Below are 61,029 nucleotides of genomic sequence, written 5' to 3' on the forward strand. Positions count from 1 at the left end.
AATGTTTTAAAAATGTTCCTTACTTGAGTTGTTTGACTTGTATCCCTAGAAAGTAGGTTAGCTCACCTATCATAGAAATTTCAAATTCACCCTGTATAGTTGCAACAAACTCTTCACACATAGAGTTATTATTTGAGTCAAAGATGATATCATCAACATACACTTGAACAAGTATAACATCACTTTCATGTTTTCTAATGAAGAGTGTTTTATCAACAACACCTCTAACATATCATTTTGATAAAAGAAAATTGGTTAGCCTTTCATGCCACTATCTTGGTGCTTGTTTCAATTTGAAAATATGATTAGGATAAAGGTGATCTACAAAGCCGGGAGGTTGTGATACATACACATCTTTATTTAAGAAATCATTCAAGAATGCACTTTTCACATCCATTGGAGACAATTTAAAATTACACATGTAAGCATATGCCAATAGTAATCTCATAACTTCTAACCTAGCAACAGATGCATATGTTTCATCAAAATCAATGCTTTCCTCTTGATTATACCCTTGAGTAACTAGCCTAGCTTTCTTTCTAACTATGTTATCATCTTCACCCATTTTATTTCTAAACACCCATTTAGTACCAATTATATTCATGTCATCACTTTTAGGACTAGAGACCACACATTATTTTTTGTGAATTGATTTAGTCCCTCTTGCATAGCAATAACCCAATTACTATCATTTAAAGCATAATTCACATTCTTAAGTTCAATTTAAGACACAAATGCAACATGTTCATAGTAAGTAAGTTTGTGTCTAGTGTATATTCCCTGATTAATATCACCAACGATGTTGTCCTTTGATACTCCTTTAGGTTCAATCCACTCCTTAGGTAGGTTATTGTGAACTGTTGTTTCAGTCAACTATTTTCCTTTTCAACTAATTGATTTACTATTATAGATTGCTTCTCTAAAAGCAAATCTTCATCATTTGCTTTCTCTAACACTTGATCTTGTAGTTTTGGGTTAGTTTCATCAAATACCACATGCATGGACTCTTTAACAGTCATTAACCATTTGTTATATACTCTATATGCATTATGTAATACCCAGGAAAACTTAGAGTATTAAGGTGAAGTTATGAAGTGGCTGATGTTTTAATAAGAACGCTTGTTGGTGTAATGATCACATGGTCTAATGAGGGACACATGGAAGAATTGATTGATTGATTTAACTTGTTGTTTTATTTATTTTAATTATTTTATTTAATTATGACATGTGGAATATGTGTGTTTTTAAATATGTGGTGCACAACATATCATGAGAAGGCATGTAGCTTAGTGGTTAATGTGTATGTTTGGCATGGGTTTGAATCCTGGTTGGTCTAGAAAATGCTTGTATTTATTTCCCTTTTTTATTTTTTTTCTCTCTCCTGTTTTTGTTGGTCATGTGTGTGCTCTATACGTTACTGGTTGTTTTCCTCTATTTTTTTGCTCTCGTTGTTGCTACCATGAGAAAGAAGAAAGAGCCAAGATTTTAACTTTTAATTATAGATTCCTTAGTTAATGTTTGTAACCTAAAAAAGGAAGGAAATAATCGTGGTTTGAATGCTAAGGCTTTAGTAGATGGGTGTAGTGACGACCACGTAGGGAAATCCTCTAAGTTATTTAGGTTTCTTAAAGGGCTTAGAAGGAAAAGGGGAGGAGGGTGAGATTAAGGAACCAAAAGAAAGACATGAACTGCTGCTGAGTGGAAAATGAAAGCTTAAAGGTTGCTGAATCAGGTAAAGGGAAGCTTGACCTTGTTTTTTCTTCATTTTATCTTTTGTTGTTTGACGAATAAGGTTTGGAAGAGTATGCATAGGTCTATGAAATGTTGATGAGTGTTGTCTTCATCCTTCTTTGCTTTCTAGTTTACGAACATGTCATTGGTGTGTGTATACCATGTTTTCGTTTCTTCCTATTCTTCGTAAGGGTTCTTTACGCTAGAGTACTATGTTTTGGGAATTTTACTCTCAAACCATTTATGAAGGAATGCTATGAAACCCTTTCCATGGTTGAATAGTTGGTTTACTTGAAGCCTCACACAAGTAGATAGGTGCATCCCTTGAATGAAGTGCAACCTTTACACTAGTTCTTTCTTGTGGCCCGGAACCTAGTTCGTGGTGGTAGTTTCATTGTGGTTTGTGAGAAAGCATGTGGCTATTCATTGTTGGTGTAGGTTGGGCGAGACCATTCGAGATGCTAGTTTTTAACTTGGATGTGTGGTACAGGTTTTGGTTCCCATAGTGCGGTAAATTTCACTATGTTGGTTGTTTTCTTTAGAAACCTTTAGCATGCATAGAAGTAGGTTCATGCATGTATTCCTTGATTAAGGATTAAGTTGGTCATTTTTAGTTTTTCAAATATGGTGATAAGTAATATTAAGAAAACATGTAGAAGATCCCCACTGGACATTAAGATAGTAAGCTATCTAGATGCGAATGTTCACTTCTAAAGGTTCTAGAGAAGGAGAATGATGGATTGAGTTACAAATCAAAACAAAAACAGAAACAAAGCATATAAATTGAATAAAAGTAGAAGCAAACAAATACAAAATGGAAAAGATAGAGAGTGGAGATGGAGATGAAGCACATCGCTCTTAGAGGAGGCCATAAGGCTAACCAACTCTAGAGATGAGTGATGGGTGCCGCCACTTGCATAGCAAGATAAGGCTAAGTGAAATATCTACTTCTATGGAGGAATCTCACAGGAATTATTGATACACAACGATGTTTTTACTTCAAAATGTTCAACTCTTTTACATGTAGTAGAGCACCTTGTATATGGAAGGGTTTAGGGGGCTATAAGCAAATAAACATAAGTTCTAAAGGATTACATAGCAAATAGGAAATCCTACATTCTAGAAGGTAGGTTAAATGATGCAACAACAGGAATGTCATAAGCTTTCCAAGGAGGATTCTCAGCTAAGGGTGGTACCTCCATGTGGTCCAAGTGTACCACCAAGGCACACTTGCTTTTGCTTTCGCTTTTTGCTTTTACTTTATGCTTTTGTCCTTTCTCTCTCTTCCACATTGGCTCCATGATAACATTGTCATTGACGCGATCAAATTAATAGTACTTATCTATAATAACCTTAGTATTGTTAAGATATTTGTCAACAAAATAGACAAAGTCGTCTTCCAATAAACACGAAAGGTTAATCAAATAAAATAAAAAAATAAAGAAATAAAGTTGGAAAAAGGTAAAAAGATATAAAACAATGATAAAGAAAATAGATTAATTCCACTTTTTTTTCAAAATAGATCCATCATCGGTATCTAAAGATCATTGCTCGATTAATTATTGGTGTAAATTTGCAAATTAATCAATGTAAATTCTCAATTAATTGTTTAACGTTCTCACTATTAACCAAAGTACATTCTTAATTAAAAGTAAGAATTTTGTAGATTAATCATAGTAAATTTAACCAAAGTACATTCTCAATTGAATATTACTATGCCTAATCATGTTTATTCTTTTGCCTCTAATATCAAGTTAAAAGTTAATTAACCAAAGTACATTCTTAATTAATTCTTGTTAAAGTTTTCACCTTTAATCGAAGTACATTCTCAATCATTGACAAAAGCCCATTTAATCACATGAAAGTTTCTAAATTTAATCAAAGTACATTCTTAATTAAAATTACAAACCCTTGAACTCATATGATTGATATGTTATGTAGATTTAATACCGTGTTAACTTGCCACAATGTAAAAATCATTACTTTTACTTGATTTAGATATAAAAGGCATAGAAAAATATAAATCACAACAATAATCAAATGAACAAACCAATTATTGCATTCTAACCTTAGAATCCATAATGAAATTACAATGGAACCAACACTTGAAGCTTAACACTCAATGAAATCAAAATAAAATAAAAATAGGAGAAGAATGAAGAGAGAGAATGAAATTAGGCCTCCCTTAAAGGGTTCCTAAATTCTGAAGTATGGAGCTTCCCCTTTCTACTTCCCCTTGGTCTCTTTATATAGGCCTTGATTGGACTTAGACTTTATCTTTTCTTATTGCTAAAATCTTTTATAAGTTGATATAATATCTTTCAAATAATTAACAAATTTTATCAGTTTTAAAAATATCTGGAAGATATTCTCAATTGATATTATCTAATTAATCATCTGAAAATATCTAAATAATTAGAAATAACTACATATTGTCCAAAATTTCAATTCAACCCTTGCAATCTTGCAGTCCAATTTGTAGAGAAATAAAAAAAGATGAACAATTGCATTTCAGTCCTTTTCTTTACCAGACTTACAATGTTTGACCAACTTTAACCTGTTGACTGTCTATTGATAGGTGCCACATGGCAACCTTTCTCTCTCTCCCCTAGAATGGTAGAGTGTACAGGCTGACACTGTTCACATTACGTGGACTGTTTTAATTATGATTGTTTATAATTTGTTCAAATAAGTCTCTATTTTAGTTAAATTTGTTCAATTTAGTCTCACCCTCCACTTCATTACCCTCAACCTCCACTTCATCATGACTCTCACCATGGACTCCTTTGTCACTGTAAGACCCGTGAAAATTAATTAATTAAATAATTAATTAAGTAATAAATGCGGGTGGTGGGAAACTTTGAAGTCATTAAATGTTAATGGGTTTGACGTGGAAAAGTACTAGCTCAATTGGTTGAGAGTACTTTATATGTGTGAGAGGACTTGGGTTCAAGTCCTATGAATGCTTGTTGTGTGTTGCTTGAATTATTCTTGTTTATCTTTGGATAGTATATTTGTGAATAGCGAGTGATATTATAATTATAGAATTATAATAGTTATCACTAAATGTGAATTGGCATAGTGGTTATGCTTTGGCCTTATGAGTGGAAGGTCACGGTTTCAAACCTTGGTAGACATGAATTTACCTTTATTTTTGCCAACTTTAGCTTGGAGTGAATGTGAAAAGGTGGCACAGTCAAAAGGGGTTGAAAAACCATTGAATAATTACCCTTGAATAGGAATTAAAACCACCATAAAGCTTATTTTCAAGAATTAAAACCACCATAAAGCTTATTTTCATTTTATTTGTAAACCCTTAATGGAGACACATATAAAAGGGCCAATTTGAGGAAAAAGAGGGTTTGGTAGTGCTAATAGTTGAACTTTGAAAAGAGCACGAGTTTGAGAGTGATTGTGCAAGGGCTGAATTGGGAGAGAGGTGAAGCAAAGCCTGGGTGAACTAAGGAACTGTCATTCTTCTCAATTTTAATCAAGTTTCCAGGTTAGGGGAAGCTGCCATTTTGTGTATAAAAATTTAATGTGTTGTACTGTGTATTTCGTCTTTGTGATTCTCAATTGAACTCCAAATAGTGTGACTTCAGTGTATGCGTATTGTGATTGAGAATTGGTATACTTGGTGTTGTGGCCAAGCCTTTATGTTTAACATGATTTGGATGAGGGTTTTGATCTTGGGGGTTATTGATGATTGTATACTCGATTTTTGGTGTAGTTCAGATGATTAGAAATCATGATTTTGAGTTTCTGGCCACTACATTGTGTTGGTAATGATTGAGTGCCATGGGTTGGCTATTTTCACGTGTGATCAGAGGAGAACCTCTGCAATTTCACCCAAGCGAGTCTATCTCGCCTAAGCGAGAGTTGCAGAGTCTCGTTTTGGGTTTTGTTTCGCGTCTCTCGCCTAGGCGACATATGTCAGGGTTGAGCGACCAATACTCTCGCTTGGGCGAGAGAGGCTCGCCTAAGCGAGGTCGTGATGAAGCCTGTGCGTGTTGAGCGCGACTTCTTGTCCGGGCGAGGGGTTTTGAGGTGTTGAGCGATTAATACTCTCGCTTAGGTGAGAATGACTCGCCTAAGCGAGGTCACGATGAGACATTGGTGTTGATTTATGTTGAATCCTCGTCCAAGCGAGGAGTTTTGTGTGTTGAGCGAACGCAGTCTCGCTCAGGCGAGCAGGGCTCGCCTAAACGAGGTGTTGTGGAGTCGCAACTGGTTCATACCCGCTCAGGCGAGGTTGTTTAGCCTAATCAAGACCGATGTTCTAGCTTGGGCGAATAGGCATGGCTTAAGCGAGAATGGCGAGGAGCCATGTTCTTATGCACTGTTTGGACTGTTTGCTTGGTATTTCCTAACTTATAGGAAGTTATATGCATGTGTTTGTGGTGTTTGGGCTTGAAGGACTAAGTCCATAGAATTTGGGATGTGCTTGGATTTTGTCACGAGTGAGGAGTTCGTGATGAGTAGACCGCATGCGGAACGTGAACTGTTTAGTTCACCGGAGATACTCTTGTTGGGATGAATGAGCGAAGGAGTTCATCTCATGCTCAACTTGAGAATGCTATGAGCGAGGGAGTTCATAGTAGGAAAGGCGGGTATGCAGTCCCGGTCCGAGCGAGGAGTTCGGATGACGGGAGAGGGAGTCCGTGAAGCAGGACTACAAGTGGGATAGGCTTGTAGGTTGGACCACGAGTAATGAGGGTCGTGGAAGCACATGAAATCCCAGATTTAGAGTACATGCATGAACTCATATTGGTTATGAGTGTGGGAAGTGGATGTTTTTTTTCTTACAAATATTTATGAATGGGATGGGAAATTATTTCATACTTATTTATGTGTATGTGAATAGCTCACCCTATTTGTTTTTGTGTGGCGATGATCGTGTAATTTATTATCCGGGAGCAGATGATGTTTCAGGTGAGCCAGGAGACGCTTAGTGACGGAGAGTGGGCTCAACATACGAGGGCCTTTTAGAACTATTTTTATTTAATTTCCATGTAATTTGATTACAGTTTTTATAGTTTTGGATTTTAATCTTAAAGTTGTATAGATGAATTTTTGAATATGTAGACTACTAATCCTTTAAAGTTTTTGAAAGTTTCTCGTGTTTTGGGAAACAGATTACATAATAAATGAGGTATTTATTTTCTGCCTTGTTTATTTATTTATTTATTATTTATTATTCATTTTAAGTAATATCCTACCGGGATGTTACAATCACTCTCACTCTCTATTTCATGACCCTTCACCACTACCGCCACCATCACCATTGTCGCCTCCACCACCACAACCACTGCCACCACCAAACTAAACCCACAACCACATAACCACCATGCAACCACCCCCTACAACCACCACCACCACTACCACATTAAAACCATATCCATCACCATTATCTTAAAACCCATACCACCGTGAGTGTCGTTGTTGTTGGTGGGTTTAGTGTAATGGTGGTGAATGTGATTTTAGTGTGGTAGTGGGGGGTGGCAGTGGTGGTGGTTGTAACATCCCGTCAGGATATTACAGATTTTAAATAATAAATAAAGAATTATCACGTCAGCCTCATTTAATCATGCATCATTTCCCAAAACGCGGAAAATTTAAATCTTTTATTACTTCAATGATAATCCAAAATCCATGGTTTATAAAACTGGAAATAATATAAAAGCATCTCATAGAGTTTACAATTTATTTCAAAACCATAAAATAATAAAACTCCCAAGCTATCCCCGCTCCATCACTAAGCTTCACCAGAACCACCTGCAACAACATCATCTGCTCACGTGTACCGCGTACACGATCATTGCCAATCACAAGTAGATAGGGCGAGCTTAACAAAATAAACATATAAAAATGTATACATATATAAAACACACTTATTCTCATATATATATATATATATATATATATATATATATATATATATATATATATCATACAATCACCCCAAAGGAATTCCCTCAAGATTCCATATCTCATGGCCACAACCATGTTATTCGTGCTCTACATCTTCTAGTGATTCCTTCCAGATGAATTGTTGTCATACCTATCGGCCACAACCGATAAAGCACGTGCGGGAAATCATTGCTACGGATCATACATCATAACGCCAGGTGGAGTTCCCAAATACGAACATAGTTCGCAACGTCCCAAGACTACCAAACTCGTCCGTTAACTATTGAGGAGGGCAATCTATCTAGACCCATCCGTACTGGCCACAACCAACACACTCACACCGGGAACACTCGCCAACCCAAGCTCAACTCGAGGGATGCCATTTCGAGCTCAACTCGAGGAATGCCACGTTCTTAACCCCTATCCCAAGCTCAACTCAAGGGATACGTTCCAAGCTCAACTCAGGGAACACCAACAAACCCACCTTTGAAGTATCACTAAAGGGCTTATAGATCACACATGCAAAACCAACAACCCAAGGCTGCAGCAGCAAAAATCACCTGGCGGGGGACGCGTACCGCCAAACGCTGCCGCTTCCAGACTGCCTGGCGGGTGACATATCGCCAGGCGCGTAACGCCTCTGAAAACACCCACGTTGTAGATCCCGCTTGATGGGACTAGCCTCACCACCAGGCGCACTCGTTTCAGTACCCATTGTCGCTGTCGCTATCACCTGACAGTCTAAACCCGCCGCCAGACGCTATATCAGTACCTGCACAGTTCTGGTTTCTGTGTACTTCTACACAGATTTGATTCTTCAATCCAGGCATCAAGACTCACGATGCCTTTCACCAATCCAGTTGAATCGCTTTTCCAGTGGCTAACTTACTATCTAGTTTCCTACTTCCATCTAAGACCAACCATCCAAGTGTACAAAATTGGTTTTCTTAAAGTAAACCTTATTCATCACTACCCTAACACAATGCACTCACAATGCTTATTACTTAATATCACAATTAACTCAATACCAGATTCACTCTCTAGATCATGCACACTCTCCCAAGTTAACTAAATAACAACCAAGATACTCCACCTTAGGCCAAAGACACAAAACTACCTAATCTTACTACCACTTCTTATTGTGCCTCAACCCAAAGCAATTACACTTATTATTTAACAACATGACCCTAAGTAATTCCTCCAAAATAGCACCACACCATTTTTCCTTCCTTAATATTAAACATTCCTAGGTTCATCTAAATATCAATTAGTCCAATATACTTTAAGATCATTCTCCACTTGGCTAATTATATTTATATAAACCTATACCAATTGCGGTGATATTCCAGACCTCTACCACAATCTAATTATAGTTAATTTCCTTCAGCACCATTAAATCATTCCAATTTTCCCTAGTGTAATTCACACATCAATCCCCTAGGGCTCTGTTCAATCACGTTTCTTAATAATAACTTAGTATTAAATTAGTTTCCACGGACCCAGTTCCTCATAGGCACCTTCCAGCCATGCAGTTACTTAAATTGCGCTGCCGCCTGACGACTCATTGCATACCGCCAGTCAGTGCATAACCTTCTGGGAATTTCCCAGAATTTTTCCAACACCCTCGAAAACCCCAACAACTCCCAACCTCGCGTCTTTGTAATTTTCATCCAGTTCTCACTCGAAATCACTCATCATCATAGAGATTCACATTTGCCTTACACTGTTAACATTTTCCAGTACAATTAACCCCACGAACGTTCCTTAAACCACAAACCCCAATTTTTCCAACCATGAGAGCATCCCTTCACTGTTCCATTCAATCACACGCCCAATGCCGTGAAATCAATTGCCATTTGACATTAAAACATCCTTTAACAAGTAAACTTAGTTATTCCTTCGAACAAAACACCCCAGATCACAAAAAAACGTCAAATTTGAGCCAAAACTTGCTCGTGTCGCCCGGCGGGTCACTTGCTACCGCTAAGCGCTTCATACAAACCCAGAAAAACTGGGTGAATCCAAATGTGTTGCATAATGAGCTGCCTGGCGACTGTGCATAGCCCGCCAAGTGGTTTTTGGAAATTTTCCAGCCCCCTTGCACAACTATCCAACCAATTAATGTTTCATGCTGACTAATATAATTAAATGATTATATTATCTCACCACATGATCAACATATATTTAAAATAATAACAATTAAATAACACACAATTGGCATACATATGACTTGAATCCAAGTCTTCTCAACACAATCAAGTACTCTCAACCATTTGAGCTAGTACTTTCCACGTCATACAACTTAGAATTTAATGCCATAAAAATTCCCACTACCCGCATTTATTAATTAATCCACTATCCGCTTTAATTAATTAATTAAATTTTGTGGGTCTTACAATGGTGGTTTTAGTGAGGTGGTGGTGGTTATATTGGTGGTTGTGGTGATGATTGTTGTTTTAGTGTGGTAGTGGTGGTTGTGGCTTTAGTTTGGTGGTGACGATGATTCTAGTGTGGTGTTGGTGGTGGTGGCGACGACAGTGATGGTGGTTGCAATGGTGAATAGTTATGAAATAGAGAGTGAAGGTGATGAAATGGAGGGTGAAATTAAATTGAAAAAATTTAACAAAAATAGGAATTGATTTGAACAAAACATGAACAACCATAATTAAAATTGTCCACGTATTATGAACAATGCCAACATATATACTCTGTTATTATCAATCTAAACGACACTAAAAAAACGAAATTGATTCTAATTTAACAAAATATAAACTAAATTAAACATGAAAAAAAAATAAATCAAATTAAACAAAGTGAACAAAAAGTGACTACAATAGTATTTAAATTTATATTAAAAATATGATACCGTTAAATTTGATATAAAAATAATGATTTTTTTTTAAATGGATATAAAATAACAAAATTCGATTGACTTCGTCGTCATACCTAACACATATACTAATAGCAGCTAACCGGTGTTTCTGACATACAAACAAAAAAAATACAAAGAGAAGGAGCGGACATACTTTTCCATAATATAAGACGTAGCAACCCTATGGTTTTGGTTTTGGATGCTTACGTGGACACACGGTACGGATTCACCACATCACAACATCAGAGACCTTTTACTACAACCACCAACCTCATTGGCCGTCATTCTCCACACTGTCACAGCCATGTGACCATATCCACAGCGGGGAAAGCTCGTCACGGTCAGAGGCACGTGCACTGCATGTGGAACTAAGTATTGTACGTTAACGACAGTTATACCCCCGATAAAAAGATGAAAAGACTGAATTACCCTTTTTTCATGTACGACTGTACAAGTGTTTGAAGAGGAGATGGAAACGGAAGTTTCGTGTTTATGAACAGTGAGTGACTTGCGTTGTCCACATGGGTGCGGGCCCTTTTGTTTTTTATGCTGGTGTTTCAAACTACTTTACCACTCCACTTCTACTGTAATTACCCTCTTCTTTCTTTGCACCTTCTCTGTTGATCTTACTCTGAGATTTCAACCCTTTTACTGTTCTACTTCCATTCCACTATAGTTTTGGCTTTCTAGCCTCTCTGTTCTTTGCTGGTTGGGTTTTCTTACTCTTTTCACTGGTAATGGATAACCAAGATCAGAGAAGAATTGAAACTGCAGGTGCTTTTTCTTCGCATTCTCATCACTTTTTTGTTTTCTCCTTCTCGCTATCTTTTCCTTTCCATGTTCCATTATTATATTATTTCTCTTTCTGGGTTTTGTTGGGTAGGTGTTTTGGTATGAAAAGTCTTTGCCTTTCTTTCTGGGGTGTCTGGTTTTGGAATCTGTGTCCGGCTCTTTTTTTTTGGACTTTTCTCGAGGTGAAGATTTTGATGGTCTTTTTTTTTGTTTTGTGATTTGGATGTTGAAGGACACGACAGTCATGCGGTCCATTTGTGTCACAAATGTGGATGGCCATTTCCAAATCCACATCCAAGTGCCAAACACAGGCGTGCTCACAAGAAGATCTGTGGAACCATTGAAGGTTACAAATTGTACGTCTCCGAGGGACAGCACAATTTAAATGGCTCAGATGATGAACATGTTTCTGATGATGATCGCAAAACACCAGGTGATTTTCTTTCTTTTGTGTAGCATCTTAGGTTTGATATTGAGAAACTCAGGAAATGAAGTAAATCTAACTAATCCTGACTTTATATCTACGGCCTTCGAATTATCATACATTCCAAAATTGAAGGTTTGGTAATTTGTTATTATTTTATTAGGTTTGGTTTTGTCAGTCACAAATTCCTTGGACACAGGCAACAATGAGAAGGGCAGTGCAGGAAATGGAGAGAAGTTTATTAGATCGGAAGATGAGGTGTTTTCAGATGCAGTTGCAGACTTTTCAGATAGTGGATTAAATCCAGATGTTAAGGAACGGTTGCAAGATAGTTTGGACTCAGGAGCTGATATGGAAATGGTAGACATAAATGTACCTAAATTTTCAGGAACTTCTATGGACAAAGATTTGACTGGTGCGAAGATAGGTTTTACACCACATTTCCTTTTATTAACTTGACTAGGTTTTACTTTATTTACCGAGTATTGGCATGTGGTACGGTAAAATGTTCATGCCTGATTATTTCATGATTAGGGAAAATATGTTCACATGACTGTTGAATATGAGCGTCAATACTGACATGATGCAACTAAAAGTGCACAATTCCTCCTGCATTCAATTGTTCAACGATAGCTAACTTTTTATGAGTGTCAGAATTTTGAGTTAATTTGTTACTGTTATAAATTTAGTGACTGAATTTCTTAGTCTATCAAGATGTTATGATATTATAAGATTGTGATTTATTCTCTACAGTTTCATAGAAATTATGAGTTTATATTATAAAACTGCCGATCTATGTTGAATGTAAATGAATATTTTCTTATGAATATGAGGTAATTGCAGCAGTGAAGATTTTACCTTGAGTATACCTTTTAAGTTAATTAATCTTGTAAAATTATATTAAATGATTTTTATGGATCTGACAATTTCTGAGTAAATAAGCATGAGGGATCCACATGTCTCAATCCAGAATTTCTTTTCTGTACCTTTCTATTTTGCAATTTTTATATATATGTAACTATTTTTTCAAACTTTACTAAATACTTTCAATCAAGAAAATCAGTTTTTGGATTTTCAAACTTTTGGAAAGATAATGATGCACATATCCCGGTTACCACAAGTGTATTGATGCACACACAACTACATTATTTTCCAAAATTGATATCCTCCAGTATTGAGTAGGCATTTTTTCATACAATTTCTCTCTTACTGAGTAATTTGTTTTTTCTCTGGTTCTATCATGGCTGATGGTCTGTTTTCAGATGCAGATATGAGTTCGTTAATTGACAAGTCAACTAATGACAGCCAAACTCAAAATCCTAATATTCTGCAAAATGAAAGTTTTGGAGTGGGAGACACAGTGGGGTTGCAAGGTCAATTGTCAGGCCCTACTGTGGACCCATTATCAAGTTCCACTGCAGCCCTGAGGACTGCAGAATCCACTACTGTGGACAGTGAAGTTTTTCTTGGTTTGTCCAGTGATTCACCTCCCGGCAAAGCTGAAGCCATGCCTGACATATTGCCAGTAAAGAATATCTATGCTGTTGAGAATGCGACAGATTGCAGTTTGATGTCTGCTACAAAAGAGACTAATTTGGAAGGAAAGGATGAGATTAATTCTGCTGGAGTAGTGGTTGAAATTGAAGAATCATCTGATTACATTGTCAGTGAAACATGTGGAGTGTCTAATATAGTAGTCAGTGATGTAGTTCGTGTGGAGCATCAAGTGGGTGATGGTGCTGTGACTAATTACAACAGAGACACAGTTGAAATTGTGGAACCATCTGATAGTGTTGTTGGTAAAATGAGTGAAGAAGCGTCTAAAATAGTAGTTAGTGATGAGGTTTCCTTGGATCATCAAGTAGGAGATGAAGCTGTTAATCTGGAGGGAGAGAATGGAGCTGAGTCCGTTTCTTTGTTCTCCCCAGACAGCCTTCCTCTAAAGTTAAACTCAAGTGTAATCACAGATGATGCTCAGGTAGAGTCTGCATATGTGGTGCAGTTTGCTACTTCCAATGATGATAAGATTTTGCATGCAAAGGGAGAAGGAAATGCTAATGTTGATCTGCTTCTGACATGCAATGATAAACCTGGCGATGGAGCACATTCTCAGAGTGAGTATGAAGACTTTAAAGATCACAAAGGTGTGGTATACCAAAATCCTTTCCCACACTCATCTGAGTCATTGAAATATGAGGGGGATGACATAAATGACAGAGTTACTCAGGAAAATAAATTTCATTATAACACAAGTCAATTGAGTGAAAAAAGTGAGGTCATCTCTTTGAATATAGATGTTATAGGTAGCATGGGGATGGAGATGCTCAACAGTGAGCCTACATCTAAAGAAATGCATGCTGAAGAGTATACTGATGTTTCTCTAGTGAAGCTCCCTGTTGAAAGTCATCAAACACCGGATGAAATTGTCCCATCTATGAATACTATGAAAACTGAGGAGAATGAGAGTCATATGATTCAATTTTCTGAAGTGCATGGAACTGATGATGGTGGTAAAAATTCTGCACACAAAAGCTTGCCAGAAGGTAGTTCAATAGGGCTGTCTAATGAGAATGAGAGGGAGGAATCCTTTGGGTCTGCAATCAGTGAAACAGTTAGTGTAATTAACATAATAGGTACCCCAAATCATCATGTAGCTTCAGAGGGCAAGGTTATTCGAGCTACTGGAGAAGATGCTATTGAAATTATGTTGAAAGATCTTCAACCTGATGACATCTTGCAATCTGAAGACAAGCTATTAGTGGACTTACTTGAGCATGATGGAGCTGATAAGAGTGATGCTGCTGATGAACTCGGAAAAAATGTACAAGGTCATGTGCTTCATGCACAGTATAAGGAAAACTCAATTGTAGCTGATACTTCATTGCCTAAACCTGCTACCAATCATTTTGAAAACCCAGTTATTTCTGAGTCTTCAGACATTGTGCTTGTTAGGCCGGTGAACAAATCAAGTGGTACAAAGTGCAGAGACATAAGTCCACTACTAGGTGCCCAGAGAAACACAAAAGAAGATGAAATCAATGTTAATATCAAACTAAATGAAGAATATAACAAATCTGTTGATACATCTACTGAGTTACATCAAGCACAAGATGTTGGACTATTAGTGAAGGCTGCAGACGACCTTGCTAGGAAGTATACATCTCCTTTAACTGCTGAACCTGATTCTGGGTTTGAAGATAATCCTGACGGAGAGCCTTGCAGGGAAGTGCCTAGAATCAGTGTTGTGCCTGTTCAAGATCAAACAAATAATTTGTTTAAACATGGTTCATCCAGAGTTGATGCTTCTGTTGACTCAGGTAGCCGGTGTGACAGTTTGGAAGGCAACTGGGGCTCTGTTTCAGGTATACTCTTGTTTTTAATAAAAAGCATCTGTAATAATTTGATTCATTCTCTAGTAGGGCTATTGTAATATGCCAGGGCTAGTCAATGAAACGAGGTAATATGATGCAGTTTTAAAGAGAAATTATGTGTTGATTAAAGAGATTTTTTGTTTTTTGAAAGACTGACATATAAGACATCGCAATGGAGCAATGACATCCCAACTAAGTTGTTCCCATCTTTCCTTTTCTTTCTATGTTGTAGTTAGAGATTAAAGATCCGTGATTCAAACACAATAATTACCTTGTCTCTGGAACAGTTTTTCCATATCTAATCTGTCCTACTGTGATCTCAACTGACAGGTGTGAAAATCCTTAATCTTCATCTAATTTCTCAGGACACAAATTGCGGTTCATACTATTCGGTGAAAAGATCGCATGTAGCAAATATTGTAGCATAGTTGATTAGAATGGGAGAGGTCTTTTAGATAAACTGATAGACATGAATGACACATACATACTAGCTATTATGCCTGTGTGCAATTGTCTAGATCTTTCATACTTACAAAGATGCGTGCCTAGATCTTGTCTCTCAGTGTTTATGACCAATTATATTAATCTTTTGATTTGGCTTCATCCATTTTTTCACCCTCATCCTTTGTTGGAGTGTATTTTCACAAGTGAATAAAGTTTTTTTCACAAGTGAGGTTTGTTGTCTACAAAGTGGTATCAGAGCTAGTTAGCTTAAGTGTTTGAGTGAGAAAAAGAGAGATCTTAAGAGTTTGAGAAAAAAAAGAGAGTGAGATGGCCAATCTTACAAACAATGTATTTTTGCCCAAGTTGACAAAGGCTGTCAACTATGACAATTGGAATCTCAAAATGAAGGCTCTTCTTGGTTCCCAAGAAAATTGGGAGGTGCTTGACGATGGTTTCGATGAACCAGCCAATACCACAAATTGGTCAAATGCCTAGTTCAAACCATTGAAAGAAACGTGTGTGAAGGACAAGTATGTACCTAGCTGTGGATGAGTCTGGCTTTTAGAAGATTTCAAGTGCCAAATCTTCAAAAGAAGCGTGGGATATTTTTGAGAAGGCGTATAAGGGGGTTGATTGGGTGAAGCAGGTGTGACCCTAAACACTTAGGAGCTTATTAGAGAGCATGCAAATGATGGAGACAGAAGGAGTAGCCGAGTACATAACTCGGGTTGAAACTGTGGTGAATCAACTCAGTAGAAACAGAGAGACATTGTCCGCCAGCCAAAATGTGAAGATTTTGAGGTTTCTAACAGATGGCTTTGAGAACGTGGTGTGTGCGATTGAGGAGTTCAAGGATATTAGTGTAGAGCCAACTGTTACTCTTAAAACAACTGTCAGTTTGTTAGCCTTAGTTAATATATAGCTGTTAATTTTCTGTTAATCAGTTAGTGTTGTTGTGTATAAATACATGTTATTACTCTGTTGTAATCAATCAAGTAACAACTATTCAATATATTTAGTTTTCTTTTGTTGAGAGTGCTTCTTCTTTTTAGTTTTCCTCTTTACTGTTAAAGGACTTATCAAAGCTCATAGTTGAAGAGCTTGCGGGATCTTTTGAAGCACACGAACAACAAAAGAAGAAGTGGGAGCCACTTGATCAATTACTCCAAACGAAGTTGTCAATTAAAGATGAGAAAGCTCAGAACACTTAACGCAGAGGACAATATCGAGGAGGTATAATAAGCAATCTTTGTAGTAGAAGCCATGGACAAGAAGAGAAAAAACATTCCTGTCACAAAATTGGTGCGAAAGAGGACAAGGTCCATGGAGAGGAGGTTGATCGTGCAACTCAAATGTTGAGTGTTTCAAGTGTGGCAAGTATGGCCATTATGCAAGGGATTGTTACTAAGACTAGTGTTTCAATTGCGGTAAGGTCGGATATTTTGCCAAAGACTGTCAGTATGAGAATGGAAGAGAAGAGACAACCAATCTCGTAGAAGAAGTTGAAGAAGAAGCGATGTTGATGGTGGCACGTAGCTCGTAGGTCAAGCACAAGCAAGTGGAGAACTGGCAAGACAGCTACGTAGAATGGAGAACTCAGCAAGACAACCATGTAGCAAGGAGAACTCAACAAAACAGTCGAGTAAGAGGAGAGGTCGAGTAGACAACCAAGTAGGTTGCATAGGCTAGTGAGACATGCAGATAGGTTGGACAAGATGGTGGAGCGTGTAGTTACCCCAAACAACGCGGTGGAGCATATGAAAAGCTTGAGTAGCCCGAAGGAGCAAGTGAACATCTCGGAAAGCTCGGTGAGGTGCCTAGGTAGCTTGGTAGAGCATGTTAATAGCTTGGATAAGTCGAAGGAGCAAGAGATGGAAAGCTCAATGGTGCATCTGTACAGTTTGAATGGCTTAGACATGTGCAGGGATAAGATTGTTATTCAAAGGTTAGAGATTGTAAAAGGTGATTTGCAACAACAAATTGAAAATGAGGTTAGAGGTAATGCAATTTTAAAAGCAAGCTTAAAGACAAGGAAGCAAGCTTTGCGAAAGCGGCGCTTGGAACTTGAACAAGATGTTTCACGTTTGCAAGAACAGTTGCAAGTAGTGATGGATCTGAGAGTTGCAATAGAGGTGCAAGATGAGGAGTGACAATTTGCAATGGATGAGGAGATAGATGCGATTGAGTGCAACAATACGTGGGAATTGTCTGATCCCTCAAAAGGAGGTCAACCTATAGACATGAACCTGGTTAAGAAGAAGTTGGCCAAAGAGAAGATCAAGTTGACTGCGAGGAGAGTAGAGAACAAGCATACTACAATGAGTCATCCATGAAGAAACCAAAGAACTTGTCTATTCATGTAAGGGACAAGCACAATGTGAGAAGGGTTATTGCACATGGAAAGTCCGGATGAAGAACATAGGAACTGAGATGAAGGATAAGAGAAGCATTTAAGGTTACGGGGGAGTTGGGTTGGGTTTTAGAATAAACTTAAATGAATTAGTCACTGGAGTCTTAATAGTAGTTAATGAGTTAGCCATTGTGGGTAGTTAATGAGTTAGCCGTTGTGATTAGTTAATGTATTAGTCATTATGGATAGTTAGTGTACTAGTCGTTTATAGCCATTTTGAATACAACGGTTAGGAATTGTGATCTATAAATTATATTGTGCATTATATGAAAACAACAACACAATAGTTGAATAAAGTTTTTTTAACAAGTGAGGTTTGTTATCTACAAAACTGTTTTTCCATATCTAATCTGTCCTACTGCAATCTCAACTGACAGGTGTGAAAATCCTAATCTGCATCTAATTTCTCAGGACACGAATTGCGGTTCATACTATTCGGTGAAAAGAAAAGATCGCATGTAGCAAATATTGTAGCATAGTTGATTAGAATGGGAGAGGTCTTCTACATAAACTGATAGACATGAAAGACACATACATACTGGCTATTATGCCTGTATGCAATTGTCTAGATCTTTCATGCTTACAAAGATGCTTGCGTAGATCTTGTCTCTCAGTGTTTATGGCCAATTATATTAATCTGTTTGTTTGGCGTCATCCATTTTTTCACCCTAATCCTTTGTAGGAGTGTATTTTCTTTGTCGAAAGTCAAAAGCGGATCCATCTCTTTGCGGTTATCCTTGGTTTGCATTATCTGCATGAAGCACTATAGTTAAAATACTTAATGACTATTTTTGAGTAAAACTTTGGTTTTTACCTTTTCTTTCATTATCCATTATGCAGTTCTATCAATGCAATCTGATGCACCGGTAGTTATTGATGCTGAAACCTTGTCATCAACTGGTTTGGTGGCATCAACGGAAGCAGGAAAGCCATACTTGAACAATTCAAAAGCTGCAGCTGAGAGACAGCAGTCTGATAAATCGGAAATGTTTGAGCCACCATCTTTCATGACGTTGGTTGAACCTATGCAGGTTAGCCCAAAAGCCACTGCTTCTGAAGTCCAGAGGGGACAGAATCCACAGCAATCAGATTTCACTTCACAGGCCGGTTGGTTTCCCACTCTAAATCAGGTTGTTGGTGAGTCTCAAGGGAGGAAGAGGAATGAAGAAATAATAGCCAAGGTGACAAACTGGAGCAACAGTAAGGAGCACACACCTCTGAAGAGCCTCTTGGGTGAGGCTGCCCATAGCAACAACAAGCCTAAATCTCCAAAATCGGTTGAAAACTCAGGGGGTGAGAAGAGTAGTAAAGTTTCGGAAAAGAATGGTTCTGGGTTGACCACTGTTAACTCCATTCTGGGTCCTGAATCCCCTGCAGCTCAAGTGGTAAAAGGAGAGGTTGCAAAAGAATGGAACTCTCCAGCAAGATATCCTGCAGACATCAAGAGAGAAAAAAGGAAGGTCAAGAGCAGACCATACTGGATACAACTAGTATGCTGCACATCAGTGGGTCCTCAGAGAAGGTAGAAAATAACCAGGTGCTGATAAGGCTCCCACAAAGTTCTCCACTCTGATGCTCTCATGTATTCTGGGCACTGACATGCTATTTACCGTATTTTTCTGTTTAGTTTGTCTTTAGGTGTATGTCTTGATCATGTTTCTTTTGTTCATTTTACTAGCCCCCTAGGAGTTTGCTTGTATATGTTGTTGACCTTCAGTTATTATTTTTAGCCCTGCAATATTTTCATTATTACTATACTCTTATTATGAGGCGAATCTTTTGGCCGGTCTTAGTTGTTAGAAGTTTTTGTCCAGAGACATGTATTCAGGTCAGAAAATGTTGTCACTGTCTGATATCATGGTTGAGAATAACTTACAGTTGCTGCCTGTTCATTGGATTCTGGTTAAATCCTTTCCGTAAGCAGATGGGCTTAATTGTGGGAAAAAAGTTTAGAAACCATAATTACAATTAAACCAAAAGATTCCGGATGTTGAAAATCCATTTTAAATGTGGTTATTTTATTTATTTTTTGTTTCAAAACTTTAGTTATTTTATAGGTTTGGTGTAACTATTTTCAGTGATATTCTTGTGAGTTGAGTGGTTAAGACTTCTTTTTAACAAAAACAACTAGAAATGAATTTTAAGTCTTAATCTCACAAAATTGATTTTTAACATTGTATCAGAGTCATTGTTAAAAAAAAAAAAAATTATTCTAGTAGAGATAAGGTCAATTCACAATATATAAGTATGATTTAAACTTCATCTTACAACCTGGTTTTGTATGATTAAGTTAGGCTTAAAAGTTCACTTCTAATATGATATTAGAGTCAAGTTAGAGCCTATCTTAGCAAATTTTCTTGGACATTTTGTTCCACCTGTTATCGAGCTGCTAACGGACCACCCACTAATTTCTAGTTCCATGTACGAGATGAATATACCTCGGGCGTGAGGGGTGTGTTAGAAGTCCCACATCGACTAGAAATAAGACAATTTCATAATATATAAGTGAGATGCAAACCTCACCTTTTAGGCTTAAAGCCCACTTCTAACAAAAACGATATTTTAACAAAGTATATTTTTGACAAAGTTGACAATGTGGACGTGGACACCTACGTGGTGGGACTTAAATGAATTAGTTTTAAATATAATTTAATCTAGCGTGGACAATGTTACTTCTCTTGTTGTCTTCCACATCCTCCACTCAGAAAGTAGATGAATGTGAACAAGTTCCTGGATAACAAGCCTAAGGGTTTTCTTATTGATAATAGTGACGATAGTGACGATATTGACCGTGACCTTGATATGGAACTAGAGCTTCTAACTATGATGAATATGCTAACTATGGATATGATGCCAGAAATAGACCGATTTTATATCACCTTTCACTTCGAATTAGCAAAAGCAATGTCTCCTTGCATAATATGGATTCCTAACATTCATGATCTGGATGTGACTGAGTCGAATTACTTATCCCTCGGTCTTTTAGTGAACTATCTCTCCAGGGATTGTGAAAGATGTTCCACTAAAAATATTCTTGTTATTGCTCTCTCTCTTGCAGAGGTTCTTCTTCTGGCGTGTTTTTCCTTGGTTGTGTCGTAGAAGAAAAGGGTATTGCTTTCGCGGGTTTGTGTTGGTGTTCGCTCCTTCCCTTGCAAGGTGGGCTTTTGAAACGGTAATGTCTTTGACAACCTCCACTCCCGGATCTGTAGTTTGTATTTGATTCCTTCGGCCTTCATCGGTATTTGTGTTTGGGTGTGTCGAAGATGACGTTCATTCGTTTGTGGTTACAGTGCGTTTTGGGTGTCAGGTGTTTCGATTGGAAGGCATTGTAGTGTTTCAGCATTGGAAGTGGAATCCATTGAAGTAGGAGGTAAGTTTTCATTTTGGGTTTAGGGTTTCGATTTGAAAGCATTTAGGATTTCGATTCGAAAACATTTTAGATTTAGGATTTCGAATGGAAACCATTGCAGCATGTTTTATTTAAAAAAATGCAGAAATTTATGGGAAGTTGGAGAGATTATAATCCCCTGTGATTATTATTTTCTAATTTTAAGCTTTAAAAATTGCCTCAATTTCATGCCTTTTGTAGGAGTTATAGACTTTATTTCTTGTGAGCACTCCCAGAGAAGAAAAAGAAGAGAAGTAAATGATACAAAGACTGTTAAATTGCAATGTTTGTGATGATAAATGGCATAAACATCGTATGTTGTTTCGCAATGTAATAGTAAGATGCATGAACAATATATAAATCTTCTACATGCACAAACACTGTAAGATGAGAATGACTTTAATAACAAAATCAGTGTTGGTGAACAGTGAAACAAAACTTAATGCAAGTAAAAGGTTGTAATGGTAATTGTTTATATTGAGAAGTTGGAATCAAGGTAGATGATTGTTAATTTTCCCAAGCTTTCTCAAATCATTGGGAGAGAAGTCAAAAGAATGTTGATTCAACTTATTCTGAGTGAAAATGTCATGTTATATTTATTGTTATCTCTGTGCATGAAGAGATCGTAGTTGTTATGACATTAGAACCCTTTTCTCTGGCAAGCTTCACTCCATTGTAAACATTTATGATAAAGTCGAGTGATATTAAGTGTGCCATGGTGCATTATATCTGATAAAGGAACTAAAAACATTGATATTATGCAATTTTTAATATCAGTTCTTCATGATAAGAAGTCTTACTTGATAGATTCTTATGACAATGTTATTAGGTGTGTTAAAAAACATCTATGCGAGACAATAATGCTATAAGTTAGTGTGTGTTTTCCGTATTTAATAATGTGATAAGATTTTGTACTTAAACTAATTAGAAGAGATAAAATAGGTGCTTATATTATGCATACTTATGTCCAACCAAGTGGTCCATTAATTGATGGTGGGTTTATTTAACTACTCTATTTTGTGATTGAAAACTGAGAATATATAATAAAAAAGAGATATCGTGATATATATGGTTTGTGTGTTAATCGTGTGGAAAATTATATGAAAATATATGTTTTATTAGGAAAATTCGTTTATAGTTATAATAGGATTATACGAAAATATGTATTATTAGGAAAATTGGTTTATAGTTTGTGATTGCGGTGATAAATAGGAACCTTTTCATGGGTAGACGACATGCTCTCTAGTCAAATGTCTAGTCATAGAATTGTATATTCCTTTTTTTTTGGGTGCAAAATCCTCTGCTTCGAAAAATATAGTTCCCATGCCTGCAACGCTTTATACCCTGATTTAATTTATGCAAAAGGTAATTCGTGAGTCAATATTCATCACGGAAAAAAAGAAAAAAATATAATTCAATATATCATCTATGTATAAGAACTATACCAGGGAGAAGGAAAATATGAAGTTGACAAACTCAATAACAATATTTTGATTTTTTTTTTCAGTTTTGAGAGAGATAAAGAGAGAGGTTGATTTTGAAATGAAAGAATGTGATATTTGGATATTAAAATGTTTGAATGTGTGCTTTTCTGTGTTTGAGTTTGGGTGGACAATTATTTGATAGGACACGACTTGGCATTGTCCACATGAAATTGACTTCTATGGTACCAAATTTAATGTATAATCTATTTACGAAACCATTGGAAATCATTGCAGCATGTTTTAGTTTTAAAAATGCAGAAATCTATGGGAAGTTGAAGAGATTGTAGTCCCATGTGATTATCATTTTCTATTATTACATTGGCGGAGGTCAGAAATTGTTACTCCCACTTTGGTTTCTTAGGTATTTCAGTAATGATTTTTCTTTTCAGTTAATTTTGATTATGCATGTGTTAATACATTTTTCTGATGTTGCTTTTAAGTGATGTGGAGGGTGGAAAGCAAGGATTTCAAGATCACATGGACTTGTCTCATTATATAGGAGGTAGTTTAAGAGTGTGAAAGATGAACTTGTTCTTTGTTAAACTTAAGTATTACTTAACTGTTCAATCTGCATAGTCATAAAAGATGATCAATGAATTATCTTTTTACTGTAATTTGTGTTTCCTTTATATTTTTTAGATTCGTACCTTGTTGTTGGATTGTATGCCAATTTATAATTTTGTGGATTTGGTTTCACTTGTGTAGGTGAAAAACTTTGGTTTGACTTTCCAAACGGATTATAACTTTTATTTATGTTTTGCACCTTTATTTTACTAATCATGATAGCATAAAAAATCTTGTTAGCAATAATTTAGTTTAATTTAGTTAGTTGAATTCATTATTTCATTTTCTTCCACCATTTACCATGGCAATTGGCACATTGATGCATGTGTTGTTTTCATAAATCTGGTTGTGCATCTGTTGTCACATTTGAAAGTTTTCTAAAAGCATGTCTCGTTGATCATGTTGTTACAGGTAGAATTTCAGTACTTGTGCACATTTCTTCGTTACGTCACAATGGTTAAACGAAAGCTTCCAAAACTAGTTGACAACAAGGTAAGTTTGAATTTCTTACGAAATTTTTGTCATGATATGAAACTATATTTTTTGTTGAATTAAAAATGAATTTTTATTTTATGAAATGTTATTTTATAGATTCGGGTCCATGATTTTGTTAAAACATAATATATTGTTCACTTGAATTGTTTATTAAGAGATATACATCGTTCAAAAGTAGAAAATACACCTTTCAAATGGTGTTTGCAAATGGAAAAGCTTCTGAATATCTCAAAATTGTTGTTGATGGAGATGCTAAGGAGATGGGTTCCAGAATTTAAAGGGTTTCGTGTAATGCAAAACCTAGTCTCACTTAGGTGTGTTGATGTTTGTATGTGCTTCGGATTAAGTGTAGTAGGTGATCAAGTTCAATTTGATGACGAAATATGTGGGAAGTTGGGTCATTGTTTGATGGTGAGGCAGCAACAATTAAAACTATAACTATGAAGATGAGATCCATGCTAAGTAGCGATGAGGTGGATGATGTGGATGGTGTTTATCGGTTATATATATATTGATGTGTTTTGTTGTTTAATTTTTTCCCAATACCTCTAGTAGAATAAGAGCATTACCTTTCAAATTGCTGGATAACATCGCATCACTAAGCAACTACAATTGGGGTGGTGTCGTTTATACTTTCTTGATTGAAGTCATAAGTCGGTCATATGAGGTTTATGTGCAACAACAAAACAAGCATGCCATTAGCATAATTGGAGCAGTTCCAATGATGCAGGTAACAATCAAAATGTCTGTTTTTGATACCTGTTTCAAAGTTATCAGTACGTTGAAATTCGGGCTGCTTTGAGATTGTAGGTTTGGTTTGTGGAACATCTTTTCTCAGGTCCTGTTGAACGGGTTTGTTGTTTCCCCAGAATTTTGGAATGGCCATCTCTAACCATAAGGAAGGACAGGGAACATTGAGTTTGCCTTTGAAAATAATCAGGTTTTTAATGTCCATCTTCAATTATAGTGATTTACAATCTTCTTAAATACTTTATGTGATTAGCTTTAATCATATTTATCAACATCCAATTTTGTCTAGGTGAATAAATTTATTTTTGTTAAAAAAAATAAAAATTAAAAAAATGTTTTAGTTAATGGTAAACAAAAAAAAGGTAAAATAAGATTTTCTTCAAAGATTTTCAAACTTTAATTTTAGGAAAAAAAAAGAAAAAAAGAAGGAAGGAAGAGCCCAATTTGTTTTTAATTATCATACTCTTTTTCTTGAGTCCAACAACTCAACCTATCTTCTACCCTTTATTCTGATAGAGAAATTAGTGATATAATTCTAATAATTCAAAGCAATATCTCTTAATATAATTAGAATCAATATTACTAATTGGGATTGATTTTGTGCTCTGATTTATTAATGGTTAGAATCATTATTATTGATCTTTTTTGATATTGTCCTCTGATTTGCTATGATTTGATTCCCATAATGTATTGCTATCATGACCAATTCCTTCTTTATATTATTCTTTACAATTAAGGCTAGGATTACATTGATATTGTAATGTGTGAATATAAATAGACAGTCTGTCACATGAAAAGGGATCGAAAGAGAAGAAGAAAACATTCTCTACTCCTACTCTCTCCTTCTCATTACCATCCACAAAGACACACCTCTTTTATTATCTCTCTTGACAAAAAAAATTAGAAAAGAAGGCAAGAAAATAAGAAGAAGAGAAAAGGTAGTTATAATATACAAAATAAGATGGTGAGATTGATACAAGAGAAGCGGGATTGAAAAGTATAGAAGGTATGTTGTTGTCATTATCTTCTTTTATTTATTCATTCCCTTCTTCTTATAATATTATCTTTTAATATTGAATGCGTTTTTATTTTACACCTAACTTCGATCTTTTCCTTAAGAGATATTATTTTCTACTGTTCATAAATATTTTATTTTAAAAATCATAAAAAATAGTTTTCTTCGTTTCTTTTAGTGTCTGTCAGGTTGTTCGCGTCGCGTGACACCAATTTTTCAAATTTCTTTTTCTAAAAAAATATAAAAAAATTTAAAGAATTAAAGATAAAAAACAATTTTCTTTGTTTACTCTTTGTGTTTGTCCGGCCGCTCGCGTCGCATGACATTCATTTCTAAATAATTAAAAATACCAAAAAAACATAAAAAAATTTCAAAATTCACTAAATAAAAGTCAAATCTTTTCTTGTATAGTTTTTTCACAAAAAATTACGTAACCCTGATTCTCCATTATAAATGAAGATACGTATGAGCGATGATTAATCCTTGTGGGGCTACAAAAACCAAAAAAAAATTATTTTTGTTTATTTTGTAAATTCATTTATTATTATTTTCGGAGAAACCACATCCTTTGGCACGTTTAATTAAAGGTACCATCTTAGGACGAGTGTTGTGGGGTGCTAATACCTTCCCCATGTGTAATCGACTCCCGGACCCAAAATCTCATTTTTTGCAGACTTTCTCTTATCATTTTGGTTTTTTCGTAGTTTTCCAGGATAAACTATGGTGACGACTCTAAACTCTGTTTTTTTTCAAATTTTATTTTTGGTTCGTCGTCGCATCGTGATTTCGGTTGCGACAGATGGCGACTCTACTAGGGACGCTATAAAGTCAGGCGATTTATTTGGATGTGCAAAATTGATGTGATTTTTCATCATATTTTTTTTCTTTTTGGGTATGAATATTCTTGTCTCTTTTTTATATTTCGAATACTTGTATTTGTATATTTTCCTTTTTTTAAATATTGCTAGATATTGAATTTTAGGGCAAACAATATTGTTATATATCTTCCTGTAACTTTTTTGGTTGTTGGGGGGGATTGGGTATAAATTGCATTCTCCCTTCACACACACTTTGTTCATTACATGAGTGGGGCCCTATCTGAGTTGCTTAGAATTAGAGAAGATTGTGTAGTAGTGCCACGATGAATGTACTTCCCAAGTGGTCATTGTGAGAATCCCAGCTAGAGTTTGTTTACTTCATTGGTACTCTCACTTCTTGTTGTTTACCAATTGTCGTGGGAAATTCCATGAAGTGGGCCATAGCTCTAGTGACCTTGATCTTTAAGTATTAGGGAACTATCCTTGTGAGCATATATAGTTTGCCTTAGAACTTTAAACTTTAAGTTTCGAACCTCGATTAAGGCACAAAAGGGAGACCATTTGCATCCTTTACCATCAATTTTTCTTGTATATAGTAATAAATCTATCACATTTTTTTGCCTCCTAAGGTATAAGGATATATTTCATTAGTATATAATGTGAATAAGTGCCTAGTGAGGCATAACCATGCATTGCATTTCATTTTGTGGTCATTCATGGTACTCTGTCCATAGTTTCAAACACATAGCATGCATATGCATAATAAAAAAAAAATCTAAAAAAAAATTGCACTGCAATAAATTAAATTTTTTTCCCATTTTTATCAAATTTTTGTTATCTTTGTTAGGGAAATGAGAAAATAATGAAACATTTTGTCAAATCAGTGCATGAATAAATAAATGAAATTAATATTTAATAACATTTCTTTTGAAGCATTAATCTAATCTACATGCATGAGATTGCTCAAGTCCATCTCCCTTTCTATCTTTCTTCCACCATAAAATTTGTTTTCAATTCCATGGAGGATTATCATAAAGGGGACACATACCTTAAAATGATTACCAGAAATTCTCTAAACACAAAAAAACAAAAAAAAAATGAAGAAAAATCAACTAGACTGAAAACTCTGAAGGACAGTCTAGGCAAAAAAATAAGACAAGAAAAGTGAGAAAAACGAATATAACAAAACAAGGGGTATCCTGTCACATGAAATCAATTATTTTCCTGTGAATTAAATTTTTTTGAGAAAAACAATCATGATTCGAAATGATGTGTGGCCATGTTTCTTTATACAAAAAAATTATCCTTTGCTACCCAATTTGAACCTTCAAAAAAAAAAAAAAAACTCTTTCAAATTACCCTAAAAAAGGGTCACCATCACACTAAGGGTTGACATAATGTTTGCATTTGTTTCATTTGACTAGTAGTTCACCAGTACAAAAATATCAAAAAATAAAAAAGAAATGGTTACATTAAGAAAAGAAAAAGAGAAGCAAAAGGTGAACAAGAAGAAGTCAAACAAATATTGAATGAAACATTATTCAAAGATCTTTGTTTGAAACAACCTTCACATCACTTGTTTGGGCCTTTACTATCATTTAGTTCCATACCCCTAGCATTGGTCATGAGACAAGCCTAATAAAGTCCACACAGATAAAAGATTGGTTGTTAATCTTTCAAAGATTTTAATTCAGAGGAAAATTTTGATTAGTTAATAGGTTTGTTCTAAAAAAATAAAAAAAGATTAAAAAAGCGAGTTTAGGAAATTAAGCTAAATTTTGGTTGTCCCCTTTCAACTCATTCTTCATGAAATTCCATCTTTGCTCATATAGTATCCTCCGTTCTAAGCCTAAACCTGACCAACCTTAAGATAGTCTATCTTTAACAATCCCAAACTCAAACTGAGCAATCATTTTGTTTGTAATTCATATATTCTCATCATTCATTCTGAATTGGGACATTTATTTACGTTGAAGACTGTGATCACATTAGGGGAAACTTGTGAAGACCCTGTCTTTTTTTCAATCTCCTCAGTTGGGAAAAGTCAAACATGCTTTTACACCCTAAGACCATCCCAAGCTCTCACACTAAGGGAAATTTTTAAAGTCCCTATCATTTCCTTCATACCATCAATAATTAGGGAAAGGTCAAACATATTTTATGCCCCGAAACTAGTTCAAATTGGGGCAACTTCCTAGTTAATCTTCATCTTCTCATTCGAGCCTTTTCAAGCCCTTGGCAATTTCATGCATGTTATTTCAAATAGTGTTTCAAAAGAAATGATTAAAAAAAGTTCGTTAGTAAACTGATTAGACTAAAGAAATGATTTGGAAAAGTAAAAAAATATCAAAGTAGAATGATGGCCAGACAAAAGTGGTAAAAATAACAATGCAATGAGAATCAATTTGAATTTGTTTTCAAAAAATTAAAAAAAGATGGCCAGACAAAAGTGGTAAATAAAACTCTTGTTTTGGAAGTTCTTGTAGGGTAAGTTTGGTACAAAGCTTCTATTTTCTACAACTCGTCATCCTCAAATAGATGGCCAGACAAAAGTGGTAAATAGAACTCTTTCGCAACTCTTTAGATGTTTTTTAAACAAAATTAGAAAACTTTGGAGGAGTGGTTACCTCATGTGGATTTTTCTTATAATAGGGTAGTTCATTCCACTACTCAGATGTCTCCTTTTGAGATAGTATATGGTTTTAATCATTTAACTCCATTAGATTTGTTACCTTTACCTGATATTAGTTTAGGGTTTAGGGTTTAGGGTTTAGGTTTTATGACTAACATAGATGGACTTGCCAAAACAACTTTTGTCAGGAACTTGCATAAAGAGGTAAAGGCCCAAATAGAAAAGAAGATGGAGAAGTTAGCCTCTAGAGCTAACCCAGGGAGGAAGCAGATCAAGTTTGAACCTAGCGATTGGGTGTGGGTTCACTTTAGGAAGGAGATATTTCCTTTTAAAAGGAAATCTAAACTTTTACCAAGAGGATATTGACCATTTCAAGTTCCTTAAAAGATCAATGGCAATGCCTATGTTGTTGATCTACCTAAAGATTATGGGGTAAGCTCTAGTTTCAATATTAATGATAGAGGACTATCCCTAGATTCCATACAAGAAGAACTTGAAAATGAACCTTTACAATTCAAAGGACCTATGAGAAAGGCAAGGAGCAAGAGATTTGAAAGTCAAATCTATTCAAGGCTCTTGATGCTATAAGCATTTGTAAGAGGAAATTCAAAGGATATGAAGATCATGGCTTAGAGGACTTTTGAAGGATAGTTATTAGGAAATTAGTTTATATTTTTAGACTTTGAATTTTCTTTTAGAAATTAGTTTATGTTTTATGTTTTGGGCTTGGGCCTCCTTGTAAGGTTCTCAAGTTTTCTTAAACTTATATGCCTATATATAGAGGTACCAAAACTAATGTAGACACTTTTAAACATATATTGAATTTTATTTCATTAAAGAGCCGATTCTCTTTGTTCTTGGCTTAGGGCCTCTGATTCTTATCAAAGATTAACATCTTTGTGGCGAATCTTCACTTGACTTATCAATCTACTAGACTGTGACGTCCTCCATCTCTGTCGTATGTCGCGTTCTTCTCTAACTTATTCATGTCTACCTCTTGAGAATTCAAATTCAGAAACGATCAAACTCTTTCCTGGATAGGATCGTATCAATTGTTATATATGAACTTGGGATTTGTACTTTTTTTAAGGAAATTGGACTTCTTGATGACTTCAACTACTGACACTATAGGAAAATTTACAATAAATCAAGGAGAAATACATTTATCAATGAACTATAGATGAAGATAACATCTACAGAGACTATGTACTTAAGCACTTCACTATTAGGAATCCTACCCAATGATAAGGTATGTTTGTATTGTGTTGTGTTGTAGTGAACCTCATACTTTTGTTTCAAACTTTTGTGAAGTACATTATGGAGGGTGCAATTTTTGTGAGGTATAGGGAGCAATAAAATATTGTTTTGTGGTTTAACAACCTTGTAAAAAATCATTAACTTATGTAGACTACATATATTGGATATACACTTATCTATCTTTGACAGGTTTATTAAAGCATGTGATACAAGCAACTAAAGATGTCGAATAAAAACATCCATTTTAGTGCAAAAACTTTATGTGTTTGCCACTTATTTTGACTGTTTCCTACATATTTTTTGAAATTAATTTTTAATCATTTTGAATTAACATAACCTCTTTGTAAGTGATGGGGAAACCCACACCTTAGACTGTCGGAAAAAGGGGACATGCCCATATCAGGCAACCAAACTACAAAGTAAAAAACCTTGTGATTAATTCACTAATTATAATTTTGCACAAAATAATTCATTTTGTTTGCCAAATTATCCAAAAACATTTGCCACATATGCATAATATACTGATGTCAACTGCACAAAATACTTTGTGAATAAATTAACTACATGTAAGTTTGTGCATAAACTTTAGAGGCGTTTGGCACTTAATTACACAACGTAGAATAATTTATTTTTTAACAAAATTTTTTATTTCTTTTATGTCTTAAACCATGTCCATTTAAAGCTATAGGTAAACCCTCCAACACAAAACCTTTGTGCAAGTGCACAAATAGTTGTCACCTATGCCAAGTACTGTTTCAAATAACTGGTATAAAAATAATAGACTATTTAACTGTCCCAAAAGTAGGACATTGTTTGGCACTTAATTGCACTATGTTCAATATTTAGTAGTTAAACATTGCCTTTACCATAATTTTTCACATCATATGATTCCACGGATCTGTATTGTGTCCACTGTTAACTCTACATAAGAATAATTATATCAGTAAACACCAATAACATACGTCCATCCTACATTTAATGTTTTTTGTAAATATTAATGGCATGCCATTGACAAACACAACCATCATCAAAATTCATGGTTTTTGATGATGTCATATCTAGCAAAAATAAATGGCCCAAAATGTTGTAACTATTTCCCAACCTGCAAAATGATAATTTTTTAAATTTTGTGAGTTGTATAATTAATTAAGACATGGATAACTTGAAAAGTCAAAACCTACTCATTTGTTAGAGAAATTGAAATACTTTTAATGTCGTCGTTGTTTGAAGCATGTCTATATTTGATTGCATAAATGTCAGTAGCAATAGAAATCCATTACTTTGGACACTAGATACCTGCATAATCCACCCCAATTATATAATAAAACTTCACATAAAAATATCATATCATTGCATGACTAATAAAAGTATTAATAAATCAAAAACCTACCATAGTGATTGAAGATTGACTCCCAATATTCATAACAGGGATGTGGTGTACAACATCTATAGTGCTCGTTTGGTCATATTTTAAATGTTGAATAACACAATAATCAATCACCACACAAAAAGCCAAGTAAGCAAATAAATACATATAATGTTTTCAATTCCAAACGGTGACCTAAAAACCCTACTTATTTTATCGTGGGTTTTTCCTATCACTTTTGTCGCATTAGATTTCTTCATCTTGCATAACTTCGTAACTATTGATTGCAACCAAATTGATCGAGGTCAGCCTTTTCTTGTAACAATAGTTGGGCTTTGGATGTGTGCGTTACTTGGCACAATAGTCCACATCTTTAACAAAAAAATCATCATACATTTGAATTCATTTTGGACTTCATCAAATTTAGCATGGTTATATTCACTTTGGAACTGTCTTTTAATGGGTGATTGAGAACCACAAGGTATTGTCGTATTCAAGGATGCAAAGTCAACTTTATACTCTTTTTCGGCCTTTTGTCATAAGGCATTGTCATATTGGATGACAAATTGTTTAAGTGTGGTACTTGAATTAATGAAGCCATATTGTATTGCATTTTGCATTGCCTTATATTGATCGGTAAGATCCCATATTGTGCCTTATTTGACATGCACCTCAACCACACATTAAAGAGCCAAACAAAAGTATTTGTGTCTTCCCTAGATAGTAATTTACATCCTAATAAAATTGATTGACCATGGTGGTTAATCCCCACAAACGGTGTGAAGGGCATGTCATATTTGTTTGTCAGATACGTTGTATCGAAGGACACAACGTCTTCGAAATCATGACATGCGGATCAGCTCCTTGCATCCGCCCAAAAAATCTTACGTATACGATCTTCGGAGTCCAAGTCAATCTTGTAATAGAAAATACTATTTAGTTCTCTCATGCAGGAGAAGTGATTTAGCAATGCTTGTTCGTCCCCATTCTTTCCCAAGGCACACCTTATGACTTCTAAGTAGTTTCTTACGTCACACTCAACAAAGTCCAGGTTCTCAAAATCGCCTGCATAAAAAACCAACGATCGAAAACTCTTATTGATACGCACTCTTGCCTCATCATTTATGTCAAGGGTTCTCTTTGCATGCATATTTATGATTTTGTTACCTCTAATTAACCTTGACTTTCCTGGGCTAATATCATGGTTGTGTTCGTGCATGACAGTTGTATGCACCATTTTCCTTCTTTTTTAAGTGTAGTCATTTGAGTAGGGCAATTCTTCCTTTGGGTACGAAGTGTCTTCTTCTCTAGAGAGATTGAGGACACATAATTTCCTTCCTGTGAGCAGAAAACTTCAAATATTAAATCTTCCCATCCAAATCTTTTTGTAAAGTTCTTATCCTCACCCAAAATCCTTTTCGAATAGCATAATCCTTGTAAAAGTTTTTGACCTCGTCCGCTATTTCGAACGACATCCTAACAGTGGAGACCATAAGTTGGTTTAAGTCTCCACCTTCATTATTACGGCTAATGGATACTAGCGCATCAGTGGTTGTTTGACAAAGGTCGTCCTCATACAAAATAATCTAATGTAGTCCTAATGTGGGTGGCTTCCACGTTTTCCATAGTCAAACTTCGTGAAAATGTCATTCTTGACACATAACTTTCATTTGCATTACGAAATCATGAACAAACCAAATAAACATCAACTTCTACTACACATTTATTGGTAAGAGAACTATAAAGGCCACGAACCACACATTACAAAGTAAAAGAAACATATCTTTACGCAAGTCTTTATGGGTGAAGTTAATATCTTTAGCAAAACCCAATGATTATGGAACTTTAAATGAAACATAATTTTTTTAGGTATGTTCTGCAACAATCAAAGATGGAGCGGAAGGTATTAATTGCTTCATTTATGGAAGCAATGAATAATGCACTTACCTCCTTTATGAAGGACCACAGAGGTTGAAGAGAGTTGGGTGAGATAATGAAGGAAGATGGTGCGAAGTCATTGTTCAATAAACATTGGGAGATGAATTGCTCTTCTTAGTTGCATTGTCGTGCATTGAGTGACCCAACTGGGGTGGATGGAACATCACTCCTTCTTACAATGCAACAAAACGCGTTTGGGTGATATGAAAATGTGCCCAAGAAGCAAATATTAGGGTAAATTGGTAAATTGTCCAAAGTAATTTAATGTAATATAAATAGGGTTCCACTTCATTAAATCTTGAAGTAAAGACAACGTATCTCACTCTTTACCATCCAAGAGGTAAACATGAGTTACTTCAATTCTCACAATGTTGTTGTTCGTATAACTTTGCAAACATAAATCATCTTTTTTTATTGTGTTCTTTTACATAATTTTTTTTGACCATTGAAATACAGGTGCTGAAATGGAACCGTGGAGGGATTGCATATTGATGGCTCAAATATGGAATCAATTTTCAGGAAGTGCAACTCAAATATCGATCTTATTCTTGGTCCAGCTGGGAATGTCCCAGCATTTTATTAAACAGGGAATAAGATGAAGCCAAAAACACTCAACAATTTGTGAAGGAAATTGTTGATGCAACATACGAACATGACTTCAACTCCAACCCATGAAAATGGATGGAAATGTTTATCAAGTGTCACGATATAAACACCAAAGAGGTTTGTTTTAATTTATATTTTGAAATAAAATATTTATTAAACTCCAATGCAGGTTTGGTTGATGATGGTGACATGAAATTCCTAAGCAAACTAGATACCAAACTACATACTCAAATGTCGTTGGATAAGGATCGGTTAGCTTTTGTGGCATGCATTGTGAAGGACTGCAAGCACAACAGATTGGGTGATATGATAGTCACCATCAAGGTAAGTGGTAATGCGGTTCTACTCGGAATGTAAATGTAAATGTAAGCAAAATATTCAAGTACTTGAATTGTTATGCAGGATCAATCTAGAATTGCCAAGGCTGGTATCCATAAGAAGGTTCTGCAAGATGGACAATTTGGTCCAAACATTGGTATTAGCTCAGTGATGCTGTTACAAGATGTACTTTCCTAATTCTTATTTGTTTCATACATAAAATAAATTTATTTATTTGTTGTTGATGAAAACATAAGTTTTTCAAATTCAACTAAAATAGGTTGCATTTTTCCAGACAAGTTTCACAGATTAATAGCTTAACATAACAATCAGGAACATGGTGAAGGTAATATCATAACTTAAAATGTACTAAATAACTGACTAACATGTTTTTTCCCTTATCAATAGGTTTTCATGTTCAACATATGCCCCCCAATTGAGGATATAGTGAAGACATCTGTCAGTCTACTACGCAACAGACTAGGAGAAGAAGTGAGCATGGACGACATCTTGAAAAAACTAAAACCTCCATTAAATGAAGTATCTTCAAGTGATCCCGACTATACGTCAAATGCAACATCATCCAATGATGATAATTGATAAGCTATGTTTGTTTCCATTATTAATGTTTTCATGTAGTACTACGTTTGTTTATTGTTTTCATGTTTAGGATTTGAACTTATAATTAAGTGGAAAACACTTAGTTATATTGCAAACTAAGTAAGTTATTTTGAAAAACATAGTTGCCACAGTTGTGTCCAAATTCTATTGGGAGTTCTTTGGTGCAGGGTGAAATGCCCACTTTCCTTATCCAAACAGGACAGGATATTGAGTTTATTTAGGTTTCAATGGCAAACAATGACTAATTAAGTCGCAGACACAATAAGATTTTTAGGACAAAAGCATCCCACTTAGGTCGTCAATTGATTTGGAATTCCATTTCATAATCGCAATAATTGAACGTATTTTTTTCAATAAATCAGTGCGTAATTGGGTCTATGCTGGGTGTGGACTGCACATAAATCAATGGAATTTGGTGTCAAAGGATGGTGGCATGCACATAATATTCAAAAATAAATTGTTCAAAAAAGGTTGCAGGGTTAAATGACAATCAGTGACTAATTAAATGGCAAACACCGTAAGAGATTTGGCAAAACATGTTTCCATGGAGAGGTGCCCACGTGATTTAGGACTCCATTTAAGGAAACTTTCTAATTAAAAAAGCACTGTAATTTGTTTGGTGGCACTAGGAACTAACAAGCATAAAAAGTTCCAAAATAAATTGCTAACACCAAGGCTACAAGTTTAAATGTTAATCATTGCAATTTGTTTGGTGTCACCAAGATCTGGCATGCACATAAAGTTCGAAAATAAATTGGTCAAATAAAGGTTGCAGGTTTAAATGCCAATGAGTGACTACTTAAATGGCAAACGCAACAAAAAAAAGTTTTTGACGGAGATACGACTACATGATTTGGAACTCCATTTAAGTAAACTTTCTTATTAAAAACTGTCTACAATTTGTTTGGTGTCCCCACGATCTGCAATGGACATAAAGTTCCAAAACTAAATTGTTGAAATAAAGATTGCATGTTTAAATGACAAACATTGTACTTAAATGGGAAACACAGTAGCTGATTGTGCAAAGCATGTTTTTCGGATAGGTGCCAAGTTCATTTGAAACTCAATTTCACCGGGGTCTGCTCTGTGCAGAGTTTGCAAAAATAATTTGAAAATGTAACACCCCATTTAATTAATGGCGTAATTAAAAGAAGCGTCACACTAGAATAATATCTTAGCGCAGCCCCACAGTTTAAAAGTAACTCCATACATCCAACCAAAACGCGTAACGGTGCTAAAGGAAGTAGATACAAAAATTCTGCGGAAATCAAACTGAAATGTAAAGGACAGATACTACATGGGCCGTGGCCCTAAAAGAAAGATCATGGATCAGGATCTTGCCTAGGCGGGCTACGCAGCGGAGTCACCATTCCCCTGTTGACCGCGAGAACCTCTCGCTTCTGCTCACATCAATAATTTGATGATCATCGCAAAAGAGAAAAACCACACACAAGACAATCAAACAAGCAAAGGGTAAGCTAGAGCCAAAACCATTTCATCAATGAAATCAGATACATATTCACAGTCCATTATACACACATCATACGAGCATGTTACGACCTTCCAAGCAATACACTACGACTCGACTCGACTCCTCCGGATACATATAACCTGGTCGGATTCAGTGGATGCTTGAACTTGTGGTGGATACCTTTGTTCACCCCCGAGCTGCTCACCCCCGAGCTATGTGTTACAAGTGTTACAATGAATCAATTTTCCCTCACCACAAGGTTAGCCCTTAATGAATTTCGGGCATCCTACTACTCTCACTATAGAGGTCAGTCCGCTCTAGGTGAGACTAACTGACTCCTTAGAGTGTCAAGATGCAACCTTACCTTGAATCCTTACCTAGTTATACAGATGAGGCACCACCATGGACACCCACTAACAAGGGCCATGGAATTACGTCCCGACCAAAGCACGACCTTGGGAATCTCACCTAGAGATCCCAAGGAATTACGCACTGACACGGACCAAACTTTCTTAATCAATCAAATAGATTCAGCATGCATACACACAAATATATATACATATACATCTCATACAGTTTCTCATAATTCACCTCTTTCGTATTCCCAACCAAACCGTACCAACTCATTATTCTCGAACCCAGAATGTGGAACTCCGTCTCATATCATTACCATGCCACATTGATACCAACTCGTTCATGTCTCATGCCGAACTCAAACCAAACTCATCATTTCAATTTCATGAATCATCTCATACAATTATCATACTCACATCATGTTAAAACTCACAAATCACAACTCATACACCATCCCATTCATAAAGGTCATTCAATTCATAATCTTAAAGGTATACAAGCACATTATCAACATTTGAGATCAAGGAAAACTTCAAGGCTAGCCACCTTCTCGCCCAACTTCTCGCTCAGGCAGCAGGGTCTCGCCCAGGTGAGGAGGACCCTCACCTAGGCGAGAGCTCGACTTCCAGTACAGTGGCCTTGCACGCGTTCTCGCTCAGGCGAGACTCTTCTCGCCTAAGCGAGACGTTCGCTCGCTCAAAAATACAGCGGGTCGCCTGGGCGGCCATTCATGGAAAAAGACTTAGGGAAGCCTATATTAATCTCGCCTAGGCGAGACTAGCTCACTTGGGCGAGTTTATCAGTGCCCGCCACTGTTTTCACCTGCAACAGACTCGAAGGCATACCCCAAACAACAATCCCACCATACCACACATCCATAACAGCAAGCAAACTCAAGCAATCATAAACAACATGGAATAACAGACTCGTACCAACAAACATGAGGGTTCTAACTTCCCTTACTTGGAAATAAGCTAGCAAGATATCCCAACACGCCCTCGACACAGAACGTAAGAGCGCAGCAGCTCAAGGAAAGAAATAAGTGGCTGGAAGGAAACCAAGAAATAGAGCATAAGGGATTATCAAAAGAGTCTCACAGGAACGCCACAGTAAAGTTAGTGGAAAGCTACAACGAGTTCAGAAACAACTTACATGGAGTGGAAAAGTTGAAGTTCGCTTGGAGAGGGTGACGGCTAACCCTAGTAGAGCTCTGAAACAGAAGGGGCAGTGTTTAGGTACAGATTTGCAAAAGTGAGGCTGACAAGGGAACCCTAGCAGCTTTAGAACCTTAGCACCCTATGGGCCACCCTTTAGGCCCAACAGATTAAGGCCAACCCTCACTCATTAGGACAGAAAATTAAAACTGGGCCTTACAAAAAACTGGCTAGCGAAATGTTAATACTATACAATATTTTATAACAATTAACGAATATGTTTTAGCCTAAAATTTTATCTATTAAATACTTTTAATTTGAATTTTTTTTTTACATAACTAGTTTTGAAATGTATGAAGGGTAGTATTTTTCAATTTTAGTATGTTGGCACATTATGAATAGGCAGCTGGCAGGCCTAGGTTAACTTTGTTAGGGTAGCTTCCTGCACCCCAAAAATGTGGAATTTTCAAACCATCCTTTATTAAAATTATAATATAAATTTCTATACCTCCTATATGTTAATATTTTTTGGATCGGATATTCTGAAAGTGTTAATGTTTCCGAAATAATTAATCTGAAAGATATAAAAGCATACATTCTAGAACAAAAATTTTGAAAAGTATTTCTAAATCTGGAAATATTTTTCAAATTTTTGTTTTGAAAATTTTATTTATATTCTGAAAACACTATTCCAGGATCCGAAGCATAAAAGTATTTTGGAAACAAGTCTTTAGAAAATATTTATAGATTCGGAAAATGCTTTCTAAAACACTTATCTTGAATTTTTTTCATATTTCAAAATACATGTTCCTGAAAGTGTTTTTGGATGCAAAATTACTTTCTGGATTTTTTGTTCTGAAACCTAAAAATCCACACCTAGCTTTACAAGACCGACAACGTCAACGAAGTGACCCTGAATTCGTCTTCACATTATGACCATTGTGATACAAGGGTTAATAAGAGAAAATTGAGTAAAAAGACTCAATTACGACATTTACTAAACATCCAAATTATTTAATTCACATACAATGACATTCTCAACACAATATGACCTAACAATGGAGCCTAATTTTCCATTAAGAGTTATCTATTCTTTGTAGCACTGATGCAGATTCTCTCCCAAACTTTACTATTGTTATTGACACACCTTCTGATGCTCGTGATAGTGTAGAGTTAGATGTTGTAATTACTATACTTACAAAGAATGTTCTTGAAAAGTTTTAAGATACTCACGAAGAGAGGATGGATCTCAATTTCATACAATAAAGGATAGAGAAATGATAGAATGACTATTATTTCTTACCACTTCTCTTACCACATTACGTGTCATTTGTTATTGAATTTTAATTTGTTTTTTCCCTTAACTTAAAAGCTGCAGGGGAAACTGAAAGATTACTCGCGCGTGGTGCCAAACACTCACACTCTCTTACCATTACACCATTCTTTCAGACAGAACCCATTTCCTCTCCACCCTAAAAAATTCCCAAACCACCGAAGCTTCCATTGAAGAACCCCAGCCCCATTCTTTTCCACCCACTAAGGAGGTTAGGCATCGTCAAAGGTGGCATTTTTGGGCTCCCCTCTCTTCTCCCCGGAACCCCACAACAATTGCGAAACTTCGTCCTCCCTTTCATTTCCGGTAGGCGTCGTCGAGAATGAAGATCAGGTATGCATTTTGTAACCCTTCCATTTTCTTTCTTCGTTTCCACCCACGAAAAATCAGTATTCATCTTCTCCTTTCATCTTGACTTCTACGTTTGTGCTTGGTCTCCACAGATTAGGGGTTTTGGACGCTTTCTATTTGAATTTGAAAGGAATCCCATTAGTGAAAAAGATTAATTATTTCTCCATTTTCTCTTAGGGTTTTTGTGTGAACCCATTGATTGATTACAAATAAATGGTCATTGTGTAGATTTTATGGTTTTAAGATAGATAAATTGTGATTTTTTGTGTCTACATAGATGGATTGCAAAGAAATGGGTCATTCTTTCGTTTTTAGGTTTTCTAGCATTTCAAATTTTTTTGAGTTGTGGTTTTAAGAATTTGGATCGTTTGTGATTGTGTGGTGTGTGGGGAATTTTCATATGGTTGTGTATGCATATTTAATTGCACTACCGTTGTGGTTAAGTCGTGTTGTAATAATTAGATGTGGTGTTGGCTATTATGTTCTTTGAATACATGCATTATGTTAATTGTTTATCTTAGTTAACTATTTTGGACATCGAAACATTATATTTGAAACCATTTTCATTACAATGATTTCCATCTCCATAGTTTATGGGAAGTTTTGCACTAAAGTTGTTGTAGGTTCATGCAGATGTGCAGTGTATATATTTTGAAATTGAAACATATAAATGGTATACCATTGTGACTAAACATTCGATAGCATTTCTATACAAGAACATCTGTTAGCGGCACATTTGTTGCTGCATTCTCTTCTGGTTTTGGTTTTTCGGTTGTTGGAAGCTCAGGAGCTGAAACATCTAATGCACTTGCCTATGATGATGCCACCTTTGATGTTGTAACCTCTGAAGTTTAAAGCTTTGTTGGTCATGAGTCATCCTTTTTCAATAATGTTTCAAGATTTCTAGTGTATTTTATTTATGTGTCCGCTTAAGACCTTCTCCACCTTTTGAAAAATATTATTTTAATTTATTTGTTGGTATGCCTTTCATTCCATGATGAAATGCGTTTTGCAAATGGAAGAGGAAACTATTTTAGTACTGCAACTTTACCTTTGTTTGTGGCTTTGACAAAGACATGGCTAACAATTGTTCATACTAATATGGCCGACAATTTTTGGAAATTAACATGCAACTCAAGACCAATTAAGTTGTAACTCATGAAGGATTTTTTGCACAAAATAACAATAACAATAACAAATTTGGAAAGTGCAACAGGAAGTATGAGGGTGGGACCTAAAGATTGCACAACAATATCTCACTCCATTCCAATTTTTCTAAACCAACTATAATTGCATTTGTGAACCTGTCCTATTTATGAATTTAACTTGCAACACAAAATCAATTAAGTTGTTACCAAGAGATGACTTTTTTGACAAAAAAAATATTATACATTTTGAAAGTGGATCCCAGTTGTGCAAAGACATAACATTCCCCATCTTAGTTCTTTTAAACCAAGTATAAGTGCACTTATGAAAAAACTTTCCAGGCACATTTTTGAATTTAACTTGCAACCCAATACCAATTATGTTGTTACCTACAATTGACTTTTTGCACGAAATTTTTTTTTTATACATTTGGAAAGTGCAGGGGGAAACATAATTCCCTCTTTGAAATGGTGGATCCCTGCTATGCACAGACATAACACACATAATCCCAGTTCTTCTAAACAAAGTATAAGTGCATTTCTGAAAAAACTTCCCTGACACAATTTTGAATTTAACTTGCAACCCAAAACCATTTAAGTTGTTACTCACAATTCACTTTTTGCACGAATTTTTTTTTATACATTTGGAAGGTGTAGGGGGAAACATAATTCCCTCTCTAACATAGTGAACCCTAGTTGTGCACACACATAACATACCTCATCTTAGTTCTTTTAAACCAAGTATAAGTGCACTTATGAAAAAACTTATCACGCACATTTTTGAATTTAACTTGCAACCCAATATCAATTATGTTGTTACCCACAATTGACTTTTTGCACGAAATGTTTTTTATACATTTGGAAAGTGCATGGGGAAACATAATTCCCTCTCTGACATGGTGGATCCTAGCTGTGCACAGACATAACACACCCCATCCAGTTCTTCTAAACCAAGTATAAGTGCATTTTGGCAAAAACTTCAGTGGCATAATTTTTAATTTAACTTGCAACTCAATACCATTTAAGTTGTTACTCACAATTGACTTTTTGCACGAATTTCTTTTTTATATAATTGGAAAGTGTAGTGGGAAACATAATCCTCTCTCTAACATAGTGAACCTCAATTGTGCATAGACATAACATACACCATCTCGGTTCTTTTAAACCAATTATAAGTGCATTTATGAAAAAACTTCTCAAGCACATTTTTGAATTTAACTTGCAACCCAAAATCATTTAAGTTGTTACCCATAATTCACTTTTTGCACGATTTTTTTTTATACATTTGAAAAGTGCATGGGGAAACATAATTCCCTCTCTAACATGGTGGACTCCTGCTGCGCACAAACATAACACACCACATCCTAGTTCTTCTAAACCAAGTATAAGTGCATTATTGGAAAAACTTTCCTTGAACATTTTTTAATTTAACTTGCAACACATAACCATTTAAGTTGTTACCTATAGTTGACTTTTTGCACAAAAAAAAAAACATTTGGAAAGTGCATGGGGAAACAAAATTCTCTCTTTAACATTGTGGACCCCAACTGTACAAACATAGCACACCATTGTAATTCTCTTAAACGAAGTATGAGTGTATTTCTAGAAAAACTTCCCTAACACATTTTTTTAATTTAACTTGCAACCCAAGACCAATTAAGTTGTAACCCATACATGAATTTTGCACGAAAAAACAATTGAGACATCTCAAAAGTGCAGGTGCAAACAAAATTCCCTATCTCACATGGTGAACCCCATCTGTGCTAACATATAACACACCTCATTCAGTTCTTCTAAAGCAAATATAAGAGCATTTGGGGAAAAACTTCCCTCCTCCATTTGGAAATAATCTTGCAACCCAATAACAATAATTAAAACTTTCAAAAATGTAAGGGGAAACAAAATTCTCTCCCTAACAAATACCACAACTTAAGCATACATCTCAACAACTTATTTACTAAGAACATGTGAATCTCACATACAAACACATCATGTTCATACCTATAAAGGTCATAACTTAGTCAAATAATATAACTTTTAAACTTCATTCTAACATATAAAGAGTTCTAACAATTAAACATTTCAAAAAAGTTTCCAACTAATTAAGCAACTTCCTCCTACCATAACTCACAAATGGAGTTCGAATACAGCGACTTTTGTAGTGTCTGTGTGGTTGATGCTTCATTCGCGCATATATATTGCATTCCTCCAATTGCTCACTGTCTTCATTTCTATTTCGACCTTCTTCATCTTCATGAACGAAATAGGCACCGAAATGATAAGAATGATTGTTTGTCTGCATACAAATGCCTAATGTTTAGTCACAATGGTATACCATTTATATATTTCAATTTCAAAATATATACAATGCCCATCTACAAGGACCTGCAACAACTTTAACGCAAAAACTCCTATAAACTATGGAGATAGAAATCATTGTAATGAAATTGGTTTCAAATATAATGCTTCGATGTCCAAAATAGTTAATTAAGGTAAACAATTAACATAACACAAGTATTCAAATAACATAACAGCCAACACCACATCCAATTATTACCGTTTGACTTAACCACAACGATAGTGCCATTAAATATGCATACACAACCATACAGAACTTCCCCAAACACCACAAAATCACAAATGATAAAAAATGCTTAAAACCATAACTCAAAAATTCGAAATGCTAAAAAACTTAAAAACCAAGGAATGACTAATTTCTTTGCAATCCATCAATGAAGACGCAAAAAATCACAATTTATCTATCTTAAAGCCATAAAATTCACACAATGACCATTTATTTGCAATCAATCAATGGGTTCACACAAAAACCCTAAGGGAAAATGGAGAAATAATTAATTTTTTTCACTAATGGGATTCCTTTCAAATTCAAATAGAAAGCGTCCAAAACTCCTAATCTATGGTGACCAAGCACAAACATGGAAGTCAAGATGAAAGGAGAAGATGAATACTGATTTTTTGTGGGTGGAAACGAAGAAAGAAAATGGAAGGGTTACAAAATGCATACCTGATCTTCATTCTCGACGACGCCTACCGGAAATGAAACGGAGGACAGAGTTTTGCAATTGTTGTGGGGTTCCTTGGAGAAGAGAGGGGAGCCCGAAAATGCCACCTTCGACAATGCCTACACAAGCCTTAGTGGGTGGAAAAGAATGGGGCTGGGGTTCTTCGATGGAAGCTTCGGTGGTTTGGGAATTTTTTAGGGTGAAGAGGAAATGGGTTCTGTTTGAAAGAATGGTGTAATGGTAAGAGAGTGTGAGTGTTTGGCACCACGCGCGAGTGATTTTTCAGTTTCCCCTGCAGCTTTTAAGTTAAGGAAAAAAATAAATTAAAATTTAATAACAAATGACACGTAATGTGGTAAGAGAATGATAAGAAATAATAGTCATTGTATCATTTCTCTAAAGGATATTAAGTGATGAGAAATGTTGTTGCATTGAAAACTTACCATTATAATCAAGTTGTTCCTAGTGATAATCCCATTTATTTAGATTCTGCTACCCATTGTTGAATTATGTAGTTATCACTAAGCAAAAAATTTCTGATAAGCACAACTTATAATTTGGTTCATTTGATTTATGATATGGAACAATTGATGCAACTTGAAGGATCTTTACATTTGCAAACATAAATTAGATTTTAGAAAGAGACATGATATAATAAAGAGATTCATTTTTAGCTAATCTTGCCATTATTTTTTTTTTCTTTTCTATAATAACATGTGTTGGATTGAAGGCATTCTGTACCAAGCATATTTGTTAGCTAATGTTGATATACAATGTTTTGCCATGAATAAGATTGCCGACTTTTACTCTAAAAATAAATCAACACGAAAATGTTTCGATTTTAAGAACTCTTAACGGGTTTCAAATTCTTTGGTGATCAGTCTTTTCCTATACTCAATTAATACCTCCTCCTTAAGGATTTCCACCCATTAACCCGTATACAAATCTTATTGTTTATTTTTTGAAATTGAATTAAAATAAATATGAATAAACACGTAACGTCATAAAAAATACCGGAGAATGGAGTGTGTACAATTTTAATTAGGTATTAACTGTTCTTCTTTTTGGATGTGCAACCAAGCATTAACTTGAAATTCATGATTACATGAATGTGTTGGCTCTCGAAAGGAATAAAGAAAAACATAAGAAGTGTGGTTGTGTCAAACAGAACATAGAAAAATGGGAAAAGTTGAAGCAGTTGCCGACTCGTTGACTCTGCCACTGCCGTTGACACCTCCATGGGAGTGGTTGTCGGGAAGGGCCGGAGGGTGGTAGTACTTGCGGCCTGTTTGGGGAATGTTAGAGTGAAATCTTGCGACAACCCTAACCCCTTGGTCAAGAATGCTCACAAGCCTCACAAGCTTCCCCATGCCCCCTAACTGCTCCCAACCAAATGATAGAAAAAAAGAGGAGGGTGTGTTACATGAAGACGAGAGACATATAAATAGTTTATACATAGAGAGATCGTTGTTTGTCGTGGAAACCCTCAGATATTTATAGTTCGTGATTTTCTCACGCACTTTCTGGGGCAGCGTCGTTTCTTTCTTTCTTCGTATTTTTAATATTTTTTGGTTTCTGATAGTTGACTTGTTGAATTGGAACTGCGTTTTCTATCTCTAAGCATCCTATATTTGACTAATTGCTTTTTCCTTTTTTTTTTTTAAATTGTTTACTTTATTGTAATCATTATTAGTTAAGGGTGTACACATTGAATCACCGGTCACGCCAGGGCAAATAAAGCTCACTTAGGTTGAAATTAAAAAAGGGTTAGTAATTAACGTAGGTTGCTTTTTAAGACTTCTGACATTTTGCACCATTTTTTTTTTTTTTGAAAATTTGGACAAACTGAGTTTTATTTCAGAAGTGCAGTTCTCATAAGTCTTTCATGATTTACAAACTTTATTTACTTTTTATTTTGCCACTCATTAAGTTAATCTCATATAGTATTATATATTTCGAATGAACAAATGTAAATATAAATTGTACAATTTAAAGTGTGAAACTAATTGAGTTTTTATTCAGGTAGCCAAGTTTCTGAGCATCCTTTTGAAAGGACCTTTGATTATTATTTTGCTTTTCTAAATTAACATGTATAGTTATATAGTTATATAAAGTACTTCACCCTATAGTTTTTCTTTCAGTTTTGGATTCTTAATTTTGAAAATGTCCTGTAAATTTTAGGTTTAATGATGTCCTTGGTCCTTATTTTGAAAGCAAAATCTTAATTTGGTAGCCTTATTTATAGAAATCTCAATTTAGTTTTCTTTTTTGTTAAAATATCTCAAATGTGTTATTTTTGTTAAATTGGACTAGACATCGTTAAGTGAACAGTGACATGACAAGGTTGAAAGTGTTAAATTTAGATTTTATTTATTTTGTTTTTTTTGCAAGTTAATGCAATGAAGGTATTTAAGGTATGATGTAATGTAAATAAGGGAATGAGTATAAATAATATTTAAATTTAAGATATGATTATGCTGAGGAATTTCATTACACAAAATTACCAGATATAATAAGGATACGAGATTATCATATAAATAGTAGAAACAATATTTTTTCGAGTATCAAGATGAAAGATAATTTACCACACACATTTAATTTGATTCGATTAGAATATCAATACATTCTAATATAAATTTGCATGAATGAAAATTTCCAGCCCACTTTTTTAGTTGAAATGCATTTGCTAGGGAAGTCAATCATGTAGCATTGCCTTGTTGAACTTGCTGTTTGTCATTTTGGTGCTTGGTAATTGTAGTGACATGGGAATTTCAGTTCTCTGAAATGTGAGACGCGCAACACATACAAAATGCAAAACTTTTTAAAGAACCTATAACATCCTCTTCATTTGATAAAAAAGAGGAATGCATATGTGACAATTAATTAATTGTTGTGGCATATAGAATGAAGATCCATGATGTCAAGATGCAACAAGTCTTGAAGGTACACTTTTGATGATAAATATGGAAGCAGTAGCTGTCTCGGCTTTGCTCGAGTCAGGAGCAAAAGAGCTTGATTGGGAAATTCCAATAGCTGCCATAGTTAATGCAAAGAAAACCTGCAAAACATGAAAACAGATACAATTTTAGGAAGTAAAAACATAATGTTGAAATCTAATACTCTTGATACACTCACTGCCCCCTCAAAAGTATGTAATGAATGTTACGAGTATGAAGGAGTTAGTACCCGGAAAGGGCCACCCCCATTTCTGACCAACACTAGTGATGCGGTGGAGGACCCTCCAGAGACCTTCTCCCTCGATACTTCAAGCATAACAATTTCTCCAGCTTTGTATGGCAACTAAAAATCCTAATCCTAATTTAATTTCTCTATTATTTTAAAAAAAAATTCCTCTTCTAGGTCACTGTACTATGTTTTTTGTCACAATTCCTCCACTGGTCAACCTTGCATCTAACCCAACTTAACAAAAAAGACACATTTTAGACATTTTAACAAGAACGGGGATTAAATTGATACTTCTATAAATAAGGGTACTAAAATGAGATTTTGCCTCTAAAATAGAGACCAAGAGCATGATTAAACCTAGATTTTATTACTCATATAATATTTGTTGTGCTTATATAAGTGTCACACAGGAAATTATGATGACAAACTCTTAAGTAAGAGATCAATCATAAGAGTAATGGCCAAACTTATGAAAAAAATGAACTTCATTTGTGGAAGGTGGGCCAAACTTTTATTTTCTTGGGTCATTAGTGATTATAATTAATGGAGTAGATTTATTTTGAGTCTTGTATAATATGCTAAGTAGTCCAAAATTTTCTTTGACTCTAGAGTAGTAGTGTAGGTTTTGGACCTAAGATGATGGGTTAAAGGAGGCGCCTTTAGGGTTCACTGGTCAAGCCCTCTTATGTTCCTAACTTGCTTTCAAAGGGTGGGGATATGTTTGTTATGAGAACCATAATCTTGCTACTTGGCAAGTCTTCTTAGCACATGATTCTATCTCGGCCTCTAAGCTGGAAAAAATTAGAGTTTTGCTTCTTCTTTCAGATACACCTCTAGGTTTCCTTGATTATAAATAGTGGTACTCTTCCAATGTAAAAATTAATTTGAGATTAGTAATGAAATGTTGTAAAAATATTAAGTCATTTTACTTGTCTCCAAAGTCAAGACTAAAGCATCACTTTTAAATCTCTTATAGTACCTTTCTCTTGAGTTGGTCCAACTTCTCTTGAACACCCAAAACACCATATCACCTTCACCATATGTGCACACTATCATCCATTCCGCACCCTCAAAATGCCAGGCTATGTTTCATTTTCTTTTTGGTGTGGAGAGGAAGTAAGGAAATGAGTTGCTACAAATTTAGAAGCTTAGTCCTCTGTATCAGTAGCAGAATTTCAGTGATAATGCAACACTATTAGTCATCTATTTCTGCTCCAATTCTATAACAATTTCATCCAATAAATGCAAAATGCAGTAACTGAAACAGGTATGATTCTATTAAATGGATACTCAAAATTAGTCATTAATCAACTTAACAATAGCAATGTCAAGAAAAAATGGTCCTAAAGTCCAAACAATGTGAGGGTTTAGCTGGCTTAGCCACAAAAATTCAGTGTTGTATGGATGTAGAGGTACTGCATTCAGATATCTATGTCGAAGTTTAAAATCAAATTGCCTGCAAGAAAATAGAGTAAAGAGAATGTCGGAGATGCTTCTTAATATTATCATAATAAATGTAAAAGCTACAATATCACAAGTAAAAATGAGATTATTATTGAAAGTTCTCAAACAATGGAATGACCTTGTTCTGGGGAACTTCAGGTAATTGTGGGTTCGCAGCGGCTGGAGTGTTTTGAGCGTTCTCTTCATGAAAGATCAAACATCAAGGTCAAGCATTTACTGTCATTCAAAAAACTGAAGACCCTTACCACATACAACAGTATTTTTCGACGCTCGTCATTTTTGTGCAATACAATGGGACAACCTTTGAAGAAAACAAATCAATAACCGCTCGACTAGTTGACACTAGGCACACACACGAAAACACCCTCAGGGAGAAGATTACACTGCGTTTACCATGTTGAACAGAGACATGGAGTTGCAAGAGAAGCAGTTAAATGAATTTTTAACTTATTTTAAGAATTGCAACAATTAATAAAACTTCAAACTACTGTTGACATCACAACCAGAGCTTATATTTGAATTCAGCAGGAGAATGTTTCAACTTAAGAAGCCTTGATCTGGATTCAAATCTTGGTGTGATTATAGAAAAATTGTACTTAATTAACATCTATTACACAAGGTTTGGTATTCTTTGAGGATATGATCAACAAAATCTCTTGGTCTTTATTGGGCGGGTAAAGTCTATTGACCTGTTTACAGATTTTATAGCAAAATTCTTGATGTTATTACTAAATAAATATCTTTTATTGTTAGAATTTGTTACAATTTTGTCTTATCATTTGTCTATGTGTAAGGTTTGTTACATACGGATAATTCCTTCATCTTAATATATATATATATATATATATATATATATATATATATATGATCTTTACCTTTATGTAAATGACAGAACATTAATGAATGAGAAATCTTTTCCCTGTGAAATCTGTGAAACCTATGAATTTTATGATGGTATGAGAGCTCTAGGGAGCTCTGGTGGTTAAAATATTGACAAGTCTCTGTCTTTCCTCTTTTATTTTTAAATCACGATGGCTTATTAGAGCTTTCCTCATAGTGATTACCTCACCAATCCTTCAAACCCTCTTTATCTTCATGCCAATGAATCATCCCCACAAGCTTTTGTCTCACCACCTCTAAATGGACGAAACTACCATGCTTGGGCAAGAGCTATGAAGCTCGCTCTTCTCTCCAAAAACAAGTTGAAGCTTGTAGATGGCAGCCTTCAACCTCCATCACCAACAAATACGTCCTACAAAGGAGGGGAGCGATGCAACAATATGGTTCTCAGCTGGATTCATAAATTCATTGATGACTCCATTCTACAATCCATTCTTTGGATTGATTGAGCTTCGGAGGTTTGGCAGCTTTTCTCAAGCTGATATATTTAGGATTTCTGATCTTCAAGAAGAAATTTTTCTATTGCAGCAAGGCACCCTCAATGTTAGTCAATATTTCACTCAACTGAAAAGTCTATGAGATGAGTTTGACAATTATAGACCGATTCTCATTGCAATTGTTCAATACCCTACACATGCGAAGCAACCCAAGCGAATAAAAAATACAGAGATCAAAACTATGTCATTCGTTTCCTCAAAGGGTTAAACGAACAATTTTCACATGTTAAGTCTCAATCATGCTCCTGACCCTCTTCCTCTCCTCTAATAAACAAAGCTTTCTCCATGTTGCTCAACCAAAAAGGCAGATGTCTAATACAGGAAGGATTGAACCTCCATCTGATACGAAAATCTTTGGTGTCAACACTGATCATCACATTGGTTCTAGAATGGGTCTTGGTTCTAGAATGGGTCTTCTTGTGAACCCAAAACAATATACCAGAAATGGCAGAGGTCGTGGAAATAGAGGCAGATGCCGTAACAATAAAAGATATTTATTTGGTAATAGATGTCAAAATAAAATGAACAGGAATGAGTATGTAATTCAGATAAAGGGTAGTGAAGTATCAAAATTGTTAAAATGGAATGAACTTGAACTCACTAATACATGAATGTATTGGCTGGCTACAATGGAACAATAAAGAGAATAAAAAACATGGTTCTGTCAAACAGAACAAAGAATTATGTCAAAATTCCTGGCAGTTGTAACCTCTTTGACTCCGGCGGCGTCGTTGGCAGCGCCATGGGAGTGGTGGGCGTGGTTGTCGGAGAGAGACGGAGGGTGGTAGTACTTGCGGCCTGTTTGGGGGCAATTAGAGTGAAACCTTGCGGCAATCCTGACCCCTTGGTCAATAATCTCCACGAGCCTCCCCATGCCCCTGACTACTCTGGATCAAACTTCAAAAGCACCCTCCCTCTTTTCCTTTCTCTGAATTTCTTGATTATTGAAAGAGAGAAAGGAGAGGGTGTGTTAGAAGAAAACAAGAGAAATTAGAACAATGAAGAGAGAGAGAGATTTTTTTTGTTTGATATGGGAAAACAGAGTGGCATTCATGAATATATAGCTGCTGCTTTTCTCAACTCTCTAGGGCAGTGTGTTTCTTTGTTTCTTCCTTTTATATTTATTGTTTTGGTTGGCATTGAAAGTTGTTCAGAAACGCGTTTAGGTCTCTTTGTGCTTCCTATGACCAGTTGACAAAAAGACAATTCTTTTTCTTCTCATTTAATATTTTTTTGAAATTATTATTAAAAATTAGTAATTAGAATTGATTGAGTATATATACATATATATAGATGACATTAAATATTATAACGCTGTCAAAATTTATATTTATTTCCTATAGTTATAAATATGTAACTAATTATAATGAGTCACATTAATTTATGCTAAAAATTAATTCAGAATATAAAGAGAAAATAAATTAAGTTAGCATAGTTATAAATAAGTTGTTAATTTTAAATAAGTCACATTAATTTATGCTAAAAAATAATTTAGAATATAATAAAAAAATAAAACATTTCATTAAGAATATTAAAAAAACAAATAAATCAATATATATATATATATATATATATCGTAAATTAGTATAGTCTTATCGAATAAGATATAGTAACATCACTTATATACATTCTCAAGCTACTATACTAGGATTATATTACAATACTATACCAAACATGATCTATGTATTGACTTAGATATAAGAAATTGTGCACCTGTAATAAAAGTGGATTACGGCAAAGGCTATGGCTCTACTTGGCCTAACCGACATGAATCAACTTCCTCTGAACAAGCTACTTATGGCATTGCCAGATTAGGGGTTCCACCCCTAATCTTGCCATAAGAACCTCCTTCAACTTTCACCTCCTAGGCCACGACACTCTATATGAGTTTGTAAACCTAGTAGAGTATAAGATAGCTTCTGACCAACACATATCGCTAGCTAATGCATAAGAATCTACTAGTAAGGATTGCATTCCTTCCTTAAAAGCCAAGACTCAAAAAAAGAATGCAATTCAACCTTAACCATTTCATTACACTAATTCACTTTTATACTTATAACCTCATCAATTCTCCATAAAACATGTTTTCACACCAAGTTCCTCATACTAAACAATCATACATAGCTCATTCATCATATTCTCGTATAATCTTAATTCATCACATTCAATTACAATCTCAAACATATACATGCACAAAGTATATCAAAACAGTGAAAATCATTTATCTAACCACATAATTCAAAACAAAGATCCCACCGGTCAAAGTGAAGAATTACACGTCTTGGATCAACTGTCAAAATTTCAATTTGATTTGACGATTCACGAATTAGGAATCTTCATTTTACCAAGAGGATGCATACAAAAAAAAAAATAGAGTGGCGCCCGATGCTGGAAAAGTGGCACCCAGCGCAGCCCTTGGAACCCACTAACTTTTAGCGTCTGACGTGCAAAAGTGGCGTCCAATGACACCAAATCAGTGGTCGAGCGCCCATCGACACTATAATAGTGCCTGATGGTGTATCATAAACAACAATGTGGAGAAAATTTATCGTATGAAATTGACTAATTAGGCACATTTCCTTTAGTGCTTTTGATTCCAAATGGTTTTAGAGAGTTCAAAATTAATACCCAATATCTAAAAACATAGATTCAAACTTTTCCCCAAATTAAGACCAAACACAAATAAAGTATTAAACCGTTCAATATACAATTATCAATTCAACACACCACGATGATCACTCCTACCATCTTAGATCTTCAATCAGATGAACAAAGAATGAGAGCTCCTATAAAGAAGTTAGCAAATTTTAGAAAAGTGGTTTATAAAGAGATGACATGTTTTAAAATAATGAAACTAGTTTATAACAAAATTATTTATACTAAATCTTTTAATATTAAAATAATCGAGTTCTACTATTTTAAAATCATTATCACTTCTAAAATGTCATTTTTCTAGAGTTTTACATTAGTCGCTTTTATATGAAATTTATTTAATCTTAAATTTAAATGTGGTTAAATAAATCTCAAATCTAAATAAAATAATATACAAATTAAATAAATGGTGAGATCTATATTTTTTTTAGTAATTAAAAAAACATAATTAAATATTTTTAGTAAAAGATGAAATTGTTTCTTAGTTATAATTTAAAGGGATTATTTTATTTTAAAAGATTTTCTAAGAAATAAGATTTGTGAATAATCTCATTCAATTAGAAAAAAAAATTATTAGATATTGTTAGGTATAAGTTGATCTTCTTGGATATTATTATATTCTATTTTTACATAATTAAAAGATATATAGTTATATTATAAGATATAATTCGATATATTATTATTAGATAATGAGAAGTAATAAGAAAATATTGTATTTCCCTTAAAAATATTAAGCTTACATTATAAGTATACGGGAGAATTTTGGGAAAGAATTTTAATAGAAACGTGACAAGTCAAGAAAGAAAGAAAGAAAGGAAAATGTTTGAAAGGTTGAGTTTCGAAGAGGATAAAGGAAGAAGTGAACATAAAGAGATAGGGGGAACTGACATTTTTCTTGCATGCTTGTGTGTGGTATGACTCGGTGAAAGGTGGTGAAGTATGACTTGTATAGTTATACCAAAGATGAACTTTCGTTTATTGGTAATTGTATAAATTGTTGTAATGATATGATGAACTTCGTTCATTGGTAATTGTATAAATTGTTATAATGATATGTTTTGAACCTATGATTATATGTTTGAATTGTTGTTTGAGTTTATGTATTTTATTACAAAGTTATATATATATATTGAAAATTATTGTTATTGTTTACTATAAAGTGGTTTTCACATGATATTTTATACGAAACACATGATTGTGTATGTATTGAAGAAGATTCATGATCTAGAAGATGGGTAAATATCAAAACATAATTGGGATAGTGTTTTAGTTTTATATTTTTTTTCTTTTTAATAAAGTAGGTTTGTAATTGAGATTTTTAATAAAATAGGAATGAAATTGTATTTTAAATTATGTAATTTTTATGTTTATTATAAATTTTACAAAGACGAAAAATTATTGAGGTGTTACAAATTATATATATATATATATATATATATATATATATATATATAAAATTTAAAATTAATATACACATTATTATGAAAATAATAATAATAATTCAAGTTTAATTTAATAAAATAAAACATCAGAATATAGACGTGAACACATACGCAATGAGGGATGTGTTTTTGTTTGTAAGTTTATCTTTTTTAATATTTATATTAATAATAATCATTGCAAATTTAAAAAATGATAAAAAAAAATAAAATATATTAATATTCTAATAACACGTTCAGTGTATTTGTTGAGTGAATCTAATTAGATTTATTTGTATCCAATTTTATTGTTGAATGTAAACAATATAGTAACGGTTATCTTAACTTTTTCATATGCTCATTTTTATATATCATTAATCAAATTTCAAATAAAGTAACTAACTCAGAAAAAAATACATTAATTAATCTCAAGAAATACTTTTCAACTATATGTTTAATATATATTTTTAAACTAGTATTAATTAATTTACTTATATCTTAAACACCGTTATAATAATCATAAAGTATTTTTTATTTTTAATTATTAATTTTGAAATGAAAATATATTTATCATTATTAATTTAATTTTTTTTCACGTTTTCAATGGTCAAAGATAAAGTATTTTTATTGATATTTTATTAAATAAAATGTGAATGGACCCAATTATTAAATTAAAATGATGTTGTAAAGTGACTAATTACAATGATTCATTTAAACTTCCACTAAATTATAATCATTCTACAAAAAATAACCCACAAATTACAATGGTTCCTCTTAACACTAAATCACTTCAACGAATTTTAAACAGCGCAAATACAAGGATGATGTTAACGAACCCCAAAAAAAAAATCATCTCAATTAAAAAGTTAACCCATTTCTCATAATCTATTACGGCTTTCTCTAGATCAGTAATCTTTTTGCTTTGTCTTCCAATAGTTGCATCCCTTTCATCCACATTTTCTTCATTGCACCATTTAAAGTAATTGCATCCTTTAAAACCCTCGTTTGCACTTCGTTGTTCAAAAATACTAATCAATAAATGTCAACAAATGTCCTTAACATCCACCTCTACTCTAAGAACTTAACTAAGCAGAATCATAGTTCAAACCTTATAGTTAGGGCAACCCCAGAATTGTTTTCCCCCATTCTTCATTGTTCTTGCCACCCTCAACACTGCAATCTCCCCACAATAACAAGTTGGAGATCCATCTGATGACACATACCACCCAGGACGACGAGAGACGCTGTGCTTTTCTGACCCATATGAACAAGAAGAACAACCCTGGCTTCGTGCGCGAGACATTTTGTTCGACGAATTGAATGCTCTGCGATGAAGAAAAAGATGAAAATGGAGATTGGGGCCAAACCACTGTTAGGGCAAACATTTAATCACACAACTTATTTAAATAACTCCACTGTACACGTTAACAGCTGAAATGTCACTGTACAATTACAAACTGTGACACGTATCAATTATACTATGCCACGTCACCTTACTCTTAATGGCGTTTGTGATAATTTAACGGGAGATACTACATTGATGCAATAAACGAAACTGGGTACCAAATTGAGACAAAGTTCAAAGCGGGTACCATTTTGAAATTTTCGAGTCAAACAGAGTATGATCCGAGTAATTAAGCCTTATTTTTAAAATGCCATTTTTATTGAATATCTTAGTTGCAAAAAGAACATAAAAGAATTATCTAGATTGATCACATAGGTTTCAAAACTATACAAGATTTTAAATTCCTACAATATACAAATTTGTTTAAATTTTAAATGTTTATTATTTTGTATCTTTTAAAAAAAAATGTGCTTAACTGTCATTCAATTTAAAATTATTCTGTAGTGTATTAAATGTAACTGCATTACAATTAAATAAGAAATACAAAAGAAATAACTATAAGCATTCATATGACGAACCTAAGCAAAATTGTCCATATATTTAATGAGGAGTCGAACACTGAATAAACATTCAACCATATTCTTGTAAGATCTAATAGATATAATTAACAGCATTAGATGAATGCATGACAAATGTTAAAAGAATAATATTTAACAAATAAATACTACGAAACCTTACAAACCAAAAATAATTTTTCACCTTAAGTCATATAACTCAATTTTCTCTGAAATTTCATATATTTTAATTCATTCGAGACTATATTTCTAAGCTCATCATTAACAATATTAGCATATATCTGAATCTCCACAAATTGAAACCTGCATGTAGGGTTTGTTTTATCATGTTTATAAAATCAATTAATGCATTTTTGTTAAATCCCATTAGAGAGCTTAATTGTTATCTAAAAACAAATTTATTGTAATTTTGTTTTCGATAAAAAAAAAATCTTAAATAAGTTCTAACCATTTATAAAACTTTCAATTTATGATTACTTCAAATGTTCTTAAATAAATATTTATGAAATTATATAAATATTTGAATTTAAAGAAATAGTTATTAAATTTATAAAAAAATACAAATAATTTAACTTTTAACTAAACATATAGACAAAAGAACACATTTCATTATTTTAATATTTTATAATAAATAAAAATTTTACACAATAAATAAACCTTTACTTTAAACACTTCGAAAATGTGAGTAATATTAAATGTATAATATTAAAGAATATTAGATAAGAAGAGATGACTTTAAATAAAATGAAGTAAGAGATATATTATAAGACAAATAATTTTATTGATAGTTATCGTAGGACTTTTTGTAAAAGTGAATGTTTTATAAATGTTTTTTTTTTTTAAATTTCAAAGTACCTATTACGTCATATTCATAGTGCAAAAATGGTAGTTAACACATTAAAAAAATAAAAACTTTCAAAACACCCAATTTGTCTTAATATTGTTCAACTGCTTCTAATGTGTGCCATGATTTTCCGTCAATCTACAATGCCTTTGAAACAGCTTATTGATTCACTTAGTTCAATAACCCCTTTCTAGATCTTTTTGTTTTAATTATCTTGAGTCAACCTATCTTTGAGTTGATTGAGTCTTCTTGAGTATACTACGTTGATTGAGTCAAACATGGTTTCTCTTAGGATTGCTCTAAAACTCGGATTTCTTAGGATTGCACTAAAATTAGTTTATTTAAATGAAAAAAATGTATTTTTATTTCAATCTTATAAAAAGTAAAATAGAATAAATTATACTTTCCACTTTTTTTGTTCATATCAAGAATTATTTTTAAAATGAAATATTTTGAAAGTATTTTCCTTGTCATTTAAAAAATGTTATGTTAAAAGCATCATATAGTAAAAATAGTTATATTGTTCACTTCTCTATCCTTTATGTACATTGTTCTTTTTCATTATTTTTATTTCTAGAAATCTTTTTTCTTGTTTCCGTGCTCTTCATAGTGACCTATAGTTTCATTTTCTACCCTTTCAAATGACCTTTTGAAAACATAAAAATTAGAGGTGGAAATGGAAGGAATAAACGAATTTACTAAGTAAAAACCTTCTTACAACAATTGTGTTCAATGGAGATGTAAGAAATCACAAGAAGATAGATAATTTTTATGCCAAATCCATTGTGTGTTCACAACTCCAAGAATACTCCAAAACAACAGAAAACAATGAAGATGGATGGGAGGAAAGTGATTTTGTGGTGGTGTGAATGTGATAGCGTGAGAGGTGATTGAATGATGTGTGGTGTTCAGAGCGCGAAGGTGATTCAAATGGTATGGTGAATGAATGTGTTTAAATGGTATGATGGTGTGTGTATGTGTTTTGTGATGGCACCAATATGTATCAAGTTTTAACACCTTTTATTGGTTATAACAAGTTCCATTAACTATAAAAAACTCCACCTACACTAATTTGACCAGCCACCTTAGTAACACTTTGCCATTTGATTTTACAGGCCATAGCAAGTCAACACCCATGGTGCATGTGTCCATTGGGGCTTCTTCACCTCTTGTAGCAGTTAACACAACCTACTAACTTTGACAACTCATTTCACTTTAAACTCCAAGCTTCTCATGTGCATTCTTCAAATGTATTTGATCCATTTCAATCTTCATCTCAATAGTAACTTCTTCTATTCAATTTTCTTCCAGCAGCTCAACACTTAATCCTTTTATGTATTCACAACTAAAGAACAAGGTAGACTACACAAAAGCTATGCTACAACTAGAACTATCTAAATGAACTAAACACGCAAAAATTAGATTTAGGAGTTTATTAAGCTTTTGACCACTTTTTAGCCCTTTCAAGGTCAACACAAATGCTATCTAGTGTTCTAAAACTTTTCCCACAAGTGTTATGTCATTTGGATTTGAAAACAAGTGCCATGTCATTTAGACTACACAAACAAGTGTCATGTCATTTAGGTACATTTCAAACATTTTCTTAAGATTTGTTGCTCTACCTTTATACAAATTTGTACCAAGTCATTTAGATCTTGGAAAGGTAACAACTCTACTCTATCTCTTATTTCAAGATTGAGACCACTAAAGAACCTAGAGATGGTTGTCTCTTGTTCCTCTCTAATTCCAGCCATCATCATGTAAAGCTCAATCTTTTTTACTTATACTCTTCTAGACTTATGTTTCCTTGTTGGAGCCTTTGAAGCTTCTTCATAAGCTCCTTATGGTAGTATGAGGAGATGTACCTTCTTCTCATGGTACTTTTGAGGGGAATTAGTTAGTGTTCTCTCCCTTTCTAAGGATGTCCACCAATACATGACATTACTTTGAAAACTTAGGGTGACTAAGGGAACTTTCCTTTCCTCACTCACTTGGTGGTAACAAGAAAAAAGTCGCTTCACCTTCATTTCGCAATCTAAGTAAACTTCTTGGTATATTTATGCCATCATTTAGTCTTTAATTTTGACTTTTATTGATTTTTATGCTTAAAAGATGGATTTAATTAGAATTTATGATAATTTAACTTATTGAACTTATGAAATAAGAATATAGGTTTTACTAACTTTAACTTACTAACTTATTATATATCTATTATAAGGTTCTACTAAAAACTACTTTGCAAGGTGGAAGTTTTGAACGTGTAAATTCCTATTTTGCCGTCCCTAAGAAGAAGTCTGTTAAATATCCTTTTAAAGTGATTCAATCACTTCAAAAGAAATTCAATTATGATGATCGAAGAAGAACAGACCGAAGAAGTTTAGAAAAAATAAATCATTCAAGAGGAACAAAAACGAATGATGGTAATTTCAAACTCACTTAGACCATTTGATGTGGACTTGGTCCAAAATTAGAACCATGAATTTAATTATTTTGATGTCCCGTTTAACAGACTGCACATTTACAACGAAAATTTATTCCAAAGCAGAGATCCAGGGTAAGTATATAAATTTATATGTCCATACATGGATTTGTTCTGATTTATCTAATATCATTTTATTTGGTTCAAAAATAGTCCACTTTGGACAAACTTACTTGGAATGCGAATACTGTCAAGATGAAGTATGGTATGAAGAAAGAGCAAAAAAACTAAAACAACAAACAAAGCTGATTTCTCATTGTGTTGCCAAAAGGGAAAAGTTCAACTTCCACTCTTACAACAACCACCTTTTTTGCTTCAAAATGTGCTAAATGGTTCTGACGATAGAAGTAGAATTTTTTTACAAAATATAAGAATATACAACAATATGTTCTCATTCACTTCAATTGGAAGATATACTTCGGTGAATAATGGTTATGCACCACCTCAATTCATTCTTAATGGACAAAACTACCATTACATTGGAAGTTTGTTGCCACAAGATGGATCGAAACCAAAGTTTGCACAAATTTACATTTATGATACTGAAAATGAAATCAACAACAGAATGAAGCATTTCAGGTTAGCTAACATATGTTTTATGCTTTTATAAAAATTCTTCCAAATTGTTTATTAACTTAAGTTTGTTTAAATGTGATTTAGGTCAAATTTAGATCAATCTTTTGTAGATCAATCATTGGTTACTGACTTGATGAAAATGATTGATGATCACAATGTTCTTGCTAAATCATTTAGTGAGTTAGAGATTTGTCAGTAGACAATTCAAAATCTGACTTCACACTAAGACTATTTAGAAGTAGACCAAAAGATCCAAGAGTATACAACACACCTTCATGTGATGAGATAGATGCACTAATAGTTGGTGATTTTGGTAATATGGATGTAGGAAGAGATATCATTATGAAGAAATATTCTAGTGAATTGACCAGATTACATGAAGCTCACACTGCCTTTATTTTGTTGCAATATCCTCTAATGTTTCCATTTGGAGATGATGGTTACCAAGAAGATATTACAATTGGAGAAACTCATTCAAAAATTAAAGCAAGGGTAAGAGTTCATATTTCTTTGAGAGAATTTATAGCCTTTAGAATCCAACAAAGGTCTTCGGAGTTTGGTAATATTGTTAATGCGTGTCGATTGTTCCAACAATTCTTGGTCGACTGCTACACAATGATTGAAGCACAACATTTGTCTTTCATTAGAGTAAATAAGAAGTTAATACGTTGTGATATTCTTAATGGATTATAAGAGGTTGTTAATAGAGGAGAGACAGATCCATCTTCAATTGGAAGACGTATAGTCTTACCTACTTCATTCACTGGTGGTACATGGTATATGTTTAACAATTGTCAAGATGCTATGGAAATTTGTGTAACAACCCAAATTAGTACATAATTATACCAATTTAAATCATTACATAAGTAATAATCAATAACACATAAATGTAAACCTATATACTGAGTATTCACAATCCTTCAAAATTATAAGTTGATTTTTCAAAAATAAGATATTTATTAGCAATGAGGCACTGTTGATACTAGGTATATAGGTATATACATAAGTACTTGTGTCCATTCCTATTCACCAACTCAGTCTCATTATTGATCCTCA

At 34.2% G+C, this 61,029-nt stretch overlaps 2 protein-coding genes and 2 long non-coding RNA genes across 9 annotated transcripts; 2 read left to right on the forward strand and 2 right to left on the reverse strand.

Moving 5' to 3' along the window:
* The first annotated feature begins 11,023 nt into the window (after positions 1-11,023).
* LOC114175972 (Pentatricopeptide repeat (PPR) superfamily protein) lies at positions 11,024-19,846 on the forward strand. Of its 6 annotated transcripts, none has more exons than XM_028060837.2 (5): positions 11,024-11,287; positions 11,538-11,738; positions 11,893-12,156; positions 12,992-15,091; positions 18,795-19,846. In XM_028060837.2, exons 1-5 carry the CDS (start codon positions 11,251-11,253, stop codon positions 19,478-19,480), a joined length of 3,288 nt encoding a protein of 1,095 aa, XP_027916638.1. In that variant the 5' UTR covers positions 11,024-11,250; the 3' UTR covers positions 19,481-19,846. The 6 variants fall into 6 exon arrangements, with proteins under 6 accessions (XP_027916638.1, XP_027916640.1, XP_027916641.1 ...); XM_028060839.2 differs by having other exon boundaries at positions 11,893-12,144; XM_028060840.2 differs by having other exon boundaries at positions 11,893-12,144; positions 12,998-15,091.
* LOC146887575 (uncharacterized) lies at positions 18,527-18,907 on the reverse strand. Its single transcript, XR_014993806.1, has 2 exons — positions 18,769-18,907; positions 18,527-18,705 (listed from the first exon to the last, which is right to left on the reverse strand). It is a non-coding gene; the product is annotated as an uncharacterized LOC146887575 (long non-coding RNA).
* An 804-nt stretch (positions 19,847-20,650) lies between the features above and the next one.
* Positions 20,651-35,455, forward strand: LOC114177703 (uncharacterized). The gene is made up of 9 exons (XM_085671139.1): positions 20,651-21,126; positions 21,245-21,324; positions 23,085-23,187; positions 23,267-23,328; positions 23,802-24,615; positions 24,696-34,001; positions 34,118-34,591; positions 34,670-34,771; positions 34,994-35,455. The coding sequence occupies exons 7-9, from the start codon at positions 34,343-34,345 to the stop codon at positions 35,183-35,185; spliced, it is 543 nt and encodes a 180-aa protein (XP_085527265.1). The 5' UTR covers positions 20,651-21,126; positions 21,245-21,324; positions 23,085-23,187; positions 23,267-23,328; positions 23,802-24,615; positions 24,696-34,001; positions 34,118-34,342; the 3' UTR covers positions 35,186-35,455.
* Positions 35,456-42,503: 7,048 nt separating this feature from the next.
* Positions 42,504-45,562, reverse strand: LOC146887576 (uncharacterized). Its single transcript, XR_014993285.1, has 3 exons — positions 45,071-45,562; positions 44,040-44,335; positions 42,504-43,310 (listed from the first exon to the last, which is right to left on the reverse strand). It is a non-coding gene; the product is annotated as an uncharacterized LOC146887576 (long non-coding RNA).
* Between the last annotated feature and the right edge of the window lie 15,467 nt (positions 45,563-61,029).

This window comes from Vigna unguiculata, chromosome 3 (assembly GCF_037176805.1).
Source record: "Vigna unguiculata cultivar grain cowpea cultivar isolate G323 ecotype 2 chromosome 3, ASM3717680v1, whole genome shotgun sequence".
Lineage (NCBI taxonomy): Eukaryota > Viridiplantae > Streptophyta > Magnoliopsida > Fabales > Fabaceae > Vigna > Vigna unguiculata.

Bases quoted from the DNA above. Each gene is read 5' to 3' on its own strand.
- LOC114175972 (XM_028060837.2), top strand. From the start codon at position 11,251: ATGGATAACCAAGATCAGAGAAGAATTGAAACTGCAG. The intron at 11,288-11,537 runs GTGCTTTTTCTT...TGGATGTTGAAG, and splicing joins GAGAAGAATTGAAACTGCAG to GACACGACAGTCATGCGGTC. The intron at 15,092-18,794 runs GTATACTCTTGT...TCCATTATGCAG, and splicing joins CAACTGGGGCTCTGTTTCAG to TTCTATCAATGCAATCTGAT.
- LOC114177703 (XM_085671139.1), top strand. From the start codon at position 34,343: ATGGAAATGTTTATCAAGTGTCACGATATAAACACCAAAGAGGTTTGT. The intron at 34,592-34,669 runs GTAAGTGGTAAT...ATTGTTATGCAG, and splicing joins ATATGATAGTCACCATCAAG to GATCAATCTAGAATTGCCAA. The intron at 34,772-34,993 runs GTACTTTCCTAA...CCTTATCAATAG, and splicing joins CAGTGATGCTGTTACAAGAT to GTTTTCATGTTCAACATATG.